Source organism: Olea europaea, chromosome 17 (genome assembly GCF_002742605.1).
Source record: "Olea europaea var. sylvestris chromosome 17, O_europaea_v1, whole genome shotgun sequence".
Classification (NCBI taxonomy): Eukaryota; Viridiplantae; Streptophyta; class Magnoliopsida; order Lamiales; family Oleaceae; genus Olea; species Olea europaea.
In genome coordinates this window covers 21,270,055-21,337,297 of record NC_036253.1, presented here as the reverse complement: position 1 = coordinate 21,337,297, position 67,243 = coordinate 21,270,055, and the positions used below count along the sequence as shown (strand labels likewise).

Here is a 67,243-nt window from a genome sequence, read left to right as displayed (position 1 = left end):
CCCCCCCCCCCCAAGTCCGCCCCTGCCAACAAGGCATCATCCAAGTTCATCAAAGCGAGCATTGTACGCATCTTTACCTACCTTGACAAAATGTATGGTTGGGGTTGGTTTGAAATCCAAGGTAAGTGTCTTGTTTTGAATAAATTTTGGTTCTTATATTTTTAATTCATGTGACCTTTTATTTTTGTCGTCAATTTTTAGATGTGTGTTAATTTTTATTTGTTATTCTATGAAGGATGTTGAGAGAAGTCATATTTTAGAGGACAATGTGATTAGCATTGGTTCGAAATCGAAGATACATTCAATGTTCTGAACAAATGTTTTATTCTTATTTTTAATTCATGTGACATTGTACGAGTTTGTTACTTTTTAGGAGATGTATGCCACTATTTATTAATATGTTTGTTTAGGATGATGATATGGAAAAGGTTACGAATTGAAATTTGAATGATTGTCCTACTTTTTCTCTTTGTATTGGGTTTGATACGACAGGTGTTGAAAATAGTATTGAGAGATCGGATGAATAATGTGCTACATCATGTCACTTCTAATGCACAATTTTAATTTGGATTTTGTGAGGCTTACAGAATTTATCCTCACATAACACTTACAGAGAAGACACAATAGGGGAGTGGGTGGGTTTTTTTGGGCAATAAAATAATCACATGGGACCCACCCCCATGTGAGATTTCTGTAACCTTTCTGTGATTTGTTCTTCTGTACACCCAATTTAACCCTTTTAATTTATATTTTTTATTTACAGTTTCACAAATACCTGGTATACATTTCTCTAATTGTTTTAAAGTTGACTTTTCATATATACTAACTCACCGCCATTGATCCAAAATTGAATTTCATATATACTAAAACAAACAAAAATCTCAAAAAGATAATAAAATTGAGCAACTTTTGCAAAATAGATTGTGTTGGTAATTTACTTGGAAAATTGAACTTGTAATGACTATTGGAGAATGAAATTGGATTAAGATATGAAATTATTACTGGGATCTAAAAATTTGCACTTGAAAACTCATAATCTGGTAAATAAAATTCATAAAGAAGAAAACTTTTGGGCTTGAAAGAGTAGCGTCATGGGGGTGCTTGTCTCTACGTTTGGGCTTAATATCGTAATTAATGCGATTTTTAATTATGTTTAATAGTATTTCCATTGTAAACTCCTTTTATATGAATCTTTCAAAACATCCCTACATTTTAGTGTGTGTGTGAGTGTGTGTATGTAATTTGCCCCTGATATGATGGGTTTGGTCAATTTTTATTCATGATTAGGCCATCAGCCATGTACCTTTTTTAAGTAACATGTGATATGATTTTTTAGAACAAAACAGTTAAACTAATTTTAATTCAATAACATTACCAAAAATAGGACTCTTTAAATGCCCAATAATCTAGCTTATTTGATCTGATTGTACCACATAGTTATTTAAAAGCGTTCTGAAAAAGAAAACAGCACAACTAGAACTAAATGAAGAAATACTTGCATTGGTATTCAAATAATTCCATAAATTATCTAAATTTGTTGAAATATTTCTAGAAAAAGAACTTTAGGAAGTAGAACTGTCGTAGCCTCCTTTTTTAGCGTAATAGTTATACATTTCACATAATATAATTCTATATGTATATGTGATAATTCCAAATTCAAGAAATTTGAAATCCTCATTATAACAATTTTTGTGCTAGTTAAATTAAGTCAATGGTCCATCATTGAACCTAAAAGAAATAAAGAGAGCAATTCTTTCCAGTATTTACAAAATTTTAACTCCATCGAGTAGGCTACATCAACCAAAATTGGCAAATTTCTATATTTATGAAAGATTTGTGAAATTTAGAAAAAGTGTTACAAAACAAGTAAAGATGTAGGATAATAAACACCGCTACATTCCTTTGTGGTATCGAAAAAAGTTTTAAAAATGTCTTCACACAAAATGCAATAGACCATTCACAATCTTTCAAATTATGTTTGGCTCCGTATGTATGCCTACTTTTATAATATAGCAAAATATCTTTATCATAATTTTCACACTAATGTGATATAAGATATGTAGAGTTCCGTCTATGTGTTGCATTCGTGACAAATAATTTTTCTTGTAAGCATACTCTGTACACAAATTGTTAAATGCTTGTTTTTTGGTTGGTCGCACTGTAATAAAATTGATTGTTTGTCTAATTTTATCTAAAGACGATTTAATATGTTCTAATCCATCTTTTGCAATCAAATTGATAATGTGACATACACAACGTTGATGGAAAAATAAATTTTCAAATGCAAGGTTAATGTCATTAATAAATTTATCAGTAATAAGTTTGTTCACATCAGCATTATCAAAAGTAAAATTTCAAACCATTTCTTTCATACCATATTCTTGTATAATATCTTTTAAAATCATGTATTTATTAGTGTATTATGAGAGTATTCTATGCATTTGAATGCAATAATTCTTTTATGTAGAAGCTATATGTGATTAATGTAATAAGCAGTAGTAGCAATATAACATTTTTTATTAACACTGGTCCACAAATCAGAGGTAAATGATATAAAACTATTATAAGTTTTTAATTGTTCAATAGCAACTTGTTTTCTTTTGTTAAATAATTTCACAGTATATAAACGAAGAGTATTTCTACAATAAGAAATATTCCTGGGTTGGAAATAATTCTGCACAAGTCGAGTAAAGTGTATTGAGTCTATTATCGTAAGCGGTATCTCTGCCGCAACCACTTATGCAGTCATTCCTCCATGAAATCTTTCTTATGGATATACAAAGGTGGAAGAGTAAAACCGGTACCGTCAAACACTAGTTCGATTTGTTTTAGGTCGAGATTGACTAGTTTCGCTTTGTAACTTCTCAATATGCGCCTATTCAAATTATTTGTGCTTGAACCAGACTTCCAACTAAGTTCTTTGGCACAGTAATTACAATATGTTTTTCAAATATCAACTTCATTTTGAACATTAACTTTTTTATGCGTCATATATTGCCAACAATTTGAGGATTCCTTATTCGACCTTTTAGTAGTCTCGAGTATTTCTTCCTCTTCGATATCCTCCAAATCAATCGGAACATTTTGAGATGTATCGTAGCCACATGGAGTACTCAAATTATCTTTAAACTGATTAATCTCATCACTAGTAAAATTCATCTATATTCTATAATTATTATAACAAAAAATACTGAATATTAGAGCAAAGAAATTAGAGATTGAAGTGGAAACATGAAACTAGAATACTGCAAGTTAAAATTGATTGAAGAAAATTGATATGAAATAGAGAAATTCAACCCATATTTATAACCAAAAAATCAAACCGTTTAAACTGAATTTCAAATTTCAAATTCATACACGATCAAATTGCTTCCTATTTAAGGCAGCCATGTGTGGCTGCCTTATAATATGTCGTTTGCCTTAATGGGTAGCTTAACCAACAAAAAAGTTTGCTGCCATTTTTTTTTTTTTTTTACTTTTTTCGGCTCAAGCCGAATGGCCCGTAAGAGGAGTCGACCCGTGCTGCTTGTCGAGCTCGGGTCGACATCCAAAATAAGGCTTGGCCCGGGCCTCGGCTTGATTTTCTTGAGCCACGAGTCGGACCGGTTCGGATTTTTTCGAGGCCAAGCCACGAGCTCCCGAACCGACGAGCCCAATTTACATCCTTAGTTACATCAATCAATATTTTCAATTTCTGGTTATAAACAAGTGTATATATTAACTTTCCTCACTTTTAATGGAATGGATATTGTGGAAGGAAAAAAATTCATAAATCAGGTAAGTATCACTAATTCAATTGTCAGGTCTTAAGTTTAAAAATGAAATAATCGTGTATTTATTTATTAATTAAAAATATTTTATTAATTAAATGTAATAATTCACATTTATACAATTAATGGTCACATGAACATAATTATATGTCACAACTTATTTATTAATCACATATTATCAAGTTAATTGATCATAGATTATTTCAATGTCACAAATCAAAAATTTAACAGGCCACAATTTATTTCGTTGTTCACGGGTCAAAAAATTTATATGTCAGAATTTATCTATCAATCACATATTTTCAAATTTGTTGGCCACAAATTTTTTTTTTTTAATTTCAAATTATCAAATTTTAATGTCATAGTTTAACAGTTAGTCCGTTATTTTGTTACAAATCAACCAAATAGTTGGTCTCAAATATTCTTCATCCTATCCCGTTATTGTCGCCTCTACCACCACCACAACCACGACCAACAATAACAACACAACACAACACCACGACCACAGCATCACCACCTCACCACTATAACCATCACCACCAACCAGACTTGAACCAACCAACCCACCATACAGCTTATTTGTACCATAACTGGTCAAACACCACACACCAAAAATGCAGCCATGACGTCGCCAACACCACTGCACACACACCCACCACCATCGTGTCCAACCACATGCTATCATCACCACCACCACCAACAACAACCATATTTGCTGTGATTTTCGACGATGGCGGCCGTGTGTAACGGAAAGGATAGAGAGATGGAGAGAGGGGGGATGGGAAGAAGAGGGGGAAGAGAAGGATAAAAGGCAATTTTAGTGAGCGCGACTCGCTGCTCATAGTGACGAGCTCTGGTATGGTCTCTGGCAACAACTGCAATATATGACAAGGAGATACACGCACAGAGAGGGGGGGAATGGAACGAAGAGGGAAAGTAGGGAGAGAAAATAATTAGGGTTTTAATTGGGTGGATGGGATAGGGTGAGAATATATAGTTGAAATTTATTAATATTATTATATATATTAAAATATAAAATTGGTAACTGATTTTTGCATAAATAAATTTTAAACCTTATTTTTGAAATTCAATTCTTAAACACCTGCATAGATGTAATTTCCACATTGTGGAAACTATGCCCGCTATGAATCCTATCCGTGTTGTTTGGCTTGAATTATAGAATATGAAAACCTCAGGGGCCATTTTGCATGCCTCTAAAATTTCAGAGAACAATTTGACGGTTTCTAAAACTTTAGGGTCGAAAATGACACTTTTAAAAAATTATGGGATCTATATGAGAACTTCTTAAGCCTCATGGACCAATTTCTTATGCCAAAAAGTTCAAGGAAGATCCTGTAGAATTGAAAAATTGGAGGTGCTGAGATGTAGGTTTTGATAATTCACGGACAAATATGCAAACTTACGAAAAATGGGGATCAAGCTGGAAAGTTTCAGTAATTCAAGGACTAGTTTACAACATTTGAATTACGACATATTTGCCAACTAGGATGAAGTTTCAAGTAAACTGGGGGATCATTCAGAAGAAATGGAACACGTCTTTAGGATAGTGGATTATCTATAGCATTTTAGGAAGTTCAATAATTTGTCGACCAAGAAAGATGATGGTTCGATGTCAATCTAATGAGAGAATGAGATTATAAGTAAAGATAAATCATATAAGAGAATTCAAAGTGATATAAGACAATTGCGTAGAGAACATGGAAGGGGATCCACCTTTAATGGTGAAGCATATCAATAGACTACGAATTCAATCATAAAACTCAACCTTTTCACCCTTGAGCTATTGACTATGTAGGTGATGCATTTGATTATGTCCATGAGATGATTGTTGAGTTGGGAGATTTTTTCGATTGGTTTTAATTAGTTTGTATGCTTGCTACCGTCTAGTGAGTATGAGTCACAAGATAGACCTAATAAGAACCTAAAGACATGGGAGGAGCTTTATTAAGTCCAGTGCAATCCAATCTGTCTGCACCAGACTTAATCACTTCAGCATACTTGAAAATTCCTTCTCGCCCCACACATGTTATTCAAAGAAAAAAAAACAAATAGAATTTAGTCCCCGTTTGGCCCCAATTCTTTTTCATTTTTTCCTCTCTCTTATTTTTAACCACACAATCTTTAGAGATAGGGCCAAAAAATTTGTTCAGTGCGAGCATATACAACCCACGTCGAACATTGAGTTTTGATCATGAGTTTAATGATGATAAAACTATAGAACAAAATCACCATAATACTAAAAATGAAATAATTTATAATTAAACGTGTTCCTTGTAAGTTTTCATACTTTGATATCGTTGTACAATAATATTATTATCAAGTAATTGAAAGCAAAAATAAGTAATTGGAAGCAAAAGCAAATGAAACATAAATCAGCATATGCCTAAAATCAAGCAAAATCATGGGTCATTGCTAATATTAAAATAAAAAATATTGGGTTGGGCCTAAAAATTCATAATAAACTCTCTCTGACAATCTTTCATAAAATAATATTACACGTAAATCGAAAAAATTTTGTTCTTTTTCAACCCACATTCTTCAAAAAAATATTATTCCAAACATTAAAATTTGAAAAAACTAGGGACCAAACGGGGTTGAAAAAAGTGAATACCTTCCACGAGTCCCAACAGACAACATCTTTTTTTTTTTGGAAATAATGAATAACTGTCCCTACCTCTTGCATTTATCACAATATGTATTAAATATTATGCAATATATATGAATTTAATTATTTATCTATTGAAAGATATATTTTTGAAAATTAATAATGATGCATAGAATAAGGATAAAATCAAGGGAGATCCAATATTTTTTTCTCATTCAGCATTCTCTATTTCTCTTACTCCCTTTTACTTTTCTGTCTCTAGATTTCTCGCCTACCCTAATTTTGTGCTATTTATCTTGTTAATAATATACATCACCAATAGATATGGTTTTTCTAGAAAAATAGTTAATTATTTCATAATTCATTGAGCCCAAAAGAATTAAAATTCTTTTATGCATTTAATAATCTTATTATTTCATAAATTCGTTGAGCCCGAAAAAATGTATATGTTAAAATCCATTTTTGTTAAAAAGAAAGGGAGAAAAAATTGTCTCTGTTTATCATCTTCAAAATCAAGCATTGTAAAAATAGATTCCATGTTGCATGGCGAAAAGGCTCCGAAAAACATATCTTCTGAGTTAGAAGAAGCCGAATTCAGTGAACCCCATTAATTTCAGTTACCAGAAATTCTGAGCACTTTCAACACCTGTACAGTATCTTCTCTCTACAATTCCCTCTGTGTGTGTGTGCGCGCGCGCGTGTGAGAGAGGGGTGGGGGGATTGTATGATGCATTTAAGGTAAAATTAATGTAATGAATTTATGATTTTGTAGTATTATTAGCTTTAGATTATCATCACACACGCACTCACTGCTCTCTGCTTTTACTCTCTCACTCCCATATGTGTGTGTGTGTGTGATTTTGTATGATGCATTTATGATAAAATTAATGTAATAAATTTGTGATTTTGTAATATCAGCTTTAGATTACCATCGCACACTCACTCACTGCTCTTTGCTTTGACTCTCTCACTCTCCAAAACATTTGTGCATAAAAACAAAACACCATGAACGAACAATACACAAATGTCACTAAAATCCGGCCTTTTCATCACTGTAATTTGGCTAAATTGCGTGGATTAAATCAGACCCAGTTTTCATTTTCATTATTTGTAACCACCTATTCTCTCCATAAAATCAACACCGCCGCCGCCTCTGCCACCGCTTTTTTGGAATTTGAGTTGTGGGTGTTGTGCTTTGATGGCGAAAAAGAGAATAATGGAGAAATTCGAGGCACATTGGAATCGGAGAAGTAGCAGCAGCCAGGAGCAAAGGGAGGAGGAGGAGGAGCCGTCGAATGGAGTGGGTGATCTTTTCTCCGGGCCGGGCTTCAATAATATTCACAGAGGTTCCAGAATGGCCCGGGCCAGGAGGACTAGCCTTGATTCCCTCAAATTTCCCAAGCCGCACGTGCCACCTCCACCTCCTCCGCCCGTACGTGTAAACTGTCATATTTTTTTATTTATCATTATAAAAGTGTTCATGCAGGCCTCTTATAAATCTTTATTCTCCGTATTCACATGCATTTAGTAGTCGATGCTGCTATATAATTCTCATAAGTTGAATTTGGGAAGATGATTTGATGCGGAGAAGCCATGTATGTGGATTAAGTTTATTTTCTTATGCATGTGCTATAGCTATAGCTATAGCTATAGCTATTAAAGGTCTGAATGTTAGTACTAAGATGGATAAGTTGAAAAATGTGAGAATACACACCAATTGGAGGTGGTAGCATCAAATTAAGAGAGACAGTCAGGTGGTTGGGTTGTGTTTCGACTCTTCCGTCAACGTAAAGAAGCCTTGTTCATATGAGATCAAGTTAGAAGGAGGCGTGACCAAAATTAAATAAGGATCTAGATACTTCAGCAAAGTGGAATCATGATAAAAATTTATTTGGCCGACTCAACTTTTTTGGGAGTAAGGCTTAGTTGTTGTGCCTAAACAACGCCAGGACGTGGCAAGTCCATCAATTGACAATTCGACATGACAGGTCCAAAGCATCCATAGAAACCGAATACGTGACTAAGATTCGATCAAGGCAAAGTTATAGCTCAAAATAGCAACAACTAAGCTACTGTACTCACAAAATCCAACAAATGGACGCTGGCCAAGCTAGAAAGCCTCAACCTGTGGCACACGAAGGAAACTGTCCTATATTTCAAGCTTTACAATTACACACTAAATCTAGATTCTCTCTAAGAAATTTTATATAGCTTTTGAGTAGAAATGAGCCATACTAGTGATGGTGACTTGATCAATGACATTCATGAGCCGTATAAGGTAATCCTGCCCAAAGGCAGTTTAGGTGACACGAATTTAACACAGGAGAGAAATAGGGAGGGGAAGAGAAGAAAGGAGAGGAGGAGAAGAAATGGGAGGAAATAGAGAAAAATTTAGAGGGAAGAAGATATCAATATTCAATCTTAATCTTCTTGGATATCTTCAATTCCTATTCTTGTTCTCAATCACTAGGAGAACCTCATTGGAAAACTAGATGGTGGCTTTGAGCCAAAGTTTTTAAACCTTGATAGACTCTATGCAGACAGTCGAAACAGTGACAATTAACACAACTATCCATCAAGATTGAAGGATATGGAAGCAAGGCAACTACCTGGAGTCATTTTGAACTCAAAACCACTAGTAAGTTTTAGCAACAATGGATGTGGGGTGTGGAGCACGGCCAACACTTCTTTGCTCGTCCGAAAGCACCTCTTGCCCTAGCAAACGTAGAAGTTGCCACTGTTTTCCATTTATCCACATGCTACCTTTTTGCTGACAGGGCCTAGAAGGCTATTGGTGGAGGCTTCTGCAGTTGTGGAGAAAGCAGAGATAAGCCAGAAATTGGCGGAGTCCTTATTGGAGGTGCCTGTTTTTCAAGCGGCTTTGAAGTGAGCTTTCCGACACTTTGGAAACATAAGCTTCATAAAAGTCAATTTGGGAACGAAGTATACAACCAAAACATTGTATTTTTGCGAAAAATGGACAAGTTGTTTATCTCAGTTTTTCACGATGATAGACTGTCGTGAGGTTATGATTACGAGGATCTGGTAGTTTCTTTGCTTGGCACTTAATATACAGTCTTAATCCTCTCTTAATAACAGCAACAGAATTAATCTCAGCTGAGCTTAAGTCATGCATGGGGAAACCCAGGTTTGCCAACAAAGATAGACGGGTGAGTGGAGCTAGCTTCATATAGAGTAGGAGGCCCCGGATGGCCTCAGAACTATTCAACCACTATTCAACAACAAAAAATGAGGGTAGCAGTCGATATGGTCCGTGCCACAGGGAAACATACGTCAATAGGCTTGGGGGAAATGGAAATATAACATAGAAAGCTGGTGGACTTGGAGCATCCCCCCGGAATTCCATGCCAGAGGTAGACATTTATTGGTTATAATTTTGGGAGTCGCGAACTGGTGACATTGCTAGAAAACAGAGGAAAGAAGGATCCTGAATTTTCTAGCTCGACCTAAAAGCCTACTGGTTAAAGAAGATTAAGATATAGCTAGTTCAAGATATTTGATCTTTCAAATTCAAGTACTAGCACTATGTAATGACTTCACATGACAAAATCTGGAACCACTGCCAGATGCTTCCAGAAAAGTGGCTGTCAACTAGAGTCTATTTGTCATATTTACGTTGATAGTAACAAAGCACTCATACTAGGCATTTGATCATAAATGCTTTCACAATTTACAAAGATTGTACTATTTTGAATTTTAGCAGCAATCACTCGGCCATTGCAACTAATCTTAAGAAAATAACTAGTGGTGGTTGCCCTTTTTATTTCTTTTTTTGTGAGAACTCGTGGGAGGTTGAAAGCCTTCTTTAATTTCAGGCAAAGATCCAGTCCTGGCCAAACCGCTTCTAGAGTATTTGTGTCTTTGTTTTAAGTTTCTACTTGCCTTGTATATACATAGCATATGAATTAAAATTAACTACTAAACCTACAGAGCTTTAACATTTGAACAAACTTTCTATACACAATTTATTCATGCAAATTTAGAATCTATTCTCCAGATATTGGGCACATGGAATGGAACTTTCAGAAGGAAAAACTGATTTTAAGCAGTTTGAGTTTATCTTGAACTTGAAATGATTATGTTTCTCTCTGTTATATAGTTCAAATTAAGATGTGTTTTGGAATATTTTAACAGGCAAAATGTTTGATGTTTTAGGTAATTGATATTACAAAGCTGAACTATCTTTTCAAGAAGCAGCTCAAGAACAGTGATGTAAGCACCCTCAGACGAATTGTGATTCCGAAGGTTTGCAACTGAACTTTCAAATTTTCAATACCACTGGCTTCTTATATTTGTATTATACTACCAAATGTTTTTCAGTCATTTTCAGGAATTTATTTTCATTCGTTTTTCTCTCAAACTATAATCAATAGCATCATGTGAACTAAGAATCAATTAGGTACAGAACTATAACTACTATCCAGAAGTCTATTAACCCAGACGCTAGAGCTGCCTGTTCTAGAGCCTAACTATGATGATTATTTTCAGAAAGAAGCTGAGGCTTATCTTCCTTTCCTTAGTGCCAAGGAAGGGATTACTATCAACATGCTCGATATGGATGGGGTTCACGAATGGTGTTTCAAATTCAGGTTTGTTTCAACTGTTTTCCTTCTGTGACAATAAACTCATTCTGGTTTGTCACAAATTAAATCATCTTTATAATAGGATGCAGTAATTCTAGTCTCACATTTGTTATTTGATGTATTTTTAGGCAAATTCTATGGGCTGTTTGTATGTCCTCTTCTACTTGTGCTATTATTGAATTTGTATTTTATAGTGCCATTTTGGCTCCTTGTTATATTTCAAATCTTCAAGGCAAGTCGATTAACACCTTGCTTGGAAGTGATTTTTAACATGTTTTGTGCAAATATACATTACCTCAGCCAAATATCGTGAAGTGGCTTTGAGTTTAATGATTTAAGAATTACGTTTCTGAAACTGGGATTTGACAACCTAAGCCTTGAGATTCTAGCTACGGAAAATGCGATTTCCCATCATATAATTTAGGAGTTTGCTAAAGACCAGATAATATTCTACTTTCACTTAGATTGTGTGTTTGACTCAATGGCTTCAAAATACTATGGAAAGATTAGTTGGCAGTGTATACAATAAGTTGATTATATTTCAATACTAGTTCATCAATATACTAATTGTTTATTCAATGTTTAATATGTAGTAACAGTTTGTATTTTCTTTTTAATACAGATTCTGGCCAAATAATAGTAGCAGGATGTACGTGCTTGAGTGCACTGGTATGATTCTCAAAAGAATCTTCTCTTTTTGATGCTGATTGAATTCAATCTCATACTATATTATCTTGTCAAAACCTGGTTAGGTGATTTTGCAAATACGCATGGCTTGAAACCTGGGGATTACATTATATTGTACCAAACTACTGGACGTGAAAAATATGTATGCACCTGTGTCATGGAGCTTTATGAATTTTGAAAATTTTCATTCTTAACGTTTCTTTTTATGATTCTTGTGGACATTTATTAGATAATTGAAGCTAAGAAGGTGGATCAAATCCACAGATAAGTTGAGCTTTGCATGGAGATGCTGGTGATTTTCTGGGGGGGATCGACAGAAACTCAATCCTCCAGAGCCATGGACAACATATTTTGTTGATTCCCAGATAGAACTTAGAGCTGGTTGATGGTGTGAGTTGAAAGCAACATACAAACATACATATATAGATTACCTTTATAAGGGGCAACATGCAACATAACTTGGTTGTTGTATTGCCCTTTGTGTGCTTTTTATATTTTTTTTCCTCCTATATTTGAAAGGACAAAAAAAAAAAAAAAAAGAGAGAAAATCATCTGGTGTATCATTTCTGCTGATTTTTATGAATGTTGCAGCCTTTTTCCATATATATTTTCGTCTTGCTCTGCTCTAGGTTGCTAATTTCTTCTAGTGATGGCAATTTACCCTGTCCCGTCCCGTGGCGAGGCGTGGGGCCCCGTCCCGCCCCTTGAAGAAAAAGTAAAAAAAAAATTAAAAATAATTTTATTTTTAAACAATTCATCCGTTAAAAACTCATTTTAAATTTGTATTTTATTATCTAATAATAACATAATTCGAAACTTTTAAAATGTAAAAATAAAAATAAAAAAAATTAAACGGGGCAAAATGTTGCCCCGTCCTTGCCCCAGCCCCACCCCGTCTAAGGCGAGGCAGGGCACGGGGCGGGTTGGGGTTCTTGCCAAATGCTCCGAACCAGCCCCGTTGTCATCACTAATTTCTTCAAGTTCTACTGTTGCTAGCTAGCGATTTAACACGCTCATGGTGCTAGTATTTTATTCCCAATTCTCACACGCTCGACTTCTTACAACCCCCATTTCTTTTTTTCCTCATATTGCTCTTACATTCAAGTGAAATAGATTTCCAATATTATTTTTTTCGTTTTCACTTTTTTTGTTAACTAGGTGTGAAAGTATGAGTATACTAAAAAGAAATGATATATCTACTATTTCTAATAAATTCTACTTCTAAAATAAATTTTTATATATATTTCAAACAATTTAAAATCATACAATGCATCGAAATAATATTCTTTTCTGTTTCGTTTTAGTTTAACTTTAAATGGAAATAAAAATACAATGAATTGGACCTTCCTAGACCATAATATTAGCAGGTTTGCATGTCGATCAATAGTTTAGTTCGTAAAAAAGGTTGGGACCATATTCTGTATGCTGTTGATTACTGCGATCTGATTCTCTCATTATATCACTCTTTAAGATTTAAGTACCTCATTTCTCAAGCCATATTTGTAATGCACCATAAGAAAACAAAGCAGGCATATTAGCCTTTCATCGGCCCATTACATTTCTCGTCTCGAAGGTGAAATACTTCAGAGGGACAAGCTAACATGCACACATGGTAGGACCGTTCATTCAAATCACAACTCGAACTCTAAACCTCCTAGGGGTCGTGTCTTGATTTGGAGTCCGAGGTCTCGTGATTTGAGTGGACAGTTGTATTATGTGTACATATATGACTGCTCCACTAAAGTTTTTCTCATCTCGTTGACACATTTTCACACTCCTAGCACAATTCTAGCAGAAAAGTCTCAATCTGTTCAAAAAATGTGGAGAATTTGGCCCTTTAAAATAGCAAATTATCCGAACATAAACATCATCACAGTATTAAGGATGCAACGAATACTCTCCACCTACTAAAATGCCACCCAAGTCGGCATCTACTAGTCTATGTTTATTGACTCCTTTCTGAAAATAAGTACCAGCCATAGCAGGTGGTTCTACGCCATGGCAAGTTTGGTGGCAACAGATGAAGGAGCAGCAGCAGGAAAAGTAAACACCTCCAATTGCTAGCCTGAAATCAAAATTGCAAGTTACCAAATCAGCCTCCAGCAAATAATGGAACACCAATTGAACAATGAATAATGCTACTTGTCTGTAAGCACATAATGGTTTACAGACAACTGAGATGTTAAAAAGTGAGTGGGAAAGTTTTTCATTTTTATTTGGTTCAAGAAATTCTATCTCAATCATATTTCACCACATCATGTGTATGTAAAACATATTTGAGTGTCGTGAATTCACCGGATGTTTCCTAAGAAATCCATGCCAGATGCTCCTCCTAGTAACCATGTAAACCTATACATACATGTAGCATAACTGTTGAACAATAAACACGTGCAAGCACCCTCACATATTGCCACCATTGAAACATGGGAAGGCATTGGATGTGAAATCATGGTGAATAAATGAATTCTGGCATGGGTACAGAAGGGTCCAATGACGTATACAACTGCATGAAGGTAAAGCACACCAAAACCTCACTCGGCTTTAATATGGGCCCATTGGATGTCTTCGAAAGACGGAGAAGTGTCCTTCTCAAAATTCAAAAGGCGATGATGAATCGCCGGAGTTGTGCTTTGGGACGCCGTTTGATCCCTGGTGGCTGGAAACCAACCCAAATCAATCGGCTCCCAACAACAATAAAGAAACTAGAAGCCGCAGTTCAAAAAAGGTTCTTTCTTTAAAGAAATGATTGGGACCAGCCCATAGAAAAAACTTTGAATGCATCATAGATACCCCTCTTTTCTCCAGTAAGAGTTCCAATCATGACAATCGTCCATGATTAAATAGACCCCACAGAACAAGCTTCTTTACAGCCTGCAGCAATTGAGAAAAGAATAACATAGTAAGGTAAGAAATAAGCATACGAAGAACCAGCATGCAAGAAATCATAACAATCAGATCTCAAACAGACACATCATCCTTGACACTATTGAGGAAAGAGACGAGGTAGTCAGCAGGATGGGATACAACACCGCAGAAAACACCAGCTACATATTGATAGGCCCCTATGATATATTTATGTTTCCATCAGTTAAATAGTTACAGTGGAGAGGTATTCTGGGGATTACAAAGTGTATAGGTGTCTAACTATAAACAGGGTATAGGAGGTTCATTTCAAGGTAGGCATAAATTAGGGTCTCAAGCTAAGCCTCTCAAAAGCTTAGCACCTCACAGTAATTCATTTCTATTTCATTCAGCACAAAATATGTAAATACATACACATTTTGTATTCTTCAATTGCGAGTTAAATAACACAAAAATCAGGTTCCTATCACACTAACAGGAAAACTCACACCAAGCTGCAAGGGCTTGCTGCACTTTTGGGTGTGGGAACTGTGAGCAACTATCTCCAAAATATTCTTCAAGCACACAGCAACTGTGTGAGCTCTGCTTATTATTTCTCCAGTAGGCATGTCCGACCAATCTTGATTCTCTTGAGTGCTCTCAGAGAATTAATATTATTTACCTGGAAGGTGCATTTTTCACACTAAGCAACACTAAGCACATAACTTGGCATCTCGATTCTAATTATATATATGCTCTACAGAAGAACTAATATGATATTTACAATTTCTAGTGTATTGCAAATGAGTTGGGTCAAAAAAAAAAAACAAAACATTCTTATACAAAGGCATTCTAAAAGCTACCATATTCTTCCTTCAAGTGGGCTCTATTCTATTGTTGATTCCAGGAAGTAACTAGTCCTGAATCATTGCCAAAAACAAACAAATAAAAACTAAAAATAAAGGAGGGAAACCATCAAGAGACGCAAAAATCAAGAGTACTAGCAAAACGTTAAACTAGCAACTCAGTACATCTAGGACAAACAAAGCAACTATAAATGTCAACAGTGTCAGATAAAAAGTGCCAGTTCTATGATTTTATTCCACTTCATTTGGCACCTGCCTTAGAAAAAATGTACTGGATTTGGGATCCTCATCACTGTACTTATAAGCATTGCTCATCAAGAGAATTAGTCGATGATCATACCAAATTATATCCTGATGGTCTGGTGGAAATTCATAGGTACCATGAATTCAAATGACTACGAAAGCTCGTCATAAAAACTATTATAGAGCACATAGCATACCTGCTTTTAGAATATTATCGATGCAACAGAGAAACAGCTACACATCTTCTCTAACTGGGAGACTAGAAGATAGGGTTTGGGTTAATCTAGATTTTAGTAGTTTTATTTATTAGGAGTTATGTTTATCAATTAGGAGCTTTTCATTATTTTGACGTTATCTTTTACTGGTTTTCTTAGATTGAAGGAACTTTTTCTATATAATAGGGTGTTAGGTTTTCATTTACAAACAACTTGATTATTGAATACAATTATATTTCTTCCTCTAAATTCTCTCTTCTATATCTTCTCCTCTTTCTCATGTCTCTGTATCTTTAATTATTCATTGTCAAATTGTTATGTTTGTCATCAATTTGGTGTCAAATCTTGGCGCTCTCTGATTGAATTGATTTTAACGTGTGCACTATGGTTTTACTGAATGGTGATTGTAACAGCTTTCCAAAATACCACATCCTCTAACAAAAAACACCACCATAAATTATTAATCTAAAGGCAGTAATAGCTCAAAGAAAAATCTTCCAGCACCACCAATCCCACCAAAAAAAAAAAAAAAAAAAGCAGCATTCGAAACACGAAGTTTGTTAATTCTTTTTACGTAATTAGCATATAATGTCTCTATCTTTCACTATTATTGTGCTACCTTCCATTTTTTAGCACTTTCATCCTTATTTATACCTTTGATTGTGCAAAACGTCCTTCCATCTAGCTTCTCCTTTAAGTGAACACATGCAGTCAATTTTATTTTATTTTCCCAAAATAGAAGGGTATTATTGTCTAAACATTTCCCCCTTTCTTCATCAACTAAGACCACAAATGAAGTTCTAATTCTTCACTAACCAAGAACATCGTCTTCTACGCAACTTGAAGATTCTCACCACCCTATTCTTGGTGGTCAACCGCCCGCTCATATGCAACAGTGCCACCAGCCTCTTCACTGTTTCATGTACCAGCATTTCCTCCAAAACCCTTTATGTGGAATGAAACTTGCAAAGCAACCATACAATTTTCATGCCAATTTTTGTTGCAATATCTGACACATTCAACAATTTATTGCATATGGCTGCAATTTCTAGATCGTGTTCAATAAAGGCCAATATTCCATCAGCACATTCACATATAAATTTGATTAATTGCATTATTTTCTCATACTTCGATCTGTTTTGAGTCTGAAAGAAGCTCAAGCAGGGTACAAACCGCACCAACTTCAATGGCTTTTAATTAGCTTTTCTTCGAGGCAACCAAGATTCCTATAAGCACTTGTAGGGCACATGAACTTGCCTTTGTACAAATTTCATCTGATGTTATTTTTAGTAATGACTTGAAAAATTATACATCTTGATCTTGTGCAACATAATTCCAATGATAATCAGCTTTAGCCATCTTCTGAAATATCAAAATGGTACAAAATCATGCCTCACTACTTCCTCTTTGAAGCTTTATAGACTCGGATTTCATACACTCAGGCTTCATCAACAACAGAATTGACTCATCATCTTGTTCCTCAGAAAAAATGATTTCATACACCTACTCTGTTCTGAACTAGATTTGGGAAGAAGAACCCATAGGACCATTATTCATATTTTTTGGTCTTGGTTGATGAAGAATTGGAACTCCTTCGTGGTCTTAGTTGATGAAGAAAGGAGGAAAATGTTTTAAGAAATTGACTACGCACGTTCACTTAATGGAGAAGTTGGATGGAAATGGATGGAATGACGTTTTGCACAATCAAAAGTGTAAATAAGTGTGAAAATGCCAAAAAAATTGAAGGTATGGACATTTAATTACCCATTGTTTTTAGTAATTATTAGTTTCAACAAAAAAATGAGATTTTGTCAATTTTCATCTCCATCTTGCTAAGTTCAGCCCAAGATTCAGAAGTCAAATCGTTAGCCCATATTAAAACCAACCCATCACAACATCATCCAAACCTGAAAGTCCATCAAGCCCAAGCCCATAAACCAAAACCTATCAAGCCTAAATCAACCTTGAACACATTCACCCAATCCAACCCACACCACATCCTTCCCCTTTCCAAACCATAAAACAACCCCACCTCCAGCCAATGTCTTTAGCACCGACAGCCCACACATCCTTTTGGGTCGACCCAGGCTTTATGATTACAATTTAAGCACTTTGGGCGTCGCAATATTTTGAGTTTTCTATCACAACAAGCCTATTTATCTTCTTCTGGCAAAGCTCTCTAATCCCCTAAGCTACATACAATCTAATTCAACTATTGTCCCTTAAAGAATTTGAGCGCAAGGGTCACGACACTGGGTTGATGTTTTCTTTAGCTTCCAAAGCTTGTTTTTAACCCTTTTCTGAGTCAAACATTGAATTTTCACTTGAGGTCACGCCCTTGCTAAAGGAGTTTAACAATTTCATAACTATTAACCAACCCGATGAGCTCCCTCCTATGCGAGATACTCAACATGCTATCAATCTAGTCTATGGTTCCCAATTATCGAATCTTACCCACTACAGGATGAACCCCTCTAAGCCAATTGAGCTAAAAAATCAAATTGAGATTTACTAGTTGTAGATTTTACTCGTCATAGCATTAGCCCTTGTGTGGTCCCTTACTTCTCTAAGAAAGATGGCTCCTGGAACACGTGTCGATAGTCATGCCATCAACAAAATCATTGTTAAATATCAATTTCCTAATTCCCGCCTTCAGAATATGTTGAGGGTCTGTTCGTTAATGATTTTAAGAATTGATTTTTTGATCGTTAGGAAAAAAGTGAAGGCCACCCGTGATAGAAGTAAAAAATTATGGCTGAAATAGTGAAATAACGGTCAAAAAATCAAATTTTTAGGATGAAAAATCACTTCCAAATGGGCTTGAATAAGCTGGCAGGATCTTTATCGTTTTCCATGATTGATTTACGAAGTGGTTATCATCATATTAGTATTAGACCAAGGATGAATGAAAATGGCATTTAAGGCTTAGGACAGTTGTAGGAATGGGTAATTATGCATTTTGGGATGTCCATTGAGCCTAAAACTTTTATGAGGGTCATGAATCATGTCTTGCGACCTTTTATTGGGAAATTTTTCATGGTCTATTTTGATGATATCTTGATTTATACTCGATCGTGAGAGGCACACTTGGATTACCTTCGACAGACCGTTGTTAATCTTTGTTTTACGAAATTGTATGCTAGTTTCTTCCTACAATCATAAGTCCTTTTAGGGTGCATCTGTTCCGCCCCAAAATATTTCTACTAATCCAGCTAAAAGCCGTATAATTCATAATTGGCCTGAACTTACAACGTTGACTAAAGTCATTAGTTTCTTATGGGCTAGCTTCCTTCTATAGGAGATTCATTCAAGACTTTTGTTCTATCATCGCTCTCATCACCGAGTAAACGTAAAACAAAAAAAGGAAATATTTTTTGGACCCTTTCTGCCTAGAAATCATTCTTCATTGTTTAGCAAAAGTTGATCGAAGCTCCCATTTTACGGCACCCTTATCTTTCTAAAATCTTCAAGGTTACCTACAATGCATCTGTTGTTAGTATAGGCACATCTCAAGTCAAGATGGTTATCTCGTCACTTACTTTCGTGAGAAATTAAAACAATCTCAACAAAAGTATTTTACTTATGAAGGTGAGTTCTATAACATTTTCAAGTATTTATTGATTGGGGAGTTCATTTTCTATTCTAACCATCAGGTTCTTTGTTATCTCAATTCTTAGTATAATATGAGTGATTGACATGTTAAGTTGGTCGAATTTCTTCAAGGGTGCACTTTTGTCCTCCGCCACCAAGCTTTTGAATTCTTGAAGGACGATTATCCTAGATGTCTCGTGTTTGACATAATCTTTCGAAAACTCTTAGCTAACTCCTCTTGTGACCATGTTGGTTTCTTGCCTAAAAATAGTTATCTTTTCAAAGGAATCAAATTGTGTATCCCATGTACCTGGCTTCATGACTTCCTTGTCTAAGAACCGCATGTAGAGGGGGCTAGCAAGTCAGTTTGCTGATTACATTCATTACTTGCATGACAAAGTTAAGCAAAAAATTTCTTTCAGTAATAACCACTACAAACTGGCAGTTGATTCATATCGTAGGCATGAAAAATTTAATGTTGGTGATTATCTTATAATACGACTTGCACCTGAACGTTTTTCAAAACGTGCAGCTAAGAACTTTGTGCTAGATCGCTAGGGCCATTCCATATTATAAAAAAAATTCAAACTAACGCTTACCTACCTGATTTGTCAACACACTTAAATATTAGTAATGCTTTTAATATAGCAAATTTATATCCTTCCCGAGGTACATTCGAGCATCCGATTTTATTCTCTAACATATCTATAGGACAAGCTTCTCATCTGCCCCCTCAAGCATTCGTCACCACATTTTCACTTCGAGATATCGTTGATAGGGTGTTCAACGATCAAACTGTTGCTTCACAATATGGTGGTTTCTGTAGGTTTCTGGCACATGGAAGGAACGTTCATCTAGTAATTCTACTTGGATTACTGAAGATAAGTAACGGCACTTGGATGCGAAGTTTTTGGATATCTTTCTGTTTTTGCATTATACCTCATCGGAGTCGTGTTCTTTTTAGCTGACGAGGAATGACCTAATAGAGAAACAATCACAGGTCTACTCAAGGCGAAAGACTAGAAGATAGAGTTTGAGTTAATCTAGATTTTAGTAGTTTTATTTATTAAGGGTTTCGTTTATCATTAGGAGTTTGTTATTATTTTAATATTATCTTTTACAAGTTTTCTTATACTTAATGACATTATTTCCATATAAAAGGGGCTTGGGTTTTCATTTACAAGCAACTTGATTATTGAATACGATTATATTTCTTCCTCTAAATTCTCTCTTCTAAGTCTTCTCTTCATTCTTATGTTCATCATCGGATATATTCCTATATAACAAAATACAAAGTGCAGATTTACACTCACTAGATCATGCAAAATTGTCATACTTTTTTTTTCTCTCTATCATTGTAAAAACTTCAACGAATACCCGAGCTGAGGAAAAATTACTTGGAATGAACTTTTTCTCTCATAATCTCAATAATGTTGCACTTGAATCCAATTATAATAACATAATCAACGTCCCATGAATTTTTACAATATATAATCGAATCCCAATTGTGAATAAAAAGATCATTCATTAAAAAGTATAAGACAGTTTATTATCATCCATTGAACATATTCTCACCGCAACAAAGTCTTCCATTGGAAAGCTTGAGAGTCTATCATCACAGGACTGTGCAAAGCAAAACGAGGAGTACAAAATATCTGCTAGCAAGCTTTTGCCTTAATTTGTCCTACTGATCCTGGAAACAAAACAAACTGAGTCGAATTTAGTGAGTTACTTCAGCATAAGGCATAATACGAAATAGAATATTGGCATAAATATAAACTGATTACATGAAAATCACTTCATTTACTATATTCATCGATTAACTAAATTTCAAACATACAACAGCTTCTGGCAGCAAAGGTTCGTAAGCACATGCCCAACTACCAGTAATCTCCACAAGAGCAAGCTCCATCGTGAAAATGATGGTAGCGGATAGGATCCCTGATAACGATGCATCTATTTTCCATTTTGGCCAATAGTTTAGCAAACACATGACAGTCCCCACATATCCTGAGATTTTTTCTAATCCTTATGGTCTTCTTTTTTGGTAAGCTCATCATACCAAACATAATTGCTAGTTTCTCACTATGGTATAAAAGTGAACTTTCACTCTGCTCCCCTTCTAGGTCTTGCAAGACAAAATTTGTGTCTGGCACATAACCCATTTCCTTTAATCTCCAAATAATTTGGTTCAACTTGCTAGAAATCTCATCTATTTGTGGGTGGGATTTATCACCCAATATGAAAGCATGAATTTGCTTATTTATCTCAATCCAGCTACAACCTGGTTCCTTCTTGATTCCTCCATCCCTCATGGACCCCCTTACTTGTGCAACATCTTTCCATCTCTGAGAGTTTGCATAGATATTGGACAACAATATGTAGGTTCCTGCATCATCAGGATCCAGTTTTAATATCTGTTTGGCAGCACACTCAGCTAGGTCCATGTTTCTGTGAACTCCACAGGCACCAAGCAACGTTCTCCATATCACAGCATCTGGTTCACAATCCATCTCGTGAATTAGTTTCATTGCTTCGTCAAGCTTCCCAGCTCTTCCCAGAAGGTCAACCATGCAACCATAATGCTCCCTTCCCGGATCAATGCCAAAAAGCTTCTTCATCGATCTGAAGTAATATTGCCCATCTTCTACCAGCCCAGCATGACTGCAAGCAAACATAACTCCCAAAATAGTTATGTAATTTGGTTTGGTCCCTGAAACTCTCATTGCCTCAAACAACTCCAGAGCTTTCCGACTGTAACCATTCTGAGCAAAGCCTATTATCATGGTGCTCCAGGAGATCACATCTTTTTCAACCATCCGGTTAAAGGTACAGTTAGCATCATGCAAACTACCACACTTACAATACATGTCTATAAGTGCATTATTAAGGACCAAGTCTTGATCAAACTTAATAACATGAACATGGACTTGTCGACCCAATTCCAACAGAGCTAAACTAGTGCAAGCTCTCAATACACTAGTTAAAGTAGACTGGTCAGCATAGTAACCAAAACTCTTCATTCTTTTAAAGAGGTTTAAAGCTTCATCACCATCACTATTCTGGGCAAACCCACCAATGATGGAGTTCCAAACAACCAGATCTCCTGTCACCATTTCATTGAAGACACATAGCGCAGCTTGCAATTCACCCCATTTGGAGTAGATATCAATTAAAGCACTTCTGACAAAAACATCAGACTCAAGACCAACCTTAATTATGCTACAGTGAACCTGTGCAAGGTTGCACAACCCCTTACAAGCTCTCAGAACAGATGAATAAGTGTACATGTTGGGCCTAACTCCATCTCTGAGCATTTGAATCAACATCTCCAATGCCTTTTGACTAAACTCTGAGTTAGAATAAGCAGCAATCATTGTTGTCCACGAGACAACATTTCTTTCAGGCATTTGATCGAACAAGGTTTGCGCTTCATCCAACATATTAAACTTGACATACATGTTTACCAGTGTATTAATTAGGAAAGTCTTGGGCTCATAGCCATTGGAAAAAACGTGCTGGTGGACTTGTTTGCCTTGTATGATGGCACCACGAGCTATGCAGCACTTAATTAGCTCTGCATAAGTAACTGAATCAGCCCATATATGATGTTTTTGCATAAAGTCTAAAGCTTTCATGGCTTTGTCAAGATCCCTTTGATAGCAGTATGAAGAGAACGCATTGATTAACTGATTAGCTGATGGTATATTTAATCCAATCCTCCATTCCATTGCTGCTGCAGAACAGAAGCTTGATCGTTGAAGATGGATTCTTAACAGGGACAAACTGACCAAAGGTTCAAAAATCTGGGAGGGCATGCCATGGAAATTGAATATCGATATGGGTTTCATAATCGAATACCAATTTGTTTTGAATCTGCAAACAAGAAAATTTAATCAACACTCATTAAACTTTAATATTATTACTACTTACTCACTCAACTTTAACCCCATGCTCATTTATCTTTCCTTATAATTATAAATTACCCACCCACCACTCATTTAACTCTCGTCTCTCCACATGGAGAAATCAAGCGTGGTAATATATTCTGTTAAATGTTTACAACCTGGAATATCAAGATCAACAACACTTTGATCAATCGACAACTGCAGATAGTAAGAAATCCTCATAATGGTGAAGTAGAATTGGATAGTACGAAAATGGAAATTGTATAAACTCAGACTAACTTCGCCGGGGACTTTTGGAATCTTACCGAGGATGCAGAAAAGGAAACTGGATGTTCCAAAACCAACCACGCATACCCTTCTCCAACCTAATTCAAATTCGTGAAAGGTTGGGGTTGAAGAAGATGGATCCCAAGAGAACTCACCATCTTTGATTTCTGTGCCTCCTGCTGCTACGCCTTCTAGAATATTTGGGAAGAAGCTGTTGAATTAATAGAGAGATGTTTCTTCCTGCTCGTCTGCAAATATGTAAAATCTTGAAAGAGCGTTGTTCATAGCGAACGCTTAAATTTCACTTCTGGGTCAATACGATAGCAATAATTTTGAAAAATTGGAGTTTTTAATGGTGATTTTTTTGGAACGTACCGTTCAAAATCAAGTAAAAATTTTGAATTTATATGTAAAATATTTTATTTTGTACACCTATAATTGAAAATGATTATAGAAATTAAAGAATTTTATTTTAAACACACACAAAGAAGGGCTTAAATAAATGACACCGAGGTCACTAACTTTAAGTGAAATTTCATTTTAGTCATAAACAAGGACTAAGGTCCCGTTTGGTACACATTAATTTAAAAATAAGAATGAAAAATATAGTCGTTATAGATTCCACATAAGAGATAGAAAGTCAAATATGATGGCTTGATATGATGGATAACGATCATATTTTTCATTTTAATGGAAAAATAATGGGAAACAGACGGGGGTTAAATTTCATTTATTTTAAATAGATCTCTCTTGCTTCAATTAGGTACCGTTTACATCTTCGTTAGCATTTTTACTGTTTGTTTGCTGGCTTCTGTTATTTATTTATTTTTTTTCTCACGTGATTGGCAGTGATGTTGATGGCATGGAAACAAATGAGAAGCGATGCGTGGGACAAGATAACACGACATCATTTTTCCATTTTTTCTTTAATTTTCATTGTAATTGAAAATAAGAGTATTGTCATTGATGAAATCTCATCTTTCTATCCCTAGTGCTTCCCCAGCATATCAAACCTGCGCAAAGAGAACGAAATGTGTGCGTAATCCAGTGCTTAAGTTGCTAATCAAAATATTATATAAGATAATGTGGTGAATACTATATAGGTTAATAAGAGTTGTGCTGTGTGTACACAATGGTGTACACACGGGCTTACACCCCCTCACATGATAGGGGGCCCACATGTAATATAATATTCTTGGGCTCACCTCCATGTGAGAGGGGGTGTAAGGCTGTGTGTACACCATACACACAACATTTTCTGGTTAATAAAGACTTTCAATTCCCAAACTTTGAGTCCATTTTGTTTATCTCTTCACCACTGGACAGGTGGCTATACAAGGGCGGATTTAGTGTGGGGTTAGCTGCCTCCAAACTAAATTTTAAAATATCCTTTGAATAGACTAACATATAGCCTTTGTACAAGTATTGATTTTTGCCACACTGTAGCAAACCCACATTTTGCCCCCACGATTTAACAATCCGAGCTTCGTCCTTATAGCTATAGCACTACTTTTCAACTTCTCTGTAACCACCATTTTCATCAAATGTTAACCCACCACTCCTCCGTCTCTTTTCACCAAGTCTTAAGGGGGTGTTTAAGGCCACAAGTTGTGTTAAAGGAATGTTTGAGGTCTATGGGTTTTAAGGGAGAAGTATTTCATGATAACAATATTACACTACACAAAGTACAACTCTAATATATCTTACATTATAGATTGTACGATAAATTTTGTATATTAAAATATAGAAATTGTTACAAATTATATTTTTGATAAACATAAGTGAATGCTGATTTTTTTCTGTGACTGCAAAATTGTAAGATCTCCTGATTAATGATTTGAAAGTTTGAAGACGACAACCAAATTTTGTTAGAAACTCGATTTGTTGGGAAATTGGCTTATTTGGCACTTGATATTGTCTTAAACTTCAAGCTTTGGATATGAATTTTGGGATATGGACTTAAATTGCTTTGATTTGAAAATGATTTTGATCTTTTGTACTCATCTTGGATTTGCTTGATTTGAAAAAGACTTCGATTTTCTCGGTGTTTCTTGGACTTAGGCTTGAAAGAGTTTTTTCTCTTCCTTAGGCTTTGAAATATCTTCTACACTTGTGATTTTTCTCATGCACCTTTCACTCGTAATTTTTTTCATGGACATTTAGTCTTATTTGTAGAGAAAATTTTTAACTACTTTTCATAACCACTCCATTATCTTAAATCAAAAAATAATTAAAATAGTTGTGAATTTTGAGAAGTAGGATGGGCCTCTTTCACGGACTTCTTTTAAGTGGTCTTTAGTAAACTTTAATTTTAGTGGAAATTACACAATTTTCTGCTTTAAAAATTCACAATTCTAAAATAAGCTGGTAGTTTAATCTTTCAAAAATCAGATGTTTTATTTTAATTAATAATTTTTAAAATAAATATTTTTACTAACTATATATACTCCATTACGCACTCTCACTCTATTCCCTAAAGAAAACGCAGATGCATGTGGTGTGGTGGTTGCGTGGTGGTAGATGTGGTGTGGCGGTGGTGTTTTTCATGGTGTGGCAGTGTGTGACGGTGGTGTAGGCAGCGTTACAGTTCCAGGTTGTAGCAGCGTTCACGGCATGGCTGTTGGGTATCGATGTGTTCGTCGCACACGATCATGGTGGTTTTGGGGTGGTCGAAGTGAAAATGGATGTTGCAGCAACGTTTGAGGCATTGATTAGTGCGGTGTTCGTAGCAATATTCGCGGTGGTTTTGAGTAGTCGATCTGAAAATGGAAGCAGCAGCAGTGTTTAAGGCATTGATATGTGCGATGTTTACCATGATAGTGGTGGTGGGTTGTGGTGGTTAAAGCTATGGTGTTGTTGGTGTTACAGTGGTGGTGTTATTTGTATCGTGGTAGTGGTGTCGACGACAGCGGCTGGTGGCAGTAATTGTTTGATGATGGGCACAGATTAATTGGGTTGATTGTGACTATTAAATTAATTAATCTGTAACCAATAAGAAAGATAAATTGTGACTAGAAAAATAATGTGTGATCTAAAAAATCAATAATTTGTGACTATTTAATAAGTTGTGACATATAAATAAATTGTAACGTATAAATTTTTAATCTGTGACCAACGAACAAATTTGTAACCTACAAAAGTTTTGAATTGTGATCATAAAATAATTTTGACATAAAAAATTTTGATTTGTGACCGAAAAATAATATTTGAGTAATTAAATTATGAATCTATGACCAAATTGTATAGATTCGTGACTTTAATATGTTTAATTAATAAAATATATAGTTAATTAATTAAATTATAAATAAAATTTAATGAATATCTGATTTTTGAAATTTGAAACTTGTTTTCTTAATTTTGAAATGTATGATACTTAAATTCTTAGTTATGAAAGTTTCCCTTAATTTTAATAAGCTTAATTGGGTTAATTATTCAAAATCGACCCAATACGATAATTATTTCATTTTATTTTTATATATCTATAAATGCCCCTCAAAATTTATTTATTATGAAATAAATAAATAGATAAATCTTGAATTTTAAATTTTTGTTTTTTATTAAAAGTTGCCAATTTTTTTTTATTTTAAAAAGAAGGTAATTTCAGCACTTTCAAAACCTGAAATTATTTAGAGTTTAGTCCCTATTTGGTCCCCATTAATTTTCATTCCATTACATTTCATTTTTCTCTCCCCTATTTTCAACCACATAATCTTCCATAAAATAATATTATACATAAATAAAAAAATTTCCTTCTTTTTTAACCACTCATTTTTCAAAAAAGTACTATTTCACCAATTAATTTTTCCATGTAAGGGGGGCCAAACGGGGGCTTAATTCAAACTAAAACTCATTTTCAATTTATCTCCTATCCTACACGTCTTTCTTAAAGAGAATATGTTCACATCTCAACATTTTGTCTTTGTTAGACTAATCCTTATTAAGTATGTTACTTTTAAAAAAAATAATAAAAAAAAAATAAAAAAGACCATCTACTGGCTAAAATAGGCTCCACATGATTTGTATCATGAACTCGACAATTTTCTTATTTACTTTGGATTCAAAAATTCCAAATTAGACACTTCTTTTGTTGGAAAATACGGATCATTCATCGTCCATGTGGGATGACCTAACCTATAAGACAATAAAGTAGGTGGATGGAGTGATTTGAATTTGAAATTCGAATCCACAACTTCCTAATATCCTCCCTTAACTCCCCAAATAACCTCCAATTAATTGTCAAGAAGAAATGGAGAGAAAAATAGAAGAAAAGATGGTAAATTTCTTATGAAAATTATCACCTAAATTGATAGGTAACCATTTTTGGCAAAGAATCTTACAAAAATTGGCACTTAGATTGTGGCTAATAACTTACTTTCATTGTGGTCGAGATTGGAATCACTGAAGTATAAGAAAAAGTATGACTTTAAGTTTGGTAAGCAAGATGTTTCAATCATTTAAAAAAATCTTGAAATTTATCATTTTAAGTTAGAATTATTGAACCGAATTAATGTTCGAGCATGCTGCAAATATTTACTTTGGTATCAAAGCCTTAAAGGTTGCTTTCGATGCTTATATCTTGTTGCATGTAGAGTTAAAGTGATGGAAAATGCATGTATGACAATTTTCTTTTAAGCTTGAAATAACATTAATGGCAAGTTATGAAATACTTCATATAAATTCATGAAATTTATATCATATGCTCTTGTTAATATGTAGAACATTTTTACAAAATTTCACTTCCAAACTTGTTCAAATACCTATGTTCACAACCACCAGTCTTAGACGATGATATGTATTTATATCATATGTATTGCCTTGGACGATGATATTAAATATAGATAAATCATTGGCCTTCTTTGGTACTTACTTATTACTAGACTAGTTATTACTTCATATAAAAATTTCCCAATTCATGCATCGTTTTCACCTCCAAGCATTAGATTTCCTTCAAATGTCTCTTGAGAATATACACATGTAGCAATGTGTCATATGTCATTGTCCTTTAGAGGTCTTCTCAATCCAATTTTTAGTCTTTCTTTGTACTGGCCAAATAAAGCCAACGATCGATCTTCCACCAGTCCTCACATTGTCTTTCTTGGTCATAATCCCATTGCTTGGTTGTCTCACAAGCGACTATATTGCTCATTCTTCCACAAAAGCAGAATTTCTTCTTGTTGTCACTATTTCATTTGATGTTCTCTTGATTAAATCCTTACTACTGGAGCTCGGTGCTCACCTATAATTCAATTACCTATCCTGAAAATGTCAGCACAGCCTATCTTTATTTTGAACATTAGCATGAAGCACATTGAGATCGATAGGCACCTTGTTAGTGATAAGTGCAGCAAGGTGACCTTTGGGTATCTCATGTTGCTTCTCCTAAGTAGCTTGCCAACGTCCTCACAAACCCGTTAAGTGCGGTCAATCTCTCCTAGTTTGATCCAAGATTGGTGTTTCCATGGATCCGAAATTTTGTGGAGCATGATAACACTAGAATGTTACACAAAGTGCAACTCTAATATATCTTGTTTTTTAGATGATGGCAACATTGAAAACCTGCAAAAGAGTAAAAAACTCTAATGTATCTTGTCTTTTAGATTGTAACAACTCTGCCATATCTTATATTTTAGATTAGATTTTGCTCCCGTTTGGTTCCCATTCTTATCAAATTTTAATGGTTGGAATTGTATTTTTTTTTAAATATGTGGTTGAAAAAGAATGAAAATCTTTCGATTTGCATATAAAATTATTTAATGAAAGATTGTATGATTAAAAATAAGAGGAAAAAAAAGGATGAGAAAAAGAATGGGGGCCAAACAAGGACTTATCCCACTGTTATAGTTGGTTTAGATCATCATTTATTAATTTTAGTCTACCTAGGGTTCTCTTGCACTTCTAATACTTGTTTTAGTTTATTTAGAACCCTTTTGTACTCAACTCCATCAATAAAATTGATCGAGTTGCTCCTATAAGGGAAAATTTCATATTTAAGAGTTTAACTATGGCCCATTTCAAAACTTAAAAAGAAGGTTTAAAATTTCAAAAATAAGATATTATTAAATTTTTAATTAATTAAAAATATTTTATTAATTAAATTGATTAAGGTCACAATTCTATATAATTTAGTCACAAATTATTATTAAAAAAATTTATAAATCATAAATTATGTTTCAATCACAAATCAAAAAATTTATAGGTCATAATTTATTCACCAATGACAAAATATAAAATTTTATTGATCACAATTCACCTATCGGTCACGAATCACAAATTTTATAAATCATAATTTATTTCACAGTCACAAATTATCAACTTAATTGATCACATAAGTTATTTTTGGTCACATTTCTTAAGTGACATATTTATTTATTGATCACAAATTAATCAAATAATTGGCCACAAATACTACTATTAGAACCCCTACACCATCCCACCCGGCCCACCACTCCTGCACCGCCACATCATCATGACTTGCACCATCACCACGTGCACCACCAACCATCCCAGCACTCCGACAAAGCAGATCGAAAGAAAAGCACCAAAAAAAATCACCCCATGAATCATTTCAAAACCATTGCAAAACCATTCACATCGACAATCAACACAAACCACAAACTTTCATCACCACCACCAACTACCCCAACAATTCGACAAAGCAGATCGAAAGAAAACAGCCAGAGAACCACCTCCCTTAAAAATCATCTCAAGACCATTGTAAGTTTGTAACAACCCTTCAAGCTGACAATCAACAAAAATGCACGGTGGTGTTATACACAATGAAGTCGCCGCTGTGCGCTATGGGCATAGATCGCCTCGTCGTTGCCCTGTATATAGATGCACGACCTCTGGGCGCAATGTTGGAGCGAAGCAGTCGCAGCGTACCTTTATGTCGGTAATCAACACAAACGGGTAATGGTGTTACGACAGTGAAGCCACCGTTGTGCACTGTGGGCACAGATCTACTCAACGTTGCCCGCATATAGATCGACGATGGCTGAACGACCTTTGCCCGTGATGCTATTTGTAGCAAAGTAGCCATAGCACAACATTTCCAATGATGTCGTTGAATAAGAGAGAGATGAATTTAGGTTTTGGGAAGAAATTGGGGATGGGGTGGGGATTGGATTATTTTAATTTTATAATAATATTATTATTATTATTTAAAATTTAATTATTATCTGATTTTTGAAGAAAAATTTATAACTCTTAGGGTATGTTTGATAAACCAAAATTTTCCTTAGAAAATGAAAAATCAATTCCAACTTCCACTTTTACATTGTTTGATAGCATTTTTTTTATTATCTAGAATTCATTTTCCACTTTTTTTGCCACCTCAACTGAATTCCACATTTTCCTTGAATTGGAATTCCAATTCCAATCACTGTAGTAGTTTTTTTCCAACAAATTCTAAGAATTAATGTAAAAAAATATTTAACTTTAATTGATAATTTTCATGTAAAACAAAATCAAACGAACATCAAAAGATAAATGATTTTTTTATTTTTTGTTGGCAATGTAAACAAATTTCAACCCCAATATCAATAAATTTTATCCCTTTAATTGAGAATTTTCATATAAAACAAAGACAAACGAACACCAAAAAACACTTTCATTTCAACATTTTTCACGTGAAAAATTATACCAATTAAACACAATAATTTACAATTTCTAGGAAAACAATTTCTAGGTAATTCAATTCTCTGAAATTTATTTTCTTTCTATCCAAATTCCATCTTCTCAATCAAACGGACCCTTAATTATAAATTGAGATCTTGAAAAATACTTAGGCAGTGTTTGATAGCCATTGGAATTCCATGGAAAATGGAATTTCAATTCCATCTTCCACTTTTCCATTGTTTGATAGCATTTATTTTTCTTGGAATTCATTTTCTCACTTTGTTTTCACCTCAGCCAAATTCTAGCTTTTTGATGAATTTGAATTCTCACCAAAATAGTGAGAATCCATTTTTCAGGTTACTGTAGCTATTTTTTATTTTATTTTATTTTATTGACAATTTTCATCTAAAACAAAGTTAAATGAAATCCAAAAGATAGATGATTTTCTTTTTTTTTGGTAATGGAAACAAATTTTATCCCCAATATCAGTAAAATTTATTTTTTTAATTGACAATTTTCATGTCAAACAAAGCCATAAACATCAAAAAATATTTTTGTTTCAATATTTTTCACATGGAAAATTATATCAATCAAATACAATAATTTGACAATTCCCAGGAAAATAATTTCTAGACAATTCAATTCCCTGAAATTCATTATCTTTCCACACCAATTTCGTCTTTGCAATCAAACGGATCCTTAGTTCATATAATTACCATTTTCTATAAGGGAAAATTGCCTAGAAACCAACATTTAAAGATTAATTTTCAAAAAACAAGGGATTAAGATTCATTTTCACCAATCAAGTGCTAATTAAATTTTACAAATTAAAACTTATAAAAATATAGTCATAATTCATTTTCATCCCACTTAATCCATACGCAACTACCCACACCAAAACCCTAATATTTTCATCAATTCCCATTTTCTCTCCTCTCTCTAGCCAACGCTGGGAAGCATCGCTGTTGCCACACGATCGGTACCACCTCGCCCTTCACCATTGTAGCCAAAATCACGACTATCACCACCCGAACACAACCAATTTCTCTTGTTCCATACGCCATTTTCACTAAGAGAAATAGGCAAGTAAAAGGGAATTTCTACTTCTATACACACAGAGCAACTTTCTTCCAATCTACGCAAAGTACCAATTTATCTTGTTCCATACGCCATTTTCACAGAGAGAAAAGGTGAAGTAAAAGGAAATTTAATTATTTTTTGTTAATTAATTAAATAAAAATGTCGATCAAGAGTGAAAGGACGTCGCCGTTGAGAATTGGGAAGATCGGGGCGTACACTGTGTTCGTGACACCTCCGCCCACACCCAATTTGAGTTTGAAATCGGACTCTCCCAAAACACCCGTTGACGTTCCGATTCAAGTCCAGAGGCCGATTGAAAAAAGTTGTACGGTCTCCTTTTCCGATTATGGCTCCGCCAATGTAGTACAACCTCCTCCTCTGATTATGGTTATCGTGGTTCTAATCTGTGGGTAGAGTAAGAAGGCTGATGGTTGTTGGTTTTGATCTATGTTTCTGATGGTGGATCTATTTTCCGTACAGCCATCGAAGGTAGTAGGGGTTTCATAGTAGACAAAGTATTGGTGGTTTTGATTTGTGTGTAGAGTAAGAAAGTTGTAGCCGGTGATGGTTGGTGGTGTTGGATCCGTTGGTGGTCAAGATTTGTGTTTCTGATGGTTGGTGGTGGTTCTGATCTGCGTGCATCCAGCGATGGTTGATGGTGGTGATTCTGCAGTCGACGAACCGTTGGCGGTTCTGATTTGTATATAGAGTAAGAAAGCTACATCCGACAATGGCTGGTGGTGGTGGTTTTGTTGGTAGTGAGAATGCTCTGGTGTGCGTGGCATGCACAAATCTGTGTGCTGGTGTGTAGACTGTGCGTGGTGTAAATCGACAGTTATGTTTATCTATCTCCATTGTGATTGCCTGTGACCAAATTTGTGTTAACTACGACCGTATGTTACTTGGTTACATATAGTCACAAATTAGACTAACATGGTCACAAACAGTCATACCGAATACAAATTTGATCATGAACACATTAGGTCACAGTTTATACGTTACGAGTCATAATTCGCCGTTAAGGTCACAGTTCAATGGTCATAGGTTTGAGTTTACAAGTTATAGTCATTTCATATAAGTCACAAATCAGTATAAACGAGTCACATATCAATATTAACAAGTCACATGTCCTTTTGTAGAAGTCACAGATCAAATTTATAAATCACATATTGTGTTACGAGTCACAAATAACAAATCACGGGTTAAAAATTATGTTTTATATGTCACAATGTACACAAATCACATATTACCCAGAAAAAGAAAAAAATTGTGAATTTAATATATTTAGTTATAAAAATATTTTTTTGATTAATTATTTCATAACTAAAATTTTAATAGTATTTGAATTTTGAAATTTCAAACTTTATTTTCTTAATTTTGAAATTGATCATTTACATATTCATCTCACCTTGATTAGGTTACTGATTCAATAAAACTGGTCACAGATCACAACAGGTCACAGATCTAATAGAACTAGTCACAGGTTATCGCCAAAAATGGAAAAAAAAAAAAAAAAAAAGATAGTCGCCGAAAGAGTGAACAGTCACCGGAACGATCGTTGGGAGGTCATCAGAATATTCGCCGGAGAGGTCACCGTCGCCGGAGCGATCGCCGCAGCCGTCGTCGGAGGTGGGTGGGGTAAAGAGAGAGAGAATGATTTGATGTCGTGGGTGGGTGGTTGGAGGTGAAGTGGATGGGGTAAATAGATTAATTATACCATATTATAATTAAATATTTAATAAATTTAATTATCACCTGATTTTTGAAAGATTTTTAGAGTTAATTTTAAAATGTGAATTTTAGATGGAGGATCTATGTGGTGTTCCCTTACTATAATGTGGTTCGACTATTGGGCTCAACATTTAAACCCGTTGTTGGGCTTACGTTTAACTGTAAAATCATGTGGATTTTGTTGGCTAATGGACCAGATTGAGTTTTGCTGTGTCTTGGGCTGTATTTGAGATCACGGTGAAAAAGATAGAATGCATAATTGGCCATTAACGTTTAACCAAAACATGTAATTCATTAATTTGGGAATTATACCTTCGAAATGAGAATTTGTAATCACTTTGTAACCACGTCAATAGATTGAAACCAATCTTCTAAAATTAGAAAGAATGCTACAAGTAGGGAAAAGGTACCTGGGTTAAATAGATATATCTGGTCCTTGAAGTTACAGAAAATATTCAAGTTCATGTTAACATTTATTTTGTTTCAACCCAGTCATCAATTTCTTGACAATTTCAATTTGGTCACTCTGTTGTAGAGTGGCCGAGTTGGTGGAGTAAGTGAGCATAGAGGTCTTTGGTCACGTGTTTGATTTCCTCTACCAACACTTTTTCGGTCGAATCTAAGCCCAGTACGATTTACCTGGTTGGCTTGATTTACAAGTTATTGCGTTAGCCCAAGGATTTACTCAATAAAAACCCAAAGGGTAGCGGCTGTGGGTTCTCCCGTCATTAAAAAAAATTGTCAAACCCGATATGTACACTATTTAACACCACTATGTAACAAATAGAAATTAATCCCATTTCTACTTAAGCATTTTATACTGAAAATAGAATGATGAAACCTCAAAGCTCATTGTGGTTGACATTCTTGTTTCGAATAGCGTAGAAGGTTCTTGAAAATTTGAGATCCAAATTAACAATTAATTAAAAGTAAAATGAGTTCAACGATTCATCGATTTTTTACATGGCTTTGGAATTAATTGTTTGGTCAGTAAGCAATGAATGGTGTTACTAAACAGATTGGAACCATTAGTACTGATTCAAAACAAAATTAGATCAACTTGAAACTTTGATGTAACTTGAGGGATCGAATTTATATTTAACTTATTATTTTTTTTTTGGGAATTTATAGTATTTGTAAAGATTCCAATTTTTCCTCCGAGTGCCCCCCAAAAGAATTGAGGAAGATGTTGAGAGTAGCAAGCCGGAGGCTTTCGGTTTCTCTCTGGAGGTCCACCTGGACACCGACCTCCGCCACCGCCGCCTTTAAATACCCAGTCGGCGGAGCCACCGACCACCAGGAGGATTCTAGATCTACCATCTTCTTCCTTCGTTTTTCCTCTAACACTCATCCCCAATTTCATTTTCCTGGCAGAGGTCTGTCCTTGTACCCGATTTCATTTCTGTTTTTTATTTAGGATTTTACGATGCATTTCTCATACTTTCTCATTATTTTCCACGTTGCTATTCTTGAATTATGAAGCTTTAGTTGTTTATTTATTTATTTTATTAATTGTTGAATATTATGCCGAGTATATGTTGCCCAGATAGTTTACAACAAAAAGAGACGAGCTTTGTGTTTAGTTTGAATATTTTGATGAAGATTAAAGATTGTGTAGTAGAAGTAAATGAAAATTTTCGTCTATATATCATCTAAATCGCTCAGTATAGCAGCAGGTGCTGCTTGCAACATGTTACACACTTGCTTGTAATCCCTAGGACCTCTGTTTTTCGAACTCTGGTGTTTTAGGGTTTGTAATGAAAAAAATGTTAAGGCTTAGCCCTTAGCCCTTAGGGTCCGTTATGGGGTCATAGCTTCTTTAGCTTGGAGTTTGGACGTGCTGTTCATGAAATTATTATGCCAATATTAGGATGCTCTGAAGGAGTTCTACACAAATATGGATACCAAAATAAATTTATGTTAATGCATTTACAGGAAAGAATATATTATAATTGGAAATTGGTAAGAGGCCAGACACTTAATGTTACGTGGGTAAATGCAGCCACAATCTCAATGATTGAAGTCAATTGCCACTCTGTTCTTCATTTTAATTTTCTTGGGATAGAGGTTCTCGTATTTATGGTGCAAATAAGAGCCTTTTCCCTATGCTCAAACCACCAAGACTGAGCACTGTCCTTTTTAAGGCGTTCAATAGTCCCGTTAGATCCATTTCTTTGTAATGTGTTGACAGCGGGAGGTTAGGAGAGGAGACAATTTGTGAAGGGGGTGGTCTGTTTCCTTTATATTTATTTATTTATTGTTTAAATGTATCAGATGCACTTGATTATTAAGCATTTTTAGTGAATGAAACGCCAAAAGGACCTATTTGGTACAAAATTAACGTTTTGAAAAATAATTGCTAAGAATATTAGTTTTAAATTTGCGAATCACCATTGTACATGAATTCGCCGTTGTGAATTTAAGTTTAATTTTGTGAGCTGGACATGACGAGGAATAAGGTTTCAACAGCTGTCTCTGCAAAGGAAAAGATTTTCTATGTTTGCTTAGTGGGTGATGTGAGACAATGTGACTATCTGCCATCACTTTACTATTGACTATGAACTCAAGGTTTAGTAAGTCTCTAGTTTTGATCAATTTTTTACTGAATTTGTGTATCTTACAATGTTATGGTGACTTATTAATCGCTATTCAATGTGTTTAACTTGAAAAATCAGGTTTTCTTGAAAGGTTCCAGACATCTGTATCTAATGTATAACTCTGTAGTTGTAAGGATTTGCCTGTTGGGTTAAAAGCAATCTATTGCAAGACACGTGCTTGATTTGTTAATCAAACTGGTAATGGGTTACAGTCCTTGATGCGTGGTTGATAACTACTAACTTATTTGTTGAAGGTGGAAAAATAAATGCATTTGCATTGATTTATGTTCCTTAACTGCTTCTTCTATGTTTGTGGTTGATAAGTCCCGTTATGTTGCACAGTGCTCTTTATCCATGAATCATCTGTGTTGCAGGTTTTGCTTCTAACTCAGTTGCCCCAAAGAATGAAAGCAGTGGCATTACAGAGATTCCGGCAACTGAGACTGCTATAAAAAATCCAACTTCAAAGATAGTTTATGATGAGTACAACCATGAGCGCTACCCTCCTGGTGACCCCAGTAAGCGGGCTTTCGCCTATTTTGTCTTGACTGGTGGCAGATTTGTATATGCTTCCCTGCTTCGCCTTCTCGTTCTGAAGTTCATTCTCAGCATGTCAGCTAGCAAGGATGTTCTCGCTCTGGCTTCCCTTGAGGTTGATCTGTCCAGCATTGAACCTGGCAGCACTGTGACTGTCAAGTGGCGTGGAAAACCGGTGTTCATCAGGCGCCGAACTGAGGAGGACATTAAGCTGGCTAACACCGTTGATTTGGGATCTCTCCGTGACCCACAGGAAGACTCAGAGAGGGTTAAGAATCCTGAATGGCTTATCGTCGTCGGGGTCTGCACTCACCTTGGTTGCATCCCTTTACCAAACGCTGGTGACTTCGGAGGGTGGTTTTGCCCCTGCCATGGCTCACATTATGATATCTCTGGCAGAATTCGGAAGGGGCCTGCTCCATACAATCTGGAAGTACCTACATATACTTTCTTGGACGAAAACAAGCTAATGGTTGGATGAGAGATACCAAGTGTAGTTATCTGTTGTATAAGAACTCTGATACTCGTTTCAGATGATGGTTGTTTTTCTTCTCATTTCCTTTAAGCATATTTACTGTCGGTATTACGTAACTGGCAAGTTGCCACTGCTGTGGACTTGGTGAAATAAAATGTTTGTTCCACTATTGACACTGAGCATGCATGATTGGGAAATTTTAGTTGTAAATAATTTGATTGGGTATATTAGATTTCACAATGTTTATCAAGTCATTTTGCTCAAATCCTACACCTTGTGGTCAGACCGAGTTATTGTTCATACATATGTTGAAGACATGATTTGAACACGCAATAATGGCGGTGGAAGCAAAACATGTCTGCCTGCACGAAATCGCCGATATGAAATGGTTTAATTTGAGCTAAATCAGATCGTTGTAAAAGGGTTTGGTTTAAATTTCCATCATTTAAAAACTATTTAAAATTGAGTTTATTTGGTTTAGATTTCCATCATTTACGAACTATTTAAAATTGAGTTTGTTAAAGGTTAAAGGCTACAATTCTCTCTCTCTTTTTATTTTTTTTCGGACGTTTGTGCCTACTTAATTTTAAGACTTACTGTCAATTAAAGTTATGCTAAGCAAATGACTAATTATAAATACTAGTGTCAAACCATTATACACTTATAGTCCTAATTATTATTACTATTGTAGTATTTACGGTCCTAATTCTTCTTTATAAATATGGGGTTTTGATTTTTTATGAAATACACACAAGTTTATTGACTTTTTTACTTCTCTCTCTCTCTCTCTCTCTATTTTATAAGAATTAATCTATTTGTACCAAATGTCTTACCTAATTTTTGATCGAATTGACAAGTGGCGTCCACCTGTCCACTCCAATAAAGGCGCGACACTTGTCAATTCGGTCATCCATTTGGTAAATGATTTGGTACATATAGCATCTCCCGTTTTATAATACGTTATCAGCATTTTGCCCTTGTTTGAGTCACATTATTTTCCTTAAAATGCATTTTTGAATAGCGTATTAATGAGAACTGTGGTTAAAAAAATAAAGAAAAAAATTTGAATTTGCATGTAATATTATTTTATTGAAATATGTGTGATTGAAATGATATCAAATCACTATTTAAGATTGTATTTTTTGAAAAAATGTGACTCAAACATGACCAAAGTTTTAACCGATTAAGTTAGCAAATTGAGTTCATCTATCTGCTCACAAATCTCTAACTAGTTGGGGTGGGTAAAATAATTTTCCCTTTAATCGAAGAAAGTTAAGAAGTTCTAGTCAATTGAGTTTACAAATGAACTTTTCTTTTTAACTCAAAGAAAGGTTAACTTATTCGATCTGGTTATATTGTTTAAACTATAACAATTTATGATTAAAAAACATTTGCTTAAATGTAAATTTTTCATTCAATATTCCAGTACAATATTCTAGGAAAAAAATATTGTATTATTATATTTTAAAAAGAAACAATCTAAATCAATAATCCAAAAGAATATTGTAGCATTGTGTGAAAATGCATGTTTTATTTGGATTATTTTGTTGTTTCTAAAAAAGCATAGATTCACATAATAAAAATATTTAAAAATAATATTGCATTATTATTCTTGAAAAAAAATGTAATATATGTATATATTATATTCGCCAAGAACATTGAATTTCATATCAATGTTCTTGGCGAAATATGAATCTTTTTAACAACATTCTATAGAAATATTGTGTTAACACTCTTGAAAAAGTGTAAACCATATACATTTTAAGATTCTAAAGAATATCTTGTTGTTGCTTCCAAGATGGAAGGAGGTATCAATATATTGAATTGTGACTGTATATATTATGGAATAATTGTATTCTTAATTCGAAACCAACAAAAAAAAACTAGACATTGTTCCCAATATCTTAAATTCTTAATCTGCATATAACGGGTGGGGAAGAAAATGAAGAAAATAGTATGCGCGTGAAATTCAATAGCTAGCTTTTCCTATTGTTCTTGTTTGTCTCCTTGGTCAATGTTGGTTTAAGTTTCCGAGATTTCATGTTTCAACACAACGTAGTTAAGTAAAACATTAAAGATCCAATATCTGGAACACGTGCTACTTAGATCAAACATCTAATAAACCAACTAATATATAGGAGACATAAGCATAATCGAGATGTGGTTGATGAGTCCCAAAATTGAATAAAAACTAATCTAAATTATATTAAACCATTCTAAATCTAAAAGGCGGAATAAATAAAAAGAATAGAAATGTTGGGTTGCCTCCTAACAAGCACTTATTTAAAATCCTTAGCTCGGCTCCTGTTACTTTTAGGCTCTCTATGGTGCTTAAAATGGGAGTATTTAGTCCTGCATTTTATATACTAGTTGCACTTCTTCGGTTTGTCCTTGACTCTCCAAACAATCATGTTTCCATTGTTATTCTTACCAATAATTCCTCCTGCGTTTAGCCTATCTTTGTAGTTTTTCCAGTGATCCAATAGTTGGCAATCCTGCAAGTATGAGTGTTGGTTGATTGGATTCTCCATAGTGAAGCTCTGCTACTTATCCTCCACCCTGAGCACTATCTCATTAGTATTAAATCTAGCAACGCTCAACTTATAGACAAGAATGGCCTTCCCATGATTATTGGCATTTGATATGCCTCTTCTATGTCTAGAATGATGAAGTCGGCTGAAAAAGTAAACTCCCTCGCCTTGTAAGCATGTCTTCAACTACTCCGTATGTGTGTTTCAGTGATCGATTTGCCAGCTAAAGGATAAGAGATGCCGCCTTAAGGTCTCCTAATCCAATTTCCTGTAAAGAGGCAAGAAAATTAAATTAATACTTGCTCCTGAATCAATCAAACAATTTATATTATGTAAATTTTCTATGAATCAAGGTAAAGTAAAACTACCTGGATCAATGGATCTTTTAGTTTGGGAGAGATCCTGTGCTGGCTCACTACATTCTTCAGATAATGCTATCGTTTCATGCTCGGGCAACTTCTTCTTTTTGATCAACATTTCTTCAAAAACTTGGAGTAGTTTGAGATTTGAAGGATCACGTTAATGAATGGAAATGTTGACATGCAACTTTTTAAGGACTTTTAGAAATTTAGTGATCTGTCTTTCCAATTTGGTGCTTTGCAGCCTTTAGAATAAGATATTAGAAATGTGAGTGAAGCGCCAGGAACTATTGCCTTAAGCTGTGAACTATCTGAGACTAATCGTCGACCCTTCTTTGTTGCTTCTTCGGACTGTTTTACATGTTCATTTCCTTTAGTAGTTATTTGAGTGTTCTTTGTCTCATTCTTCTTCGTAGTATTTTCTGGCAGCTGAACACCTCTTCTAGCAATGATGCCTAAACCTGCTGCACTGTTGGCTACCTTTGCAGTCTCTAAGGGAATGAAATGGGTGGCACATAAGCTTTGCCCACAGTGGTGGGAGTGAATGATAGTGGCTCTTTAATGATAGAATTCACCACCTCGATTGCTAGTACCTACTTTTGTGGATTCTTCTCTGTGTTGCTAGGCAAGGCACCCTATGGTCTGTTAGGTAATGCTGCTTGATAAGAGTGTAAAATATAATATTTTCACATCTTAATTATTGCATTGGTGTGATTATTTGATTATACTTTGATTCATGTTGCATTTTGGTAGAAAATGTAAAATTTAGAAGAAAAGAGAGAAAAATCAAAATAGAAGAAAGTGAAAGTTTAGGGATCTAGTAGAAAATAATCTAAAGATGAGACAGGTGATGGAATGATGATTCGAGAAAGCCAGGAGTCCATTGGGTGCAACTAGAAGTCAAAAGAAGTTAAATATAACCATAATATTTTCATAAATCAAATTCCAACCGAATAAAGATTTTCTATCGGAGATTGAGATCAACTTTTGACCAAATAAACGTTCAAATTTGGAAAGAGCTATTCTACCAAAATTTTAGCCATTTGTGTTAGCTTTTCGATGCACTTTGAATTACCTTAATCAAATATTGGAAGAGAAAGTTATGATCAAAATACTGAAAGTAGTCGCACAAAATATTTAGGCCAAAAATTTAGTTTCCTTATTCAGTTCAACCTCTTTTGGAAACAATTTGGCACACGGTTTTAAGCTCCAGACTGGACAGAACACGCCTCTCTTCACTTCCATAAAAATTTTCTCTCATTTTGGGCAAAAGAGTTCATGAATTATTTAAAGGATTTATCGAACTAGGGTTTCGTGAATTATGTGAAAATAATTTGTCAATTGGAATGAGATTTAATTATCAATATGCGAGATTAGTGATGCGTCCGAATTCCTTCAATTGGATTGGATCATCATCATCAATAATTCGTGGCTTTTTACTCAATTAGAGGTTTTCATCCCAACTCTCTAATCGAAAGATTTAACAATGAAGCTCAATCAAATTTCAATTGTAATCCTAGGATCTAGACCTTTGTAAGCAATTCCCACACATGTTTATTGGAACTAAGATTAAGAATCGACCATATAAACAATGCATAAGGCAGTAATAATCCACCAATAAAGTTGATTGAAATTGAAATTCAACAATAAGTTCAATTCCACAACAGATAAAACATGATTGAATATATGAAGAATCTAGTAAAAGTTAAATCAATTCCAAAGTAAATTCATAAAAGTAAGTCTAGATCTATAAGTGTTTGACAATAAAAATACCAATTTGCATGAATAAATGATGTGAAGTCGTCAAATCTAATGAGTTCTTTCATAGCTTCACCTAGGAATTTAGTTTTCCATCAAATTATTTAGCCCAAGATAAGAGAAAATTATTATGGAGATCAAGAAAGGAGTGTTCTGTGCAGTCTTGGGCTTAAAACTGTGTGCCAAGTTGTTTCCAAAAGAGGTAGAACTGAATAAGAAAACTAAATTTTCAGCTAGAATATTTTGTGTGACTACTTTCAGTATTTTGACCATAACTTTCTCTCTCGATATCCGATTAAGACAATTCAAAGTCCATTGGTAAGCAAAGGCAAAGGGCTACAGTTTTGATAAGTAGCTCTTTCCAAAGTCGAATGTTTACTAGGTCAAAAGTTGATCTCAATCTCTAACTGAAAATCTGGAAAATCTTTATGCGGTTGTAATTTGATTTGTGAAAATATTATGGTCATATTTAACTTCTTTTGACTTCTAATTACACCCAATGGACTCCTAGCTTTCTCAAATCATCATTTCATCGCCTGTCTCATCTTTAGATTATTTGTAACTTGGTCACTAAAATCATTTTTCATTCTTTTTTTTTTTTTTTTTCTAAAATTCACATTTTCTACCAAAATGCAACTTGAATCAAAGCATAAATATAATGAGTGAATTTTGGTATCAAATAATCACACCAATGCAATAATTAAGAGGGAAAATATTATATTTTACACTCTTATCACACCTCTAACTTAGTTATTGTTAGTCCCTAGCAATTTAATGCAGAATGTGCAAACAAATGATTAGATTGTGATACAAGTGAAATTATTAAGTTCCAACTTAACCATAGTTCATTTTCTTTTCAAACTCATCACCACAAGAACTTAACAATGCAATGATCTTTAAAATATCAAAAACACTTAGCAAATGTGTGAGTATGAGTCAAGTCATAGCCATCTTACCGCCAACCCTAACACATGCAATATCAAGTATGTTTTAAGAAAAATGTTAAACCCTATAACTCAGGGGTATCAAAATGTATAATGCGGTTTTCTCTCTATGGAGCTGAGAAAGGGTATACACTCATAACTTGGAGACTTAAATATTTATGAATAAACAACAAACAAATATTGATCACATGATAGACATACTATCAACTGAGAATTCATCAACTTCTTACCACAATCCTACTTAGGATCAAAACATCCAATGCAAAAGGTTGTAATGAGGATCAAGTTGGGCTATGTGTATAGAATGGCAAAAGGAATTCATGGACTTCCAAGTATGTAGTAAGGCATTTCATCAAGTAATTCAATAGATCAAATCCTTTATATCAATGTATTCCTCAACATTTCAATTTCCAACATCAATCCATATTCCTTTTTTTTTAATAAGATTTATCACTTCACCCGAGCACTTATAAACTCTTATCACTTTTTTTGTTGTTGTTTTTCTTCTTAAATGACATTCAATACCTACTATACACTTGGAAGCATAAATGTTTAAAAATGAATGTCTATAAACTTTATTCCAATGTAAAGAGGTATGGATAATATAGGCGCATGAAAGGAAACGATTATATATGTATATTAGTTCAAAGTGGATACTAGGGAATTATAATTATGAAAAAAAAAAAACTAGTCTGAAGACTCAAATTCAATCCTAAATTGACTGTTATAATTTTCCAAGTATAATCCACTGTCTTACCACATAACGTGTAATGTTATTCTCAGAAGAAGTTTCCAATTCATAAAATCAATGAATGCTTATTACCATTTTTAGTATATATGGCTCTCAATCCTCACCAATTCTCTCAGAAAAAAATTTCAGCAAGAGACTCCTCTAACTACATGTGTTGAACCACTATCTTATAACAAGGCTTGTGTGCACAAAATGACTCAGCAAGTGTCTCAACATCTAAACTTTCATAAACAACATTAACTCCCAGTGGCATGTCTTGTCATTCAAAAGCATGAAGATGTAGCAAATTAGGGACTTAAAAAAAAAAGACCAATCAACAAAATCAAAGCCAAAATTCCATGAAGTAATACAATTCACAACAAAATTCACGTGAAACTCTTCATCAACTAAATATTGCATTGTCCTCAATGCAAAAACATTTCTGCTAAATAAAGGTAAGGAAAGATGTCACCTGAATACCGAAGTGAATCAGTATAAGCTGAAGTAAGAGAAGCCTGAAATTTCTCAATGGAAAAGGTGATACAGAAAATGAAAATAAACTAGAATGCAGTGAATAATGCATGTGATGCAAATAAATCTAACAAATGAAAAAACAAGTTAAAAGAAGAAAAGAACTCCCCTTGGGTTGTCTCCTAAGCAGCGCTTTTGTTTATTGTCGTTGGCTCGACCCAATGTTTGCTTATTTAGCCCGTATCTAGCCAGGGCGTTGTCAATCTTCCTTCCATTGCACCAAACTCATTGGAAGTAGTCACGGGTGGTGTCCCATATCCTGAAAATAATCAAAAGTAGCACAAATATCGGCATATTTCCCATTATCATATCCTGTTGGAATTTCAAAATTCAAAAGGAAAGAGCTCAAAGGGTCAGGGTCTATAATTGCAGCTGCTTCCTCCTGAACGAGCTCATCAATCATGAATGTTTGATAACACTTGTCATCCTCCTCAGGTTGCTTCATGATGTGAAAGATGTTGACGTCCAGGGTCGTGTTCCCAAATGATAGTTTCATTAGACCGTTCCTGTAATTAATAAGAACATTAGCTGTAGCAAGAAAAGATCTACCAAGAATAATGGGAATATTGGAGTTAACATTCACATCAACTTTCAAGTCCAAAATCAAGAAGTCAACAGGGTAGTAAAATTTGTCAACTTGTACCAACACATCCTTAGCTACTCTTCTAGGCCTAATAGTGGTTCGATCAGTCAATTGTAAACTTACTGATGTGGGTTTCATCACTCCTAGCCCTAACGACAAGTAAATATCATACGACATGATGTTGACACTAGCCCCTAGATCAAGAAGAGTTTGTGAAATCACATGATTCCTAATGATGTAAGAGACAGTAGGACAACCAAGGTCCTTATACTTTGGTGGGATCTTTTACTCGATCACAACACTCACATGTTTAGCCAAGAAAGTAGTTTGCTTGACGTGATGTTTCCTTTTTAAGTACATAAGTCCTTAAGGACTTTAGCATATGTAGGAACCTGTGAAATCATGTGCAGGAGAGGTAGATTGATTTTTACCTATTAAGGTTGTTCTAGGATTTCACTATGTTGTCCGATTGGTTTCAAGGTAGACTTGAGAGCTTGAGGGAATGGTACTCTAGATGGATTCATCTACTACTTCTTCACTGGGGCTACTCTCATTAGCCTCACTTGATTCTTTTTCATTCTCCCTAGATTGAATGGCTGGTTCAATGACTTTCCCAGATCTAGTGATTATGACATTTACTTCCTTAAAGTTAATCTCTTCCGATCCTAAAATTTGTGTCATGTGTTGCCCCTTTGGATTTGGTTGAGCTTGAGCTGAAAATTTTTCATGTTCCCCTACAGTTAAAGCATTGATTAGTTTGGATACATGATTCTTTATCTCTTTGTTTTTCTCAACTAATTAGTCAATCATAGTCTCAAAATTTTTTATTTGTTTTACCCTGTGCCTTAATAAATACATGTAAAATATCTTCTAAGGAATTCCTGGAGGATGTGGTTTGATGTGGGAGTGCATTGTCACTATATTGGATTGGGCATGTTGTTGGTTTTTAGACTTTCAGCTAAAGTTGGGGTGATTCCGCTACCTTGGGTTGTAAGTCTCGGGGTAAGGGGTATAGGGCTTTTGATATACGCCTGAGCATTACAATGTTCCTCATAAAGTCCCCTCATTTTAGCATAAGTAGCACACTCCTGTGCTAGGTGACCACTCTTTCCACACACAAAACAAGGCTCTAAAGACTCAACACTGGAAACAGATCGAGTGCACGTAGGTTTTCAAGTTCTCTAATGAGGGCTTCTACCTTTGCTCTAAGGTTATCTTTCTCTCTAAGATGATAAATACCTGTGCTATTCGAGTTTTCAGTGGGTCGTGACCTAATGGTATTCTGAATGGCACTAGGTCCAATCCAGGTATGGGCTTTCTCAGCTAAGTCATCTAGGTAGTCTATAGCCTCATCCGGATATTTTTGTAAAAATTCAGCATTACATATCATTTCAATAAATTGACGCTCCCTAGGTAAAAATCCCTCATAAAAATAAATCACAATACCCCAACTTTCATAACCATGGTGGGGACAGAGGGCTTGCAATTCTTTGTACCTTTCCCACGCTGGATATAAAGTTTCACTCTCCTTTTGAGTAAAAGAAGAGATTTGCTTTTTCAATGCAGTTGTTTTGTAGTTGGGAAAGTACTTGCCAAAAAATGCTTGAGTTATTTCAGCCTAAGTCCCAATCGAACGTGGTCTCAATGAATATAGTCAGCTTTTTGCTCTTTCTTTAAGATAGAACGGGAAAAATTTAAACCTAGTTGCATCCATTGTACCACGTTGATTGTGAAAAGTTGCAACCACTTCTTCAAATTCTCTAATATGCACGTATGAGTTTTCATTTTCAAAACTGTGAAAGGTGGAAAGAAGTTGGATTATTCTCAGTTTAAGGTCCATAGGTGGTATATTAGGTGGAAATATAATGTATGATAGTATAAATGTGCGTGCGGGGTGAAGATAATCATGCAAGGTCCTAGTGGGTGCCTCTTCATGTTCACTATCAGTCATTGTGTTGTGTGATATGATGTGCGTGCCAATAGATTCAGTATTAAAGAGAGGGTTAGGAAGAGATTCAAACACTGATTGCGGCCTTGCAATGAATCGTCCCTACTCATCTCGATCTTTGTTCATAAAACACCAAAAAATATGAAATTTCGTGAGAAACAACAGAATAAAATTAAACTAACTAAAAAAATGTAAAAGAGGAACGAAGTTGCTCTCATTCCAATTGAAAATTATTTTCACATAATTCACGAAATCCTAGTTCGATAAATCCTTTAAATAATTTGTCCATCTCCCTGTGGAATCGACACCCTAAAGTTGTTCTACAACTACCGCGTTATTCTTTGGGCATAATCAAATTTTGGTGTTATTGCCGGGGAGATGATACAAATAATTGAAAGATTCTCGAGCAAAAGGGTGACTTTATTCCTCTTCTACATTTTTTAGTTAGTTTAGTTTATTTTCTTAGTTATATTTTTATTCTCATCTAGTTTCATTTTTTGTGTTTTATGAACAGTCATCGAGACAAGCGAGGGCGATTCATTGCGAGGCCTCAACTAGTGTTTGAATCATTTTCTAACCATTTCTTTGATACTGCATCTATTTCCATGAACACCACATCACATAACACAATGTTTGATAATGAAAACGGCTATGCATCTTATAGGACTTTGCATGATTATCTGCATCTCACATGCATATCCACACCATCATGCATATTTTTTCCACCGACATGCCACATATGGAACTTAAATTGGGAATGATTAAACTTCTTCCCACTTTTCATGGACTTGACAATGAAAACCCATACGTGCATATTAGGGAATTTGAGGAAGTGGTTGCTACCTTCCACAATCAATATGTTACAACGAATGCAGTATTCAAAAAAAATTCTGTTCTCTCTTAAAGAAAGAGCAAAAAGTTGGCTGTATTCAATAAGACCACGTTTGATTGGTACTTGAGCTGAAATGACTCAAGCATTCTTTAATAAATACTTTCCCTACTATAAGACTAGTGCCTAGGGATGTAAACGAGTCGGGCCGAGCTGGTTTGCGAGCCTAAAATTTCGGCTTGGGCTCGGCCCGGTTAAAATGGCCGAGCTTTTTTGTGGGCTCGCTCGGCCAAAAAAAAATAGGCTCGGGCTTTTTCCGGGCTGAGTCGGGCAAGCTCGTTTTCTCCCCTATTTTTTTTCTTCTACTGCCTTTTAAGGCTCAAATTTTATCTAATTTTTTTTAAAGCTCGCGAACTCACGGGCCGGCTCGGGCAAAGCCCGTGTCCCCAAAATGGGGCTCGACCCGAGCCTAAGTTCGGGTCTACCGATCTCCGAGTCGAGTCACGGGCGGCCCGAGCCAACGAGCCCGATTGCCATCCCTACTAGTGCCCTTAAGAAGCAAATTTCATCTTTCACTCATAGTGAGACTTTAAATGTACAAAGAATTGCAAGCCCTCTGTCCCCACCATGGTTATGAAAGTTGGTGCATTGTGAGTTATTTTTATGAGGGATTATTACCTAGAGAGCGTCAATTTGTTGAAATGATGAATTTTTGCAAAAAGATCAGGATGAGGCTATAGACTACTTAGATGACTTAGCTAAGAAAGCCCATACCTGAACTAGACCTAGTGCCACTAAGAGTACTAATAGGTCACGACCCACTGGAAACCCGCATAACACAGGTATTTATCATCTTAGGGAGGAAGATAACGTTAGAGCAAAGGTAGAAGCCCCTACTAGAGAACTTGAAAACCTGCGCGCTAAAGATTCAAAACCACTCGATCTATTTTCTGTGTTGAGTCTTTAGAGCCTTGTTTTGTGTGTGGAAGGAGTGATCACCCAGCGCAGGAGTGTGCCACTTATGCTGAGATTAGGGGACTTTATGAGGAATATTGTAATGCTTTAGGCATATATCCAAAGCCCTACACCTCTTACTCCGAGACTTATAATCAAGGGTGGCGAAATCATCACAACTTTAGCTGGAAGTCTGAGAACCAAAAACCTACCCAATCCAATAGAGCTTACAATGCACCCCCACATCAACCCACATCCTCTAGGAATTCTTTAAAAGATACTCTACATGCATTTATAGAGGTACAGGGTAAAACAAATCAAAAATTTGAAACTATGATTGGCCAATTAGTTGAGGAAAACAAAGAGATAAATAATCATGTATCCAAACTAACTAATGCCTTAGCTGTAGGAGAACGTAGGAAATTTTGTGCTCATGCTCAACCAAATCTAAAGGGGCAACACATTTCAAAAACTTCGAGATCGGGAGAGACCAACTTAAGGAAGTAAATGTCATAACCACTAGATTTGGGAAAATCATTGAACCAGCCATTCAATCTAGGGAGAATGAAAAAGAATTAAGTGAGCCTAATGAGAATAGCCCTAGCGAAGAAGTAGTAGAAGCTCCAGTTAGGGTACCTTTCCCTCAAGCCCTCACATCCACCTCGAAGTCAACCACTTAACACAATGAAATCCTAGAGCATCTTAATCAAGTAAAAATCAATTTGCCTCTCTTGCACGTGATCTCTCGAGTTTCTACATATGCTAAAGTCCTTAAAGATTTATACACTGTGAAAAGGAAACATCATGTCAAGAAAATCGCTTTCTTGATCGAACAAGTGAGTGATGTGATAGAGCAGAGGATCCCACCAAAGTATAAGAACCTTGGTTGTCCTACCATCTCTTGTGTCATTGAGAACCATGAGTTTGCACAAGCCCTTCTTGATTTAGGAGCTAGTGTTAACCTCATGCCTTATGCTATATACTTATTGTTAGGTCCTGGAGAGATGGAATCTATCTTAGTGGTCCTTCGGTTAGCTGACAAGTCCACCATAAGACCTATGGGAATAGTTGAGGATGTGCTAGTACAAATTGATAAATTTTACTACCCTATGGATTTTTTGGTCTTGGATGTGAATGTTAACTTCAAGATTCCCATTATTCTTGGTAGACCTTTTCTTGCTACAGCTAACGCTCTTATCAATTGCAGGACTGGTTTGATGGAGCTATCTTTTCGAAACACGATCTTAGATGTCAACATCTTTCACGTCATGAAACAGCCTAAGAAAGATGATGAGTGTTATCAAACATACATGATTGATGTACTCGTTGAGGAGGAAGCTCATGCGCTTATTGACCCCAACCCTTTAAATTCTGAAATTTTCGAAGGGTATGATAATGGGAAATATGCTGATATTTGTGCTGCTTTTGATTATTTTCAGGATTATGGAATATCACCGGTGCTTATCTCCAATGAGTTTGGTGTAATGCAAAGAAGATTGCAAATGCCCTGGTTGGATACGGGCTGAAGTCTGGGTCGAGCCAACGACAATAAACAAATGTGCTGCTTGGGAGGCAACCCAAGGGGTGGCATTTCCTTCTCTTTATTTTTATTTTTGCATTCTTTTTAGGTTTATTCCATGCATTATTCATTGCATTCTTCGATTTATTTTCATTTTTTGCATCACCCTTTCCATTGAAGACTTTTATGCTTCTTATAATTCAACTCATGTTATTCATTTCGACACTCAGGTGACATCTTTCCTTACCTTTATTTGGCAGAGATGTTTTTTTGCATTGAGGACAATGCAATGCTTAATTTGGGGAAGAGTGTATTTGAATTTTTTTGTGAATTGCATGATTTTTTTATGGAATGTTGGTTTGTTTCGCTGAATAGGTCTAAAATTTTTCCTTAAGTCTCTATTTGCTATATATTCATATTCTTGAATGACAAAATATGCCACTAAAAATTAATGCTGTTTATGAGAGTCTAGATGTTGAGATACTTGCCGAATTATTTTTGTGTACACGAGCTTCGTGGTAAGATGGTAGTTTAACTCATGTAGCTAGAAGAGTCTCTTGCTAGAGTTTTCATGTGAGAATTGGTGAAGATTGAGAGCCACAATATACAAAAAAAGGTAATAACCGTTCATTGATTTTGTGAATTGGAAACTCTTTTGAGAATAACATTAAATGGTTTGTGGTATGAAGGTTGATTACTCGGGAAATTTAGGATTGAATTTTAACCTTTTAAGCAAATTTTCTTTCATGATTATAATCCCTAGTAGCCACTTTGAGCCAATACACACACATGTTTAACATTTTTCTTCATACACCCATGCTATCCCTATCTTTCTATACTGAAATGAGACCTATACATGTATTTGTCCACCTTTTCACTTCCAAGTGTGTAGTAGGTGTTGGAGGTTTAATTGTGAAGAAAATAAGTAAAGAGATGACAAAAGTTGATAATGCTCAAGTGAAGTGATAAAAGTTAAAAGAAGAAGAATGAAAGGTTATTAAAACAAAAAACAAAAAACAAAAAATGAAAAAAACAAAAAACAAAAAAGAATTTTTTTTTTGATTGATTTTGGGGGTTGAAAGTAATGAAGAATGTGTTGATGTGATCCATTGAGAAGCTTGAAGCTACACTTGGTTATGTGTTTGGAAGTTTTTGAATCATTATATCCCTTCTTTCATATAGTTTAACTCAAACTGCATTACAACTTTTTACATTGACTGCTTTGATCCCAAGTATGGTTGTGGTAAGAAGTTGATGAATTCTTACTTGGAAGTATGCCTATCACAAGATCAATATTTGCTTGTTGCTTATTTATAAATTTTAAGCCTCCATGTTTTGAGAGTATTTCTTTCTTATCTCCATAGAGAGAAACCTGCACTAAACACTTTGAAACCTGTGAGTTATGAGACTGAACCTTTAGCTAGAGACATACTTGATGTTGCATACGTTAGGGTTGGTGGTAAGATGGCTATGGCTTGACACACACTCACACATTTGGCAAGTGTTTCTGATATTCCAAAGATCATGACATTGTTACTTTCTTGTGGTGTTGAGTTTGAAAGGAAAATGACATGTGGTTAATTGGAACTTAATAATTTCATTTGTATCATGAACCAATCATTCATTTGCTTGTTTTGCATTAAATTACGAGGGACTAGTAATAAGTAAGTTGGGGGTGTGATAAGAGTGTAAAATATAATATTTTTCCCTCTTAATTATTGCATTGGTGTGATTATTGATACAGAAATGCACTCATTATACTTATACTTTGATTCAGGTTGCATTTTGGTAGAAAATGTGAAATTTAGAAGAAAATAGCGAAAAAGACCAAAATGGAAGAATGTGAAAGTTTAGGGATCAAGTTGCAAATAATCTAAAGACGAGATGCGGTGGAATAGAAGTCAAAAGAAGTTAAATATGACCATAATATTTTCACAAATCAAATTCCAACCGCATAAACATTTTCCAGATTTTCTGCTGGAGATTGAGATCAACTTTTGATCAAATAAACGTTCGAATTTGGAAAGAGATTTTAAAAAAAATTGTAGCCCTTTGTGTTAGCTTTCCAACGCACTTTGGATTTCCATAATCGGACATCGGGAGAGAAAGATATGACCAAAATACTGAAAATAGTCACACAGAAATTTTTTTGGCTAAATCTTTAGTTTCCTATTTCCATTCAAACTCTTATGGTAACTTGATCTCCCATGAATTTTAAGCCCCAAATCGCCCCAAAACAGGAGAGAACGCCCCCAATCATCGCTTATCTCTTTTCTCTCATTTTGGGCACAAGAACTCCATGGAAGGCTAAATATTTTCGTGAAGCCACGAAGGATCTCGATCGGATTTGGGAATTTTAACAGCTTTTCATTCATGTAACATGCTTTTCATTGTCAAATAATTTTGGAATTTAGATTTCTAACTTATTATACTTTTCAAGTTTGTTTAGCTTTTATTAAGTTGTTCATGGATTCAATTGTATTTTTTCCATTGAATGGCGAAAATATTTGTTGGATTTAAAACTCAAATTGATTTATTAATGTGATTTGATTACTGTTTTATGCTTGAGGTATATAATCATTTCTTGAATCGTATTTCAATAAATCAAAGAGGAATATGTTCTTAGGAAGCCTAAATTCTAAAATTATAAGTAAAATTAAATTGATCTAGATTTTCTTCATGAATTGGTTTTGAAGTGATTTAATTCTTATTAGATTTTTCATAGAATTAGTCATGCTCTTCCTATAGTTTGATCGAATATTTATTGAATTCCTATTTCAATTAATCTCATTGGTGAGATTCCTTACTGCCTTATGCTTGATGTATATGGTCGTTTTTGAATCTAATTTCAATAAATTAAGTGTGAATGTATTATAGGAACCTAGATTTTTTAGTAAGATTTATGAATGATTGGTGTTGATTGATCCAATCCAGGAGAGTGAATTTTGATGCTTCACTAATCTCACACTTTGATATTTAAATTTCATTCAAATTGATAAATTCCTCTCACGACCACAAAAACCCAAGTTTATCAAATCCTTTAAACAATTCGTCTATATCCATATGAAATCTACATCCCAAGGCTATACTACAATCACCACGTTATACTTTGAGCGTAATCACTGCTACTATCTATCCCACCCGATCCTCTAAGGTATGTATAGAGGCTTGCTAATTCTATATCGTCATCTTAGTCTTGGTGATGTACTTGAAAAGTAGAACTTCTAAGTATTGTTTCTTTTCTTTTTGTTGCTAAATCGTTAGTGGATTGCCCTTCATCAGATTTATTTGATCCGAATTATCCACCTACGTGTAGTTAGGATGCTTGTTCAAACTCGGATCGTAGTTTTATGGGTAAGGTCCATTTTGTCTTTGATAGTTTTGCGCATAACTGACCTCTGCTAGCTAAACTATTTGAGTGGAAGCCAAAGGGTAGCTTGCAGTAATGTGATCTACCCCACAACCTACTTAAACCGGAGTTAGATGTTGTACCATGTGCACAGATTGAGTTAAAGTGTCAAGCGTTTTTGTTATTGCTTCTAACGTTGTGTCACTAAGTTTACATTATGCATCTCAGCTGCCTTCCTCAGAGCCTCCCTCTCTATTTGCTAGTTGCTTGATTCTCTGAAATCCTTTCAACTAGATCATGTGCTTCATTTCCCTCCATCATCAAAATCGATTAGCCCACTGAAGCAGTTACAGTGTTACAGAATTCTAAGCGCAATCCATTGTAGAAGAGATATATTTGCGCCAGTTTAGGAACATTAAGATTTGGATACCTCCTAAACATACCTTTAACCTATTCCATGCTTCTGAATATGTCTCAAAGTCCCTCCATCTGAAAAGATATACTTCATTTATGATTTGATGGATTCCAGATGATGAGAAAAATTTCATGGTAAATTTTCATACCATGTCATTCCATGATATAATGCTCCTAAGAGGTAGTGAATACATCCATGCTTTTGCACCCTCCATCAAAGCGTGAGGGAATAGATGCATTCGGAAAGCATCTTGTGACATTCCCTCGTAGCTGATTACTTTGCACAACATAAGAAAAGCCTATATGTGTTAATGTGGATTCTCTGTGGCTTTTTAGCAAAATCTGATGTCATGATAATTGTGGAAGAGGTTTATAACTTCTGGTCGGATGTGGAAGTTGACTTGTTCAAAGGGCGGATAAACGATCGAAGGTTGAATTGGCGCTGGCATTGGATTAACATAATCCCCCACTAATACCGGCTAAGCAGAAGGTAGTTGTTGAACTAGAAGTGTTGCTTCCTGTAGTGTATCTTGAACTTGATTTTGATTCCCAGCCATTATCCTACCTCTTTTTTGTTCTCTTCTAAGTTGCCTAAAAGTTCTTTCAACTTTGGGACTGTTGGGAGAATCTCGTTCTCATCAGGATCTTGCATAAAATGGTGAAAACTTGCAAAAAGTGATAACAAAAAGAGATCAGGTATTTCAATTAGCGCCTAAAAGAACAAAAATAAAAATAATAAAATTTAAGAAAATTCGTTCTTATTAAAAACTACTAGACTAAAATTAAATCCATTTTTTCCCGACAACGACGCCAAAAACATGTACGCATGAAATCAGCAGGCCTACAGGATCATTTACAAGTATAGCCCTTGTTTGAGCCCATTCTTTTGGAAAAATACATTTTTCAACAGTGTTTTGACATCATTTTAACCATACATTCTTAAACAAAATAATGTTACACGCAAATTCAAAACTTTTCCTTATTTTTTAACCACACATTTCCCATCAATACACTATTCAAAAAATCATTCTTTCCAAAAAAAAGGCCTCAAACAAGGGCATAATAAAGTGAGTTGTGAGTTATTGTCCCACAAGGAATAATATTTAATTTTAATTCACTAGTTACTACTAAATTTGATGTTCATGACAAAAAAAGATGTGATTTTGTTGTTATTTAAATTAATTCTAGACTAAGGAAGCAATAAAAAATATTTTGTCAAATATGTGAATGATTGTATTGGATTTTGAATATCCCTATTGCCACTTGGTTTAATTCTTGATTCGTAATATAGTCAATTTCAAGCTTTGTGACAATCGATAACACTAATGTATTTAATTCTCTTTTCAAGACAAATGAAGTTTATTCTAATTACAAATAATTATATTCCTAGTTTGAATTCATATGATCAAAATGCATTAGATTAAAGGTTATCTATGTGATTATATATGTGATAAAGATTATTACTAATTCTATCTATATATGTTAATTTTGCTATGTCCTAAACTTATTGTGGGTTTCTTAACATTATAACAAGCAACTAATTATTCAATTCATGACCAATCAATTAAATAATGCAATGGGTATGCAAAATCAATCAAGAAAATCAAGAACTAAATTAATAGTCTTAAATCAAAACAAATATGCAATAAGGTACATCATTCATCCAATACAATAAAAAAACTAGCATAACACTCTAATGATTAAATTATAAAAGAAATATTGGAAAAAATCACCTAAAATGAAGAAATAATGAAAAATGTGGATAACTCCAATTTCTTGGCTTGAATCTTGAAAAATGATGAATATTCTTCAATAAACTCGTATAATTCACCTTGATGTTAATGCTTAATCTCGTGTATCACCTTCCAAATACGTAGAATATATAGATTTTTAGGTCTAAGGGAGGTCTCCTATGTTTTAGATCGGCTTACTAAACCGATACCTAGAGATGTATTCAAAATACATTTTAAATCTCTAAGATTGGGTATAATTTAGTAATGTACCTTGTAAAATCTTAAATGTCCATCAATGAACAAATCTTTTTGAGCTCATTCTCTATTTTAATTAGTTATGAGTTATTTGTATGCACACATAGAAAGTATATCGAACAAATTGACAATTACAAGAACAATCACCTCAGACATTTTGGAATGCCATGAGAAGAGATAAAGTGAGCATGTGTTATACTTGATCCATTCACCTTGGTAAAGAATGAAGACAGGAATATTATAGGTAATCAAAATGGATTCAACGGTCCCCTATATCTATTTTAGTTGCCAAAGCAAGTTTCCGATTGAGATTGCCTAGAGGAATTAGTATAAAAAAAACTCAAGTTAGGCATCAAGGAAGGCTTTAACTAATATTTTAAGGTGTATTTAATTTATAAAATATAATACATGGCCTAAGAAAAGGAAGGAGACACTGTAGAATCTGAATCATACCACACCAGCTTTGACCATCAATGGAAAATGAAAGAATGGTCACTCCTGCTTCATTATTTGAGTCATTGAAGTATATATGACCTTATTTTGTGTACTTTATTAAAGTTTTTCTACTTTAGCATATTACCAATGATCATGATCGATTTGATATGACAAGATATGTCTAAGAAAGCAACTATTTTAAGGTTTAGGGATCTGAGTAGAAAAATAATACCATTCTATCTAAAATGCTTATACTAACCCATCGGACAATTGTGTTAATTAATTGAAGTTCTGGGCACAATTGTGAATAAAAACATATGGTGTAAAGCTCAATTATGTTCTTGATTTTATCGTGTGATTAGAATTACTTGAACTAGATGTTAGACAATAAGTTTATGATATGGTGAGAAATGTGATTTCTCTTGTAGAGCTGTTATATATCCCTAACATGTGTATAACATGGATGCTATAAGTTTTTGATGGGTCATACGAACCATTTGCTAGCATGAACCATATGATTTAGATCTTAAGACAGATCTAATTGATGAAAATTTCAGGTCAATTACATCATGTGCAAGTGGGATGTGCTAGAAATGGATGGGTCACCCATATGGGTTGACCCGTACCATGAAGAGCGAAATTGGTCATTGTTTGTATTGTACTAAACCTTCCACCATCCACAACCAATTATAACTTCTATAACGCAAAACTGTGAATAGAAAGAAGTTACATATGACAACCAATTATAACTTCTATAACGCAAAACTGTGAATAGAAAGAAGTTACATATGATGTCTCTTTCTCTTCCTCATAAGAAAATTTCGTATACAAAAGTAGTGATAGCCTGAAAAGATATTAAACCACATTTTTGGAGCATTCAATCATCTTACTATTGAATCAATTTAATCTTAGGAATTTCTCAATATCAAGTAAGTTTCTACCATCTTTGTAAGTAAAAATATACTAGGTATGGAATTATAACTTATATCAAATTACTTAAGTTTTTTAGAATTAGAATTTTATTTTGATTATGCGTTTATTCAAAATAGAGTATTCTAGAGTTTGTTTTGCTTTAAAAGTCTAGTTAGGATTTTTGTATGGGTGTTAGATTGTGTTGTGTTGTAGGATGGTTGATTTCAAATATTGAATAAAAATTTATATATTTTTCTTCGATTATCTACATCAATGGTTAATTCACTTCAAGTCTCCTTTTCATAATCTCATAAATCTAATTTTTACAACATTAGTTGACATCAGAGTCATATCTATGCTCTTGAGGATGGATCAAGGAGGACAAGTTAAATATCATGGTGTCCAAGTTGGTAATAGGGATCGTAGAGATTACCTAATGAAAATCCTTTGACAACTAGAGGACATGATCCCTCTATAATAGATGGTGGATGGATTTTATGTTAATGGGCAGAGCCATGAGGTGGTGCCCTCGCTATCCATAACATGCGGTTAAGCAAGTGGTACGATGGTGGGGTTAGTTGCAAGTCTAGCCATGGATAGTATTGTACATCAAGAACCTAGGGATCGAAGAGTTTTAATGGCCGAAGGGGCAGTGTCGGTTATTGAGATGGAGTTCAACGATATCCATCAATCTTTGAAGACCCTAATGCCAAGATTCTCAAGAAAAAGATTGAGAACTTGATATGGAACAACATACTGACTTTGAAAATCACTTCTCTATGTGAGTCGATGATCATCACGAATATCATGGCGGCCAATGACATTGAAACCACGATAATGCAAAATGAAATAGTTTGCAAACTTGAATGTTAGATTTTTTGTAGGAGTTTATATCATTGAACAAGTCTTAGGATTAAATACACTTATTGAAGCATTTGAAAGTTCAAAATTTGTGCAACACAATAACTTAAAATATTTGGGTGAATTTATTGGGATACAATGTGATAGATACGAAAAAAATTCTTTGTTACTCAAGTTTTTCAATATAATCAAGATATATGTTAATATTTATGTCATTGACCTATCAAGTAAATCACTAAGCTTATAAGGTGTCGGATGAGCGGGGCAAAATTTGAGGACCTAAGGAGAATGATGCCGGTGAACTCTTTACTTTAATATTTTATTGTTAATGAATTAGTCTTTTATCATTTTTGTTTAATTGGAATTTTAATTTGATTAAGAGTTTAACCACAAAATATACATATGCTTGCAAGAGTAGGAATTTTTGTTATTATGAATTTATTTAAAATAGATAAGTTTTCTAGATTTTGTTTTACTTTAAGGATGTGTTTGATTGACTTTATTTTTCATGAAAAATGTTCATTTTCCACTCAAGTTCCTATATTTGAAGTGTTTGATTGACATTTTTTCCATGAAAAATATTTTCTTCAAGAAATGGTAGGTTTCTATTTTCAGGCAGTTCACTCATTCTCTCCGTTTTCCATCTATCCACACTCTTTGATCTTCCCATCAATGAAAAATGAATAAATAAAACATTTTTCTCGATTGAAAATTAAACCAACCAAATATATTTAATTAATAATTTTCATGCAAATAAGTTCTAGACAATTCAATTATTTAAAATTTATTTTCTTTTTATGCAAATTCAATATTTGCAATCAAATACACCATAAAGTAAATAAGGTGTTATAATTGTCTTGCAGGATATTTGATTTTGTATTCCCTCTATCTTAAAAGAAAGAATCCCAAATCACTATTCATATGTGATTTCTCCTCATATTTTACTATTTCATGTGTGGACAAAAAAATGGCAATTTTATATTTCTCGCATGACACGACATGGATCAGATGGATTTGTTTTCACTCTGATTTTTTACTGTAGCCAGCAGATAGATTTTCTTTCCATTTTTTCCAATTGTGGGCCTACAACATTAAATCCTCTGTTTATGTTTATGAGTTAATTAAATCACTGCCTACTAAACTTTCCCCATGTTTACTACTTGCTCACCGAAATATAAAAGGTTACTCAATGCTCACTGAACTATTCATTAGTTTACCTATCAATCACTAAAGCCAATTCCGTCTCTACAGCTGGACAAAAAGGTCTACGTGACGGATGGAAAAATTACGCGGCAAAACACGATGTTAGTGAACCATATGCTAGATAAAAATGCATTTAATTGAACATGTTATTCTCATCCCTTCACAATTAAATTACTCGTACCTCCATTTTCATGTACAGAAGTGAAGTCCGCAATTCAAAGCTAACCCTAGAAAGAACACTATCTTCAATTTTCCATGGAATTCTCTTCATCCACAGCTTAGAATCATGAACAAGGTTTGTGCCATTGTGGTTAGATGGCTGTAAGAAGGACTTCATGGACAGAGAATAATCCAGGAAGATGATTTTTGGGATGTAGATACTATGGATATTTAGGTGCTTGCAACTACTTTGCTTGGGTCGACCCATCTCTTCATCCATGATACAAGACTATAATGAATGGTCTACTTCGCAAGTCCAATGATATGCAGCAAAAAGAGCTTAAGATGGGCAGATTAATGAAGACATATCAACTGGGTTTGGGGATATTGCTAATTTGCAATGCTATTCTTATGTTTATGTTTTTAGGGAAGATTTATGTAAAAAAAAAAAAAAAAAAAATTCTGCATTTTAGTTGCAGGTTAATTTTTTTTTTTTTTTTTTTTTGGAGGTCTTAGGGAAAATTCTATATAACTAGCAGTGATTTTGATCTTGGTGTTTTGAAGGTATAGGTGCTGTTTGTTGTTTGATATTGAATTATTAGTATTCACTTATGGAAACTTTGAAGAGTACTTTATGTTTTTGATAAGAAAATAGACTTGAATTTTGATAAGTTCTTAAATTTTTAAGTGATAGCAATAGTTTTTGAAGTTAATTGTGAGGTTTTTAAATGAGAAGTGAACAAGTGCTCGAACATCCATTACCTATTCCTAGCCAGTTGAAGCAACGGGAGGATTATCCACCAATTCTCTAGATTTTGAGAATTTGGATATAATTTTGTAAGAAAAATGGAAGGATATTTTGAGGAGAGTGTGCTTTCAGTTTCGTTGAAGAGTGCTGGAAAATAAATATATAACATAACAGTGTGGAATGCAATGATAAATGGTTTCTGTACAAATGGAGAATCAACAACTGTGAGCTAAAGTTTCATTAGAAGCTATTTCCAGTAACTTTCCAACAACTGTGGGCTAAAGCTTTCTACCATAATTCTTCATGCTTAATCATTAAAACAACAATAATATAAATACACAAAAAGATCACGTCCATTACAAAAAGATCATGTTTGATCATGTCTATTACAGACCTCCATTTCCAGCAACTTTACATAAAAAGGAACAAAACAATATAAACATCCTTAATGACAAAATTACTTCACAACTTTCAAACATCCTTGTGAAGTCTGTTGAGTTGCTACTGAGTGGCTGAATTTTTCTTCATTCTTGGTGGTACAATTGTAATTGCCCTCGAACAACCCTTTTATTTTTTTATCGTAGCTGTCCTCTTCCTTGTCTTTTCTTGGTTTTCTATATCCTGCAAATCCTTCACCAAGGACTCAAGTGGAATACTTGTAGTTTGCATCTCAGGAGAACTCCAGTGTTAAAGTGCCTGGCTGATTAAGTGGAGGACCATAGTTCTTAAATTGGAAAGCAATTGTTATACCAATACCAGGCGTTGGCATGAACTGAAAATTAGATGTTTGTGTTGATGGTTGCATTTCACTTGCTGTATTACTTGGTGGCCTCTTAGGAACTAATTTGACCTGAAAAAAAGGCTTGATATCATTTAAAAAAAGAACAATATTTGAATAATTTGAGAAAAAAACATTTGCTTAGTTTTGATTACTCTTGAGTTATCACTCACAACGTCGTTCGACCTATCTCCATTTATACGATTTATAGCACTCTCAAATCAAGCCTGAAATGAGCATAGATAGTGATTTCCATTTACTACATTAATTGAATAAGAAAATGAAATAATCAACATGTTTGAACTCTAGACAAACCTCCTGTGCTAAGTCAGCCTTCTGATGATGCCTCATGTTGTGGCCCGTTCCTCCACAAACACTACAAGTAATTACTGTTATACCTCTCTTCTTCAGCTTACCCTTAGATCCGACATAGGTGATGACATCTTCCTCTACTTGTCTCCTTCTCTTCTTTTGTTTTCTTCCCCGTTTAGACACAACCCAAGTTGGTGGTTTGATTGGAAGGGCATCAATCGAAGGCCATAACTTTATTCCATTTATGGGATTAATAATATTCTCATAACAATTGAGATACGTGCTCACTCTATAGCACTCATGCACGTACCTCCAAGGCTCCTCCCTTCTATCTAGAATTGCAGCAACTGCATGACCACATGGAATCCCTGATAAATCCCATCTCCTACAAGCACAAATCTTATTATGTAGATCGACAACAAATTCTCCATTTGAACATTTTACATAAGATTGTGCCCCGCTCGACCAATCCACCTCATATCCATCTGCTAACTCATAACTCTTTACAAGCTTTTGTTGGACTTTAGGATATGAAGGTCCAACCACCTTTCTCATCTTGTCCCTCCTTGCTTGTATCATCTTCATGAAGCTTATTGTAAGTTAATTAACATTGTCAATATGGATTTTTCCCTTTCTTCCAATACCACATTGTTGAAAACTTCACATAGGTTGTTTAAAAGTATGTCACTCTTCACCTTTGTCATAAAAAAGCCTTACTCTATTCACTTGGATGCCTTTTCTTTAACCAAGAATGTGCCGCTTTACTCTCCTTCTCAATCTCACCCATCCAAAAATTCCAATCAGCCGCTGTCATCGATTTTGTAGCCCGCCATAAGTAGTCTTTCAGAGTCAAAGTCTTAAATTCAGTCCTGAAGAAATTACTGTACATGTGTCTGACACAAAAACGATGTTAAGCCTCATGATACAAATCATCTATGACATTTTGTAAACCCTTTTGTCTATCAGTCATAAAGGTCCAATCATTACTATTCAAGATCTTTAAATCTTCACCTAGGTGTTGTATAAACCACCTCCAAGTAGTAGCATTCTCACTCTCCACTATTGCATATGCTACTGGATAAATGCAATCATTGGCATCTAATGCCACAACTACAAGCATCTGACCTCCAAATGTCCCTTTCAAGAAACACCATCTAATCCCAAAAGTTGCCTACAGCCTGACAAAAAGCCTCTCTTTCAAGCTTCTAAACAAATATATATACCTTGAAACTTTAGTTCATGCATGGCAACTATGCATGTAGACCCAGGATTTGTTCTCAAAATCTCAGCTGCTGTCACGCGATTTATGCAACGTGATTTTATACCGCAAGTGTACGGTGTCAAGTTTTGTAATATAGTAATAGAGTAAAGAGTGTTGAACTCACAGGGATTGTAATATAAATTTCACTAAGTACTATAATTGTGCAATTTCTACTTTATTTAGACAAATGTATGATTAAATGGATTTAATGTTTTATGAGTGAATAAATTAAACTAATCTAACGTGAATTGGATGCGACAAAATTGGGGAATACAAATTATCAAATGAGAAGGCCTAGGGATTGACTTCACCTAACTTTCAATTATGATTTAACGATTTCCAATAATTACATTTAATTTTCCCATATTTAAAAGCAAGAATCCTAATATATTCCTCTCCCCTCTCTAGTGCCGGCTAGAAAATAATCCTAGATTCCAATTCCAATATCTCTATTCCGAATTGAAAATCAAGAATTTATAAAAGTCCCGATTCTTTTATGGAGTAAGCTTCACAGATTTTACACTTTCCCTCAAAACCCATAATAAACAACATAAGGAAAATGATAGAAAAAATTAGTCTTTTGGGTAGATCTTCAATCTTTTTCCTTGATGTTGTTCCTTCTTCCTTTTGATGTCTTCAATTTTTGTCTCCTTCAAATTGTGTGGTTGAATTCTTCAATCTTGCCCCCTTCCATCCCTCTTGAAAATAGGATTTTTAAATGGTATTTATAGTATGTTGGGGTTATTGGACGAATTAGGTTTAAGTTCGGCAAAGAAACGATTCCAAAAATATAAAATCCCATTTTTCCGCACAGGCGGCGTCGCGTTCACTGTTGTTTTCAGCTTGGCGCCCACTTCGGGTGGAAAAGACAGTTTTCGCCTCCTTCAGTATTTTTGCCATAACTTCTTCATCCGACATTCGATTGAGGTGATTCAAGATGCGGATATAACTTTTCTTCAAACATCATTTTCTAATTCGATCGTTTTCTATGTCAGAAATAGGTCTCAATATCAGGCTGAAATTCTGGATCATAACTTTTCGATTGAAAATTGATTTGTGATCACATTTTGCCTAAATTTGATCCCTTTGACATCTTTCCTCATCCAATTGACTCCTAACACTCTCGGATCTTCATGGCAAGGTTCGATACAAGTTTGGATTATTTATATTTTAGTCCCCGAACTTTGGATCTTTTACAATTTGGCCCATTCTCTCCAATTATGTCAACTTTTGCTTAATTCCTCCAATTTCATCAATCTACATCACAACATCAAAACACACATTAAAACGTTCTATAACACTCTCAAGAATAGCAAAATAACAAATTAGGTGGCATAAATATCATGAGTGTAGAGCACTCATCTAATACCTCTAAACTTAATATTTTGCTTGTTCTCGAGCAAACACAAACTAAAGAGAATAACAAACAAACACACAAACTCAATTAAAGCACACAAGATCACTTAAAAACACATTGTGCTAGACACCTTGCCTTCATAGCTCAGGATTGAAAACATAGTATCAAATTCACGAATCACTTCAAAGCTATAATGCACAAGCTAAATTCCCACTTACTCAATGTAAAACTGGTGTGTGTGTGTGTGTGAAGAGTTAAGTGCAACGCAATACAATAATAAGTTGATTCAATTCCCCACCTTAAAAGTCAAATATTTCCTTCTTTTGCTCGTGGGATTTACACACCCCCAAACTTGTTTTCTTTTCTCTTCCCAATGGTGTAATCTAAAGTTAATTTTCAATACTAATCTCTTACACCACTCAAGTTTGGTTAGACGTCATAATTGCAGTTTATCATGTTAAGAAATGAGGATTCTCCTTATTTTTTACCGCTTCAACCTCTAAGAATCAATCAAGTTACTAACCCCTTATCAAATGTCTAATTCTCTAAAACAAATGTTTGATGCTTAATCAAGGTATGTGAATTCCAACTTTTTTTTTCAGATATAAATTTTATTCCTTAATCATCCTTTGTGCGGATGTCCCTCCCTTAAACTTTCTAAATGACCTCTGTAGCGAGCTTTAAGCCGATGACTCCCAAATCAGACGACTTTAGGGCACCAGGTTTTAAACCCCTACAGGCTTAATCACTCGAGTCACAAAGGCTACGAAGAGACAATTCACAATGAGATTATTAGAGTTGTCCTCACAGGGATTTTTTTTAATTTTATGCAATGATTAGTGCAATGTCCCTTATTACACATTTGTTCTCGAAAATTGACCTTTAACTTAAGGTTTTCACCCAATTTTCATCCTATTAGTCTCAGACAATCCACACAAAATTTAGCACACACGAAATCCACATATATCTCCAAGTTTCCCTGCAACAGCTTAACCTACCAAACAGCCTATATTTGGTTTAAGGATATAATGATGTTTAAAGGTTGTTTTGGTTTAGATCTAAGTTCTCTTATTCAACCTATAAACATGAATCAACCTACTCATGCCCAACGTCACAATCAACTCAAGTGTATAAATATTTTCCATTTCACATGAATAAGCAAAAATCTAATTTGAACACATAACTCGTCCACAATTCATAAATTAACACATGTTCTTAATTACACAAATCAATACCTGCAAGGCTATCTAACTCACACAAGCATGCAAAATAATAATAATAACTTCATTTTTTTTAAACAATGCACACAATTAAGAAATTAAAAGCAAAACACACAAATAAAATAAAATAATTTTTTTTAAATGCACACAATTCACACAATAAAAAAAAATTAGGCAATTCTAGACAATTTATAATATACTCCCCCCAAACTTCAACTAAACATTGTCCCCAATGTTAAATTAAAAGAAAATGAGGAGGACTTCCCTGAATTGTCTGAATTGCCAATGACGATCTGTTCTGATGTTGAATTCGATGGACGCTTCTTCTAGCTTTTATCCCCAAACTTGAGATTTTTCATATTCTCCTTGTCAAAGTTGGTATGATTGTTTCATGATGTCATGTTCCTGAAAAATCAAATTTAGATATTAAATACATGGAACAAGTGTTACTTAGCTCAAACATCAAATAACCAACTTGACTACTTATAAACCTAAGGGAAGACGGGATATGGCTGATGAGTTCCTAAATATAAATTATAAAATAACTGAAACTATCCAATTAATCAAAAACAGAAAACAAAATAAAAATAAAAATTAAATAAAACGCTTAGGTTGCCTCCCAAGAAGCGCTTCTTTGTAGTCATTAGCTTGACTTTGGCAAATGCATTATGGAACTTTAAAGAAGGCTTTTAATGCCCTGTCCATTTTTCTTCTTTTGACTTTGCTCCACTCTTCGTTGTTTCTCCAGATCTCGTCGTTGTCCTTTTCAATGTAATAGGATCTTTTTAGGTCATCCGATTCAAACTTAACAATATAGACTTCAACTTCTTCATCGAACTTAATCACAAAATCAATTTCTATACCATCAATGAATTCGAACGAATTTATGTTGCTTTTATCTTTATTGATTTCTACATCTTCGTTTGGTTCCTTTGTGATCAAGTTGTCATTCCCTTCTCTCTTCTACGATTGTTGAAATTTCTTCGGATTGACCGATTGATCCACATTCAAGATCCACAAGCAACGAGGAATCTTTCTTTTTAACCCCTTCGAGTGGATTGTATTTCCACCTTTTCAATTCATTCCAGTAACTCCAATCGATATTTTGCTCTCTTCCAAATTGGCCAGTTTATTGTAGTACTTTGCAATCACCCTCTCATTCAACATAGGAGGACCTTTTCCCGTAAGTATGATGTCCTCATCCCAATCGTCAGGTGCATAATCTTCCAAAGGCATATAGTCTTCAACAAAGTTGTCAATCGCTTCTTGTCGACATCTTAAATAATGTATAAACCTTACAACCTAAATTGTATGGGGGTTCATAGGTGTATGCCAACAGTAGTTGGTGTAATGCATCTCTCAGTAAATCTGACATAAGACATTTTCTACAACCACGTCATTTGTATCCATGTTGAGATTACTTATTTCAATTGCTATGCTCTCTTGCCAATGTTGGAAACATGCATATATTATTGGGTAGTGCCTAGAAAGAATACCAAAAATGATCAGGGTGGATAGCCAAAATTAACAAAAGACCAAAAAATAAATAATAAAAAAAGTCTAAATTAAAATAGAAATTACTTGGTAATAATATTAGTAAAAATCAAAATAACAATCCCCGGACCGCAAGTGTATGATGTCAAGTTTTGTAATATAGTAATAGAGTAAAGAGTGTCGAACCCACAGTGATTGTAATTTAAATTTCACTAAGTACTATAATTATGCAATTTCTACTTTATTTAGACAAATGTATGATTAAATGGATTTAATGTTTTATGAGTGAATAAATTAAACTAATCTAACGTGAATTGGATGTGACAAAATTGGGGAATACAAATTATCAAATGAGAAGGCCTAGGGATTGACTTCACCTAACTTTCAATTATGATTTAACGATTTCCAATA

The 67,243-nt window shown here is 34.6% G+C and overlaps 4 protein-coding genes across 13 annotated transcripts; 2 read left to right on the top strand and 2 right to left on the bottom strand.

Annotated features, from left to right (window-relative positions):
* The first annotated feature begins 6,782 nt into the window (after nucleotides 1-6,782).
* Nucleotides 6,783-12,311, top strand: LOC111365404 (B3 domain-containing transcription factor FUS3-like). The gene is made up of 6 exons (XM_022985926.1): nucleotides 6,783-7,828; nucleotides 10,573-10,662; nucleotides 10,906-11,006; nucleotides 11,623-11,669; nucleotides 11,753-11,829; nucleotides 11,917-12,311. The coding sequence occupies exons 1-6, from the start codon at nucleotides 7,595-7,597 to the stop codon at nucleotides 11,953-11,955; spliced, it is 588 nt and encodes a 195-aa protein (XP_022841694.1). The 5' UTR covers nucleotides 6,783-7,594; the 3' UTR covers nucleotides 11,956-12,311.
* Nucleotides 12,312-13,202: 891 nt separating this feature from the next.
* LOC111365403 (pentatricopeptide repeat-containing protein At2g03880, mitochondrial) lies at nucleotides 13,203-23,957 on the bottom strand. 10 transcript variants are annotated; one of them, XM_022985920.1, is made up of 5 exons: nucleotides 23,657-23,957; nucleotides 21,284-23,319; nucleotides 21,019-21,136; nucleotides 15,038-15,210; nucleotides 13,203-14,558 (listed from the first exon to the last, which is right to left on the bottom strand). In XM_022985920.1, exons 1-2 carry the CDS (start codon nucleotides 23,701-23,703, stop codon nucleotides 21,324-21,326), a joined length of 2,043 nt encoding a protein of 680 aa, XP_022841688.1. In that variant the 5' UTR covers nucleotides 23,704-23,957; the 3' UTR covers nucleotides 13,203-14,558; nucleotides 15,038-15,210; nucleotides 21,019-21,136; nucleotides 21,284-21,323. The 10 variants fall into 10 exon arrangements, with proteins under 10 accessions (XP_022841688.1, XP_022841684.1, XP_022841689.1 ...); XM_022985916.1 differs by lacking the exon at nucleotides 15,038-15,210 and having other exon boundaries at nucleotides 13,203-13,752; nucleotides 13,983-14,558; XM_022985921.1 differs by lacking the exon at nucleotides 15,038-15,210 and having other exon boundaries at nucleotides 13,203-13,752; nucleotides 14,092-14,558.
* An 11,211-nt stretch (nucleotides 23,958-35,168) lies between these two features.
* Nucleotides 35,169-37,826, top strand: LOC111365402 (cytochrome b-c1 complex subunit Rieske-4, mitochondrial-like). The gene is made up of 2 exons (XM_022985913.1): nucleotides 35,169-35,422; nucleotides 37,018-37,826. Exons 1-2 carry the CDS (start codon nucleotides 35,233-35,235, stop codon nucleotides 37,659-37,661), a joined length of 834 nt encoding a protein of 277 aa, XP_022841681.1. The 5' UTR covers nucleotides 35,169-35,232; the 3' UTR covers nucleotides 37,662-37,826.
* A 6,920-nt stretch (nucleotides 37,827-44,746) lies between these two features.
* LOC111365709 lies at nucleotides 44,747-45,268 on the bottom strand. The gene has a single exon (XM_022986245.1). The coding sequence runs from the start codon at nucleotides 45,266-45,268 to the stop codon at nucleotides 44,747-44,749; it is 522 nt and encodes a 173-aa protein (XP_022842013.1).
* Between the last annotated feature and the right edge of the window lie 21,975 nt (nucleotides 45,269-67,243).

Bases quoted from the DNA above. Each gene is read 5' to 3' on its own strand.
- LOC111365404 (XM_022985926.1), top strand. From the start codon at position 7,595: ATGGCGAAAAAGAGAATAATGGAGAAATTCGAGGCACATTGGAATCGG. The intron at 10,663-10,905 runs GTTTGCAACTGA...GATTATTTTCAG, and splicing joins GACGAATTGTGATTCCGAAG to AAAGAAGCTGAGGCTTATCT. The intron at 11,670-11,752 runs GTATGATTCTCA...AAACCTGGTTAG, and splicing joins GTACGTGCTTGAGTGCACTG to GTGATTTTGCAAATACGCAT.
- LOC111365403 (XM_022985917.1), bottom strand. From the start codon at position 23,703: ATGCGTGGTTGGTTTTGGAACATCCAGTTTCCTTTTCTGCATCCTCG. The intron at 23,320-23,656 runs GTAAGATTCCAA...TCTTGTTTGCAG, and splicing joins TTTCCTTTTCTGCATCCTCG to ATTCAAAACAAATTGGTATT.
- LOC111365402 (XM_022985913.1), top strand. From the start codon at position 35,233: ATGTTGAGAGTAGCAAGCCGGAGGCTTTCGGTTTCTCTCTGGAGGTCC. The intron at 35,423-37,017 runs GTCTGTCCTTGT...TCTGTGTTGCAG, and splicing joins ATTTCATTTTCCTGGCAGAG to GTTTTGCTTCTAACTCAGTT.
- LOC111365709 (XM_022986245.1), bottom strand. From the start codon at position 45,268: ATGTCGTATGATATTTACTTGTCGTTAGGGCTAGGAGTGATGAAACCC.